This window comes from Oreochromis niloticus, linkage group LG23 (genome assembly GCF_001858045.2).
Source record: "Oreochromis niloticus isolate F11D_XX linkage group LG23, O_niloticus_UMD_NMBU, whole genome shotgun sequence".
Taxonomy (NCBI): domain Eukaryota; kingdom Metazoa; phylum Chordata; class Actinopteri; order Cichliformes; family Cichlidae; genus Oreochromis; species Oreochromis niloticus.
The window spans coordinates 5,282,493-5,350,414 of NC_031986.2; the positions used below are offsets into that span (position 1 = coordinate 5,282,493).

At 40.9% G+C, this 67,922-nt stretch overlaps 3 protein-coding genes and 1 long non-coding RNA gene across 6 annotated transcripts in view; 1 reads left to right on the forward strand and 3 right to left on the reverse strand.

Annotated features, from left to right (window-relative positions):
- Positions 1 to 355: 355 nt before the first annotated feature.
- abcb11b (ATP-binding cassette, sub-family B (MDR/TAP), member 11b) lies at positions 356 to 30,294 on the reverse strand. 3 transcript variants are annotated; one of them, XM_019352153.2, is made up of 29 exons: positions 30,155 to 30,294; positions 22,802 to 22,890; positions 22,649 to 22,667; positions 21,701 to 21,730; positions 21,569 to 21,620; positions 21,169 to 21,473; positions 20,943 to 21,030; positions 18,839 to 18,972; positions 18,598 to 18,769; positions 18,248 to 18,372; positions 17,985 to 18,159; positions 17,633 to 17,746; positions 17,432 to 17,542; positions 17,228 to 17,353; positions 16,579 to 16,782; positions 16,323 to 16,493; positions 15,921 to 16,122; positions 15,717 to 15,786; positions 15,194 to 15,296; positions 14,849 to 15,016; positions 13,556 to 13,660; positions 13,097 to 13,258; positions 12,341 to 12,544; positions 11,464 to 11,705; positions 10,730 to 10,886; positions 10,410 to 10,607; positions 5,014 to 5,220; positions 2,643 to 2,789; positions 356 to 2,178 (listed from the first exon to the last, which is right to left on the reverse strand). In XM_019352153.2, the coding sequence occupies exons 2-29, from the start codon at positions 22,878 to 22,880 to the stop codon at positions 1,978 to 1,980; spliced, it is 4,071 nt and encodes a 1,356-aa protein (XP_019207698.1). In that variant the 5' UTR covers positions 22,881 to 22,890; positions 30,155 to 30,294; the 3' UTR covers positions 356 to 1,977. The 3 variants fall into 3 exon arrangements, with proteins under 3 accessions (XP_019207698.1, XP_005449990.1, XP_013124426.1); XM_005449933.3 differs by lacking the exon at positions 30,155 to 30,294 and adding an exon at positions 22,977 to 23,134; XM_013268972.3 differs by lacking the exons at positions 17,633 to 17,746; positions 17,985 to 18,159; positions 18,248 to 18,372; ... (7 more) ...; positions 22,802 to 22,890; positions 30,155 to 30,294 and having other exon boundaries at positions 16,579 to 16,816.
- A 78-nt stretch (positions 30,295 to 30,372) lies between these two features.
- LOC109197070 (uncharacterized) lies at positions 30,373 to 32,936 on the reverse strand. The gene is made up of 3 exons (XR_002058368.2): positions 32,438 to 32,936; positions 32,218 to 32,319; positions 30,373 to 32,114 (listed from the first exon to the last, which is right to left on the reverse strand). It is a non-coding gene; the product is annotated as an uncharacterized LOC109197070 (long non-coding RNA).
- A 16,343-nt stretch (positions 32,937 to 49,279) lies between these two features.
- LOC100692598 (retinol dehydrogenase 7) lies at positions 49,280 to 63,796 on the forward strand. The gene is made up of 5 exons (XM_003440858.5): positions 49,280 to 49,437; positions 52,088 to 52,402; positions 62,923 to 63,181; positions 63,253 to 63,416; positions 63,499 to 63,796. Exons 2-5 carry the CDS (start codon positions 52,090 to 52,092, stop codon positions 63,720 to 63,722), a joined length of 960 nt encoding a protein of 319 aa, XP_003440906.1. The 5' UTR covers positions 49,280 to 49,437; positions 52,088 to 52,089; the 3' UTR covers positions 63,723 to 63,796.
- A 1,321-nt stretch (positions 63,797 to 65,117) lies between these two features.
- The window catches only part of LOC100693141 (ATP synthase subunit beta, mitochondrial), a 3,747-nt gene continuing 942 nt past the window's right edge, over positions 65,118 to 67,922 (reverse strand). The window contains exons 2-10 of the mRNA XM_003440860.5: positions 67,743 to 67,916; positions 67,475 to 67,649; positions 67,182 to 67,303; positions 66,918 to 67,102; positions 66,667 to 66,825; positions 66,359 to 66,481; positions 65,989 to 66,201; positions 65,703 to 65,904; positions 65,118 to 65,583 (exon numbers count right to left, since the gene is read on the reverse strand). Coding sequence (XP_003440908.1) covers positions 65,486 to 65,583; positions 65,703 to 65,904; positions 65,989 to 66,201; positions 66,359 to 66,481; positions 66,667 to 66,825; positions 66,918 to 67,102; positions 67,182 to 67,303; positions 67,475 to 67,649; positions 67,743 to 67,916 — 1,451 coding nt within the window. The 3' untranslated portion in view covers positions 65,118 to 65,485. The remainder of the gene's footprint in view (positions 65,584 to 65,702; positions 65,905 to 65,988; positions 66,202 to 66,358; positions 66,482 to 66,666; positions 66,826 to 66,917; positions 67,103 to 67,181; positions 67,304 to 67,474; positions 67,650 to 67,742; positions 67,917 to 67,922) is intronic.

The following is a 67,922-nucleotide window of genomic DNA, read 5'->3' on the forward strand; positions in this document are numbered from 1 at the left end:
TATGCATTCATGGTAAAAAGAAAACAGAGTGTCATGCTTATTTAACAAAAACTAAGTACACCCTTAATGCTTCACTAGGAATTAAGGGGGTAATTATTAATGTAATGCAATATTGAGTTTTTTAAAACATTACTGTTATTGTCAACATTGCCATTTTGCAACACTCTTAAACAGATTCATATTTGAGTAAAGGACCTGACTGAATAGAGCGTGTATTAAAGCAGACTTACTGGCAGAATTTGATCTAATTTTCATGATAGGTTACTGTCCCATAAAACTGATTTCATAACTGCATTATTAAATATTTCACAAATATAAAACCCGTTAATGTGTTGAAAACAATGTGTTATCAATCTATTAAAGAAACAACTTCATTGAGGAGCACTACAACTGGAAATAAAACTGCATCTTATAAAACAATTATATGGAAAACTAAATATGGATCTAAAGGCAACAGGTGATTAGCTTAACTTAGCATTGACAATTTTGGGTAAAACCCCCCAAAACAACAAGAAAATAAAAATTAAAATTAAAATTGTAAGCTTTACAGGTGCTGGCAGTCTAATTCATCTTTGGAAAGAGCTTCTCTGGTAACACTACATTGCCTATAAAAGTAAATCCTCTGCATTTTTTTTACTCAAGTACAAAAGTATTACTGGATTAATATACCAAAATACCATTTTTAATGGACCCATGGGTGATATAGCATATTTTTTAGTCGCATCGGTCCTCTTAATTGGTTTGGGGGAATTTAAAACAAATAATCTGATGTTGTCTTTTATTTGGAAATTTAATTTGCAAAATTACATGTCAGCAATAACTATATAATAACTATGGTGAAACTTGAACAAGTAAAAGAAAAAAATACAATTTCAAAATGATAACACAGAAGTAAACAAGTGTATGCTGTTATCAATGTCTTCAGTTGCTCACCATTACTGGTTGAATATAAAACCAATCTTACAAGTGCTTTTCCATTAAAACTGTATTGCAATGGTCAGTTGTGGACTTTTTTCAGTTTTTCTGATGTATAAAAAGAATATTTGCCTGCTAAGAGTGGAGGTGTAGGCAATGAGACAAAGCCAGTATCAACGAGATTAAAAAACAGACTAAATAAAAGAAAGACATTGATTGGCTAGCTTAAAATACCACCATACAAGATGTGTGAATCACATACAGTATTTGCCTCCTTACTGATTTCTTAGTTTTCTGCATATTTGTCACCTTTAAATGTTTCAGATCATTAAAGAAATTTTATAATTAGACAAAGAAAAATCAAGTAAATTGCAGTTTTTCAATGATGATTTAATTTAGGGGGTCAAAAGTTATCCAATCCTACCTGTGCCTGTGTGGAACTGCAATAACCGGCAATGTGTCTTTGGAGGCTTTACAAGCATGAACAGCCTTCTTTAAGGTTAAAGTCTATTCTATTTATCTATTTGAATGTATTTAATAGTATTTCAAACCTTGTAGCATGATGTGTTCATTTTTAAGATCTTTAGGCCAACTTGACTTTACCAGACATGTTCTTTTCAAGTCCTGTTGAATATCTTGTTTCAACACGTCTGGCCTGGGTGGGGTTAGTGATAATGAACTCAGCTGTACAAAAAAATGAGGTTAATCTCATTTAGGCCCAGTTGGGTTTGCATTGCCTTTTTTTTCTCTTAATAAATAAAATCATTTAAAAACTGAATTTTGTATTTACTCTGATTACACTGACTAGTCTGACCTTTGTCTAATAATAAAATTTGTTTAAATTGAAAAATTGAAAAAAAAAAAAACTGTGACAAATAAGAAATCCGGGCAAATACTTTTTTTACCTCTTAAAAGACTCCTTTCACAAAAATAAATACTGTAGAAGTAAACAGCTATGCCAACCACTTCTTAGGTCTTTTCTACATACTTTATTATTTAAAGTATGGCATCAAGTCCTCACTTCTCTTGAATTTACAGCAGTAACAATGTTTCCCTGAGCGGTTAGCTGATCGGTGCTCCTGTTGTAACCAGCTTGTAATAGGCGCCCTTCAGGGCCATGAGCTGGTCGTGTGTTCCTTTCTCGATCACAATGCCTCTGGACATGACGGCAATGATGTCAGAGTTCTGGATGGTAGAGAGGCGATGGGCAATGACGATGCAGGTCCGTCCCTGTCTGGCTTTGTCCAGGGCTTCTTGCACAGTCTGTCACAGGACACATGAATTAGCGCTCACAAAGACACACACACACATACATAGTCAGGAGCCATGATCAATTCTCTCACATAGCAGACACACAAGCCTCAGAATTATAGCAATTTCACAATCATGCGTTGATTACTATCATTAGAATGTTCCAGAGGATCAGTACACTGCAGAGGCCTCTGCTCCTCAGCGTGGTTCAGCTATTTGAGCTGGAAAAGCTACGGCACAGGCCAAACTGACTGTATTCATCTTAAAAAGGCTCTACTGGAGGGTTGGTATGAACTGTAAGCTGTTGGTGATAATAATAGAGATGATGAATGGTAATGATGTTAATGATAATAATAATTAAGTGCCTGCTCTCTTTGCTCTGTGTACCCGGAGAATATCAAGCAGCTGCACTACATTGTGATGTTGAGTTTGTGGACTCAGCAAATGGAAGCTGTTCAGAGTTCAGCGAAGCATACCTTCTCGCTCTCGGTGTCCAGGGCGGAGGTAGCCTCATCAAGGAGCAGGATCTTAGGGTCACGTATGATTGCCCTGGCAATGGCAATGCGCTGCTTCTGGCCACGAGATAACTGAGACCCCTGAGAGCCCACGTTGGTGTCGTATTTCTGAGGCATGGAGAGAGAACAAAATTTGCATTTATAGGCAATTTTTCAATACAACGCCTAAAATAAGTAGACACTGAAAACGACATAAAGAAATAATGAGAGTAAGCAGAAAAAATTTGTAGTTAGTGATGCTGTTTTTTTTTTATTCTCCAAACATAGCTCAGCTGTTATGTCATGTACACAACAGTTGATTGCAAACTTCCATCTTGCATAAAAATGATTTTTGTGCAATCGCAGAAAAAGCTATCTACTGCTGATAACACAATGTGAGCTCTTTCCAAGAGTTCTATTAGTGAAAGATCCCCGAACCCAGAGTGATGTTAAAGCTGAGTGTATGTGGAATTCAGCCAGGGAGCCACATTTTCCATTTCAACAACTAACAAAAACACTGATGAGCAGTCAGGCTTTTGTAGCATTGTAGCCACCATTTCTACCTGTGCCTGTTTCAATAGAATTGCTGTGGGAACAGCATTTTTCTGTCAGCTTTCCTGTCAGATTAAACACTAAAGGAGAAATCTCAAAAGTAAAGGACATTTGTATCACATTGGAACATCCCAGACTTGACTATTAACAGCTTCCTGTTAAATTGAAAGTGGAACATACAAAATCTTGAATAATCAGGCTCCATAGTACCTTATTATCCTAACAGAGCACTTACTTGTGGTTCCCATCATGCCTCTCTACTGTGGGACCAGCTCCCAGTCTGGATTTGGAAGACAGGCACTTCTTGTACTTGTAAGATTAGGCTACTGTAGTTTGGGCTGGATCAGGTAACTCTGAAGCATCCCTTAGTTATCGTGCAATGAGCTTAGGCTGCCGGGGGGCTTTCCTTATCTCTTTTCACTCTCTGTGTGTCTATACGCCACTTTATTATATTATTGGCAATTATTAAACTCTGACTCTCTTTTCTATAGTTTGCTTTTTGCCCTGTATCTCTGTGCTCTCTTCTCCTTAACATCAACCCCAAGCGGTTATGGTGGATGGCCACATCTCCCTGAACCTGGTTCTGCTGGAGGTTTTTCCCTCCACTGTTGCCAAGTGCTTGCTCACAGGGAGTCATCTGATTGTTGGGATTCTTTCTAATATTATTTACCTTGTAATATAAATGACACGACTATTGTTGTGTATTGGCACTATATAAATAAAGCTGAATTGAATTGTGATTTACATATTTGCTCAAGAAGTGAAAGATTGTTGGTTCAGTTCAAGCTGGAAGGGTGTCTGTTATAAACATCCAAAATCAAAGTTGATGTTATCAAATGTGTTGACTATCTGTAACAAGGGAGCAGCTGAATGTTGCTTTTTTAATACTAATTGTTTACCTTATTGTTGTCGGTAAATCCCACAAAATATCCAAAAGGTCCTTAATCGCTAGAAACGATTACGTTAGGTGGCTGTGTTAATAATGTCTGGGGTGTTTTTTCATGTTGCCTTATAATAAAACATCTCCCTCTGCTGGTACTGCAGCTTAATGCAGCTTACTGCAACTTTTGCATGCATGTCCATTTCACATGTCTGACGTATCTATTACTCGCTTTGCCTTGATACTGGGTTGGATTCTGAGCTCATGAGCAACTGTTTGTTTTCAGAGATAAGGTGCTCCACACAGGACAGCCACTACAAACATATGATTTATACCTGTCTCTGTTTGCCTTTCTATAAAAGTCAGCGATTAATGGTGAAGCTTCTTCGGCTAGTCTTTGAAGAATGGGGCATAAATGACACATTAATGGCTTACAGAAGAAATTATTGAACCTCAGCCTTATAATGTGAAAACTAATGGATTTTACAAGGAACTTTGACATCTAAAGATCTAAAGAGTAGGCAAAAGTTAGGGATGCACAATGGTAAAATTCAGGGCTGAGAAGGTATTTAAAACAATCATTTAGATAAGTAATAGCTGATGACTGACTGACCGTAATCAAACCCAAGCTGCCCAATGCTTATCACAAGTGAATGTCCATATTAATGTGGACTAATCACATTCCAACATGCCTAATCAACATGTTAGAACAAGTATTATAATGAAGAAGAAAGTAGGAGGACACTCCAACCTGTGCACTTGATCGTCACTCAGTGCATAGAGTCCTTTTTCCCTGTTGTTTCCCTTTCCGGATTGACTACATGTTGCCAGCCTGTTTACTGCTCAAACAGTAAACTTTATTTAATTTTGTCTCTTTTTGAATCCCAGCCACAAGCATCATACACAAACTATTTATCGTACCTCAGGGAGGGCCATAACAAAGTCATGAAGCTGGGCCTTCTTTGCGGCCGAGATGACCTCATTCATGCTGATTTCTCGCAAGTTGTCGCCATACTTAATGTTCTCTGCGATGCTGCAGTCAAACAGGATGGGCTCCTGGGACACGATGCCAATCTTGGAACGCAGGAAAGACACGTTGACGCGAGTGGTGTCATGGCCATCAATCAGCTGCAGGAAGTAATTGATTTTTCCATTAGTACAAAGCAATGTAATAATCAAAAGACTAGAAATACAATCCAGTTAATGAGCAGTGTTGGGCAAGTTACTTTGAAAAAGTAATTCAATTATAGTTACTAGTTACTTCTTCAAAAAAGTAACTGAGTTAGTAACTGAGTTACAATATTCTAAAAGTAATTAATTACTTGGAAAAGTAACTATTGCGTTACTTTAAAAAAAAAACAAAGAACGTTTAACCCCCTGGGGTCCAGGGTATAATTGGCCATTTTTTTACTACTCTTGATTTTCCCTCCACATTTTACCTTTAAAAACTATTCACTTTGCCTTGTTTGGTATCATTCTTTTTAGCACAACCTTGCGTGCCTGAATTTACAGTTATGTTCTCATTTTGTCATACTGTATAACCAGAATTGATCTAAAAATCAGACAAAAACCATAAAATCAGAGTAGAAAAAGTTATATTTTTACTGTAACAACCACAAACATCTTTAATGAATCATATTTCATAACTTTAAATGCAAATATTAATTGTCAATTTTAAAATCCTATGCACAAGTTTTGCAAACAACAAATTTATTTGCATCCATTTACCTTGATTTTTTAAATAACCATTTCAAACTATTTACAGAACAATCAGCTGTTCTTCAATAAGATGCCACACAAATTATTTGTGCCACTCCAAAAAAATGATTTCTGTCCACTATAAAGGAGAACATCACAGCCTGATACCTGCAGGTCTGACAGCAGCAGGTGTATCACTGCTGTTTCTACCTGGAGACAGCAGTCGCCTCATTGTTCTGACACACAACACAAAACTATCCACAACACTACACACTAACTACACAAGACAACACATTAACTACACACTCCAAACACGCTAAACGTCACAAATCTCACATCTCAAAACTCGCTCTCTTTTTCTGCTCTCTCTCTCGACGTCACTCCTAAAACTTCCCCTGTTTTGTTTAGTTTTTTTGCTCATAAGCAGAGAGTGCTTGCTAGCGCTAATGTGGCGAAACTATTGAGGAAAAAACGTCGCGTATATCTTGTTTATCACGACTCTGGTTTTACGTGGCCTATCGCCACAATTTAAAAACTGGTATATATCACCTTGTTGCTTTGTCTTTAAGTGGTCACGTGATTGACTTACCACGACTACTTTATTCTTCCTCAGTCAAACAGCAGCACTCGATTGTTTTGCCCCCTGAGCTCCAGGTGTTGTGCTAGACAGTGATCGTGATTAGCGTCCGCGGGAGCGCGCAGCTGCTTAAAGCTGTAGCGTCCAGATTACTTACAGCTACTTCCGTGCAGCTGATATAAGATGCGGTAAGCTGAACACAGCTTTAACCGTCTGTTTGTTGAAAAATAGTAACGGACCGCGTTTCCTTGTTAGTAACTGTAACGGCGTTGTAACGATAGGAATAGTAATTAGTTAGATTACTCGTTACTGAAAAAAGTAACGCCGTTAGTAACGCCGTTACTTGTAACGCCGTTATTCCCATCACTGTTAATGAGCCATCAGACTACTATCTGAACTGTAATTTCTCTCATAACTACGCAGAGGTGATCGTGTCCTTTTTAAATCTCAGACAGAGAATCAGGACTATGTGTTTCCAAACCACTTCCAGCTCAATTAGGGCCATTTGAATCCTGGCATGAATATCTTCCTGGCATAAAATCAAAACCATCATCCTGGGTAGAGTACTCCATTTTTTTTTAAATACAGCACAGAGTCAGCAAGAATGTCTGACTGAAAGATGAAGTGACATGAAATACTTCCACCACCGTGCTCACTGAATGTCCAGCAATTATTCTTTGACTGAGACAAATTAAGATAAGATAAAAATTTCCCACCTGTGGGACTAATAAAGGCCATCTTATCTTATCTTAAATTACAAGTTTCACTTTCATAGTGACATCAAAGTATAAATGAGCCTCATGAGAAAAAAAGATGAAAGCAGACTATATACACAGTGTGACTCATTCATTCCAAAATGAGATATCTGACATTTCCAAAAAGGTCAGCAACTGCTGTGACAGTATAATATTGGCAGTTTTAAGTCAGAACTCCCCATTTTGTGCAGAGTCAGATTTTTTTTAAGGCTACGGTACGTGTATAAAGCTGCACGCTTTTTATCTTGTATTGTCACTGACATTGTGAACATGTCTGCTACTATATCCAACACTGTGTCTAGTAAATTAACTCTCCCTTTGTGTGCATGGATAGTGTCTTCTATTAGATGCCCCCCTGCTGGACTGTTGTTAGCAACATTACTGAAAAAGTTGCAGACAGATTTGCACGAATGCTTTAGCAGAGGCTGGAGGTTGTTGCATCTTATTCTCCTGGGATGGTTGTGCATTGGCACGTTACTATTACCACGGGGACGTGTCAAAAGGTTTTTGATCAGAAATAAATACGGGATACTCTTGTTTGTCTAATTATTGGCCCTTTAGCTTAGGCCTGGACATAGAAAAGACAAAATCCATCCAGAAAACTACTTTGTAGTAGACAAATAAAACCAAACCAAATCAGGTTTTCTGCAGACATTTTCTCATGTTGCATCTTTTAATCTTGTTTTTTTTTTTTTTTTTTTTGCTTCCTCCTCTTGGGGCTGAATTCCAGTTCTGCTAAATTTCTGGATCTGGATCCAGAACCAGAAATGTTATAAAGATTCTTTACCAAGCTTGAATAGAGTGGAGAGGATTTTAAGTCTTGATGGAGCTGTGTCGTCTCAGACTGCTCTTGTTTCTTGATGGGATATGTGTATGTATAATAATACAATTACTTTACACTAAGCCTGTGAAGGTTCTCAGTCATCCAGGTCATTGTAGTCTAAGGAGCTTGGAAAGAAAAGCATCTGGACTTCTTTAAGTTTCCTTGAAGACGTTTCACCTCTCATCCGAGAAGCTTCTTCAGTTCTAAGAGCAACTGGTGGAGAGTCACAGATTTTAAGCCCTATGGGAGTGTCCCTCTGCCCAATCACATGAGCGAAGGTGTGAGAAGGGAAGTAGGTCACAATCAGCCAAGGTTTCCGGTGACCCTATTATGTGATTTACTGAGGTCAGATGGCCCAGGATGTGAGTGGCCGTTAAGGCGTCTGGGAAGGGATCTCAAAACTGAATTATAGATGTGTCTGTGAAGGTTCTCAGTCATCCAGGTCATCGTAGTCTAAGGAGCTTGGAAAGAAAAGCGTCTGGACTTCTTTGAGTTGCTTGAAGACGTTTCACTTCTCATCCGAGAAGCTTCTTCAGTTCTAAGGGTCAATTGGTGGGGAGTCCCAGATTTAAACCCAGTGGGAGTTTCCCCCCCAAAGAGGGACAAAGGACCCCCTGATGATCCTCTACCTAATCACATGAGCCAAGGTGTGAAACCGGGTGGGGGTCCTAATCAGCCAGGGTTTCGGGTGAGCTCATTGTCAAACCTGGCCCCACCCTATCATGTGATTTTCTGAGGTCAGATGGCCCAGGATGTGAGTGGGCGTTAAGGCGTCTGGGAAGGGATCTCAAAACTGGATTATAGATGGCAGACAATTGGTGTCGTAAACCACCACCTCTGTTCAAAGATGGTCGCTCACAGTGGACGTAAATGGCTTCTTTCACTCCTCTTTCAAACCATCTGTCCTCTCTGTCCAAAATGTGCCTCAGGTGTGTGTTCTTCTCTGAGTTGTGTAGATTCAGACTGAGGAGTGAGTGTTTTCGAAAGCAAGGTGTGAAATTTCCTGCGTTGTCTTTAGAGTGTTGGGCCCGCTGAGCCTTGTCCACAAACTTGTAAACCTCTTCTAAAATTGGAGAGGGTAGAAGGGTTTCCAGTTCCTGCAGCGTCTGGCTAATCTTGCTCTGGAGGGCATCTATAGTGAAATGGACCTGTCTTATCCTTTCACTTAGAAGCTGATTTTGTGCTCTCCGTAGAATCAAGTCCGCTCTGTATCCCCTCACAGTGGATCCAAGGCGCAGGCACTTAGGAACAACTCTGCTTTGTCTGCATCTCAGGTTGAAATGGAGATGGTTCCTATAATCTGCTAGTTTTCTTGATTCCCTTTCATACTCCCGCACCAGTTGAAGGGTGTTTTATAGATGGCAGACAGTTGGTGTCATAAGCCACCGCCTCTGTTCAAAGATGGTCGTTCACAGTGGACATAGATGTCTTCTTTCACTTCAACTTTACACTAAAGTAGGGTGGTTTTAAATAAATATGAATGGACCACAATTGGCAAAGTGGATCTGACAGTTAATTACTGACAAAAAAAGGAATGCATTTTAGAAAATGTAATTAATATTTTCCTTATTAATTATCTAGTATTTTACCCAACCACAAACCATCTGCTCTAATTCAAAAAATTATTCTTTATGGCCCATACCGCCCAATTTGCAGACCAACTGTGGTGCCAGCATTTAGAACTGTTGTCTTTGCATGCCCATGTCTTTCTGTGAAAATACTGAAAGACACTTAACACTTGAACATACAGTTCTTTTCAAATGATGAGCAGTACTTGTACGCATGGCAGACTGAATTTCAATTTCAATTAAATTCAATTGTTCCATTTTGTAAAGTGTTGGTTATTTTAATTAGATAAAGTTACACTTTAAAACTTAAGTACATGGTTTTATATAAAATTAAAATTTAAAAAGTAACTTGTAACAACATATATTTTTTTAAGTTAAAGCAGCATAGAGTGGACTAGTATCACTTTTTAAAGTTTTAAATTGCTACTCTACAATGAAACTACATATGGTAATAATTCATCAAAAAAAGAGTTGTGGTAAAATACAAAGCAAAACAACAAAAAGAAAAATGCTGCAAAAACACTGTAATACTGTAACCTTTACAACAGAAAGTCAAATGAAAATTCTATACTTTACTATATGGTTTTTATACTTTAGTAAATAATTTTCTGCATCCTTAAACAGACAGGGGCTAATTCAGTTCATGAAAGAGAAGCAGGTAAAGCAGACTTTTACTAAAGGTAGCTAGCTTAGCAGATAGCAGTCAAGCAGACTGGAGCAGCCAGGTATCAAACCACCATCCTTCCAATTAGTAAATGACCTACTCTACATCCTGAGCTACAGCCACCTCACTAATAAAATAAAAGCTCTAAGATACTATTGGTATCTCCATTTTTTACAATATGGGCCACTCATTTGGTTTACATATTAAGCCTGTTGCATTTTGTCTCTCTTACCACTTTGCCATGGTCGGGATCATAAAACCTCTCCAGCAGCTGTACACTAGTGCTCTTCCCACAGCCACTGCTGCCCACAAAGGCCAGTGTCTGACCAGGTTTCACTGAAACATTCAGCCCATTCAGGACCTGGATGTCTGGCCTGGAGGGGTAGGTGAACTTGCACTCAATGAACTCAATGTTCCCTTGGAAGTTATCCTGAAAACAAAGCAGAGTGAGGGTGAGAGAGGATAAAAACACATTAAAAAAAGACATTCACCCACATTTCTTACACCCTCAAAGTGCATGGTACTTCACACATAACTTACGCACGACCTTACCCATTTTTCTCCCTTGTCATTGTAGACACTGATCTGAGGCACGCGGTCTAGTAGCTGGAAAAAACGTGCTGCTGAGATCTTGGCTTTGGCATAGTCAGGTGTGTAAGAGGAGGCTCTGCCGAGGGCTGTGCCACTGGTGACAATAGCTGAAATTACCCTGTAAGAGATAGCAACAGCACAATAGACCCCAGCAACAATGAAAGCCCACTGTACTGCACCATGACAACGTGGAAATACAGCCTACACACATATGCACACGATACACATTGGTCAAGTGTGGTCAGAATTTTTCACTCATCATGGGCAGTAACATTATGGTAACTTTGGACTTAAATTACCCCTTTGAATGTTCTTCCTCCAAGATGCATCTTTCATGACTTTAACGAAACAATCTTTTTTGTTGTTTTTTTAACAACTCAATTGTTGTTCACAATTATATACAAGTTTGAAATTATACAGACAGGCTCAAATTTATACTTACACCCCCACTAATTGTAGGCTAAATGTGCCTTAGCAAGTTTCACTTTGACCATATGCTTTTGGGAGCCATCAACAAGTTTATGCACAATTTACAAGAAGAAAAATCTACAAAGTTGTCTCGAGTAGGTGTTTGGGGGACTTAAAAAAGATGTCCTTATTACAAAAATCTTTTAACCCTTTACTGAAGTTATCTTTTTAGGATGATGCAGACTCATATTAGACATATACATCATATACATTGACTTGACTCTCACCTGAACACCAAACTGAAATGGAGCCCTTCTTTTTGCACCAAATAACCTCCAAACCTGTAGGAGGCTGAATTTGTCAAGAAAATTATGCACTGGGAAAAACCATAGCAAGCTCCATATATATTCGCCTTCTTCAGGGCTGCTTGATACGGCGCGTCCAGCTGGGCCTCATACATCTCCACAAAGGTCTTCTCCTTCCCCAAGCCAGCGATGGTGCGAATGTTGTTCAGAGCTTCACCAGAAATCTGCGCATAAAGGACTAGAGTAAAGTCTAAAGCAAGCCTAGTTCTTATGTGCTTTAATATGCAAAGGAGAAAAGGATGGCGATAACGTAGCTGCTCTTTCTTATCTATGTCCTGTTTTTTGCAGCTATAGTTATCTAGTTTCCGCCCTTAGGTATCATTAAATTTACATCTAATCCATCCATCCATTCCATCCATCCACTTTACTTAAATGGGTTGGGCTTACTGCATTAGGATAATTCACATAGCATAAAGAAAGTTTGTAGTCCACTTTTTACTGTGAACTTTTCAGGCCACTGTATTGTCCTAAAATTTTATCAGTAGTTCCCTTTAGCATCATGACTGCATTTTGAGCATGGCTAGCCCCTACACCATTGGAGCCTGATAGTATTAACTGAATACTTCACTCCCCAAATTACAGGAACAAAAAAATTATTAAATTGAACCCTGGACCCTGATAAAAGTGCAGCTGCAGGTTTTTGAAGGGATGAAACCTGCAGCCTAAAACTGTAGTTAGGGACTGTAATGATGCATTTTACTTGTCATTCTATATCTGAATAATGCACTTGTACTATTTTCAGACTGGAGGATGATGTAAAATTATATGAAATGCAAGTAAAATAGGTATCATATCTGACCTGTCCAGCGGCTTCCATGGCCTCCTTGTCCTGTTTGGCGAAACCTGTGAGCATTGAAGCCTGGAAGCCACCTGACAGAGCAATGAATGGCAGGAAGCAAAGGATCAGCAGTGTGAGCTTCCAGCTGAAGTAGAAGGAAATGATAAGCGCAACGCCAATGTTTGCCAGAGAGTTGACGATCATGCCGATCTGTGAGCCCGTAGCCTTGGAGGAAGAGAGCAATGATGTCACTTGACTCAGACTTCTGGTGATTGTCCACATGGACTGAACAAAATTTTAATGCATCTAAGATTCTATGAAAACAAGCTATTACAAAATTCTTTTCAGTTGTTTATTCTCAAACTTGCTAGAATTAAGAAACGTGCAATTTAGGCTAAAACTGTGATTTAAAAAGAAAAGACATAAACTACATAAATGATAGAAATTACATTCTAAGCTGAATATGACTTTTTAGAATTTATTGAAAAGTGTAAAAAGAAACAGAAAGCTCAGCAGCTTAAGCAAGAGTTCCAATGATACCAATGATATCAAGGAATGGCTAGCTGATAGCCCAGGTTAGGCTAAACTAAAGCTAAAACTATAAATAATCTTATCAGAAACAATGTGTGACATCACAGCATATCCATCTTTTATACTGTCTTTGGTTTCGGCATCCAGGTAGCTGATTTAATCATAAGCATAACTTTATAGCCCAATATACATGAACATGTACTTTATTTGTTTATTTATGTTTTTTAAATTAAAGCTGTAACTCACTCCTTGCACTTGTGAGGCATCAGTGGCCAGACGTGTGGTCAGAGCTCCTGGACTGTTCCTGTGGTCATCAAACCATCCAACCTCTTGGCCCAGCATGGCTTGGAAGCCAAGCCGACGTAACCTGCGGGTCAGCAGTTCTCCAGACTTAGAGAAGGCGTAACCCTGGAGACACACGCACACCCAAAATATTAAATCTAAAAAACTTCCACAGTGATTTCATACTGAATGTGATCTACTGAATGAGTAACCTCAAAAAAAAGGTTTCCCACTCATAAATTGAGTATAAAGAACACGCCTTTGCTTTGCAGGATGTAAGGAAATGTTTTCCTTCAGCAGAAGGCATTTATTTACCAAAATAAACAGGTCTCTTATGACCTTCCTTCAACCTTGACCACCAGCAGGTGGTAAAGGCTGCAAAGAAGCACTAAAGAAATCAGTATTGCAAGCAAACTACTCTACCTGCAGCAACTGGGTGAAGAAAGAGACAATGCCAACCACAACAAAGAACAGGCAGATACTGTTGATCTCCTTCCTCTGAGCCACAGGATCTTGTATTGAGAAAGTCTAGAACACATATAGGCATTTAAAAAGTGCTTTCAAATAAATGAAGAATTTCATAGACTTATTCCATTTGATTTTATTTCAGCTCACAGTGTCACTGTACTTAAAAAAAAATCTGATGATGGTTTAACAGGACCTCAAGGGTGGGATAACATGAAACATTTACACTGGAAAATATTTAGTGGGTAATAAAATTCATTTTAATAAGTCAGCAAACTAATGGCAAACCAAACTGACAGGGCTAAAGTTTTTAGAGCTGTCATTTGATTAAACTCAGAGTCATAGAGTAAAGGGCTGTTTGAATATTGGGGTTTGAGTATTAGTAAGACTAGGAAAATGCTATATAAAAGCCATTCCATTATACTAGCCAGCTAACATATCATTTACACAGATAATGTATTGGTCACCAGAGTTACTCCATAACATGAACGGCGCATTGAAAAGTACAGCATACTTACGATGTAAGATGGGAAATCATTCTTTTTTACACCAAATTACCAGGAAATAATAAAATTATGCAAAAGTATTTAAAATTATCTGTGCAGTACTAAAAATATTTATGCACCACTTAAACTGACATACATTATAATCACCCCCCCACACACACACACACACACACACACACACACATTCTATTGTACCTAACGTTATTTGTATGTAAATAGAATTACACTGGGTTTTTTTTTAAATGCACTGAAGTTCAATTTAATTACAGTGTAATTATGCACTTAGTTGCAGGTCATTTTATTTGGTGCATGGGAGCATACATTGCTCTATATGTCTTTCAGCAATGGTGATGCCTTTCCAGTAGTACTAGTGCACCTCCAAACCATAAGAGATGAAGGACTCAGTTTGGCAATAATAGATTTAACTGAAATACATCTAACTGCTTGCTTGGTGATTGTGCAGACATTTTGCCACTGTTCCGTTCTTCCTGTGGAAAATGTCAGTGCTAGAAATTCACAATATTATTGAGTGAATTATATGAGGTTGACATAAATGCTTTCCTGACCTAAACTGTATACTGAACAATATGAAGGGAACACTGCATTTTCAGCTTCTGGTGCGACCATATGTTGACTGTTGCTTTTGCCCCTCGTTTGATTTGTACATCTGGTTTGGTCCAAAACTTAATGCCTACATTCTGCATATAGCAGCTTTCAGATTCAAAACATGACACTTGAACCTCACCGCCAGGATTTGACTGAACAGCAGAGAGTAGACGGGGTTGACCCCTCCATTTACTGCAGCCCCAATGGATCCAAAAAGCATATATGGCCACTCAGGTGCGTTGTACTTTAGGATCCTGGCGACTGGAGCAGGTTCCACAAGTTCATCGTCCTCTTCTAGGAATGCATTCTGAGCATAAACATATAAAGTTATATTACGCAGGAGCATTATAATAATATAAGGTTTAAGCATGGATTGAAAAAACTACTAATACAAACAAGTAGTTTTACACTCCACTGGTTTATAACTTTTGTTGGCTGTTTGTTGGCAAACTCTTCATACATATACACACCCACACATGCACACCTTGTAGTTATCTGGTTGGGATATAGAAATGTCTCCAGTTGGAACAGAGGCTTCTGGGATCAGGTTTGACAACTGGGACCTGGACCGCTGGCGGATGGAGGCTCTGCAAAGAATTAATTAGTTAATTACAGAAAAAAAAAGAGTAACGCACATTGTAGGTTACTCAATATTGTAGGTACTCGAGTTTGTCAGCGGTGCTGCTATTGTGGCACTCATTAATGGATGCTTGTATTGGGGTGACAGAGTACCTCTAGCCTCTTCTACTGTTGTACCTGTTGTATAGTGGCTGGATGATAGTGTCAGCTAAATGTTCCAAATGTCAGATTAAATGCAAAAGGGTAATTAAGCAAATTAAGGTGCCAGTTTATACACTGACAAAAGTCAATTTCAGCTACAAAATGACTACTATAATAATCCTATTTAGATGCACAGTCAGGCCCAAGAAAATGGATAAAAACTCAAGCAAGAAAATGAGCAAATGTGATGAAGAGAAGGAGTGATTGGGAATGAGTTTGTGTAATACCTCAAACTGTCACGGTAACTGCCTGCTCTAGATAGCTTTAGTCTCTCGGGCTCGTCTTCATGGTCGGCCACTAAGAAATAAGAAATCCAATAGAAGGAGATGGTCACATTCACTAGATTCTTGTAATTTCTACATGCATAAGTCTTTCAAAAAATTTAGATTGAAGCAGAGCGGATTTCGTCATTCCCAAAGGGCTGGACCTACTTTGCCGAGCCTTTTCATTCAGAGCTTTGTCTCCTTGGCTCTGCAGGGTGACAAGAGTGAAGTAGACACCCTTCCTCTCCAGAAGTTCATTGTGTTTTCCCCTCTCTACGGCCCGGCCATGCTCAAAGCCCACAATCACATCAGCATTCTTTATGGTGGAGAGACGATGAGCAATAGAGATAGTTGTGCGGCCCAGCCGTACCTGTGAGGAAATTCAAATTACTTAAATATTTACTTATATTTGAGCATTTGTTCTTTATTCCCAAAACAGAGGCTGAAAATTTTAGTTTTGTCAGTATTTGGCCCTTGTAGTGACGGTGGCAGCCATTTTTAAGAAGTCTTAAATATTTTCAACCTTTCAATATTAAATATCTAATTTAGTCATAGATGAGCCAGACATACTTTATCCAAAGCTTCTTGAACTACAGCTTCACTCTCGTTATCAAGAGCCGAGGTAGCCATGTCCAGCAGCAGGATACGAGGGTTCCTGACCAGCGCTCGAGCTATAGCAATCCTCTGTTTCTGCCCGCCGCTCATCTGGCCTCCACCCTCCCCGACCAAGGTGTCAAATTTCTATCAAGGAATGAAAAAAGTTGTCAGCCAGTGCTTAAACGTTGTGATCACCTATAAATCTTAAAAGCCTATTGCTCATCTGCACCTGTGGCAGGTCCATGATGAAGTTGTACGCGTTGGCCTCCTTTGCAGCAGTGATGATGTCCTTGTCAGAGACACCGGGGCGACCGTAGCGTATGTTTTCTGCAATGGTCGTGGCAAACAGCACAGGCTCCTGCTCCACTATGCCGATCAGAGAACGCAGCCACTGGATGTTCAGCCCTCTGATGTCATGACCATCCAGGGTCACCTGAGATGGAGGCCACAGAGAGCAGGTGCTTGTGCTAAAATTGATGGATGATGTTATTAAAGCACTTTGCTGCTATAATGCATTTCCTTGTTTCTTCCTTTCTTTGCAACAATCCTAGTTTCAAATCATAGGGTTGTTAGTCTTATGGATGCCCTTCATCGGGCAATAACAGGCTATTTTCTACTCAAGAAGCTTAAAGAAATAAGACAGTGTGGGGTGTATGGGCCTGTAATTCCAGTAAAAGTGAAAAATGAGGCTGTTAGGATCCATTTGCTGAATAATGAAACGGATTATCGTGTACTTCCATCAGCCTTAGGGGATGGTTATTTTAAAAATAGCTAGAATAAAGCTTCAAAGGATGGAGGTGTGTATCCAGGTAATCATCAGACTCTGATGAAAGAGTCTGATGAATGATGAGCGTGACCGATTGGAGCTTCAGACCTACCATCCCCTCTTTAGGGTCATAAAAACGCTGGATGAGTTGAATGGCGGTGCTCTTCCCAGCTCCGCTTGGCCCCACAAAGGCTGTGGTCTCCCCCGACTTCACTACAACATTGAGCTGGTCCAGGATCTGAGCAAAGACAGGACACAAGATCCTGAAACCAGAACCATCTCAACTATGCATATGTGTGTAGATGTCTGTAAGTACCTTTACTTCAGGTCTGGATGGGTAGTGGAAGGTGACATTGTGAAATTCAATGTCCCCTTTGACCCTGTCGAGCTTATATCCAGCTTCAGATAAGCAGTCAATCTCTGGCTCCTGGTATTATTTTAAAAGTTGCAATGTTAAAAAAAAGGTCAATGGTTTTCTGTGGAAATGCTTAAAAGATATCAAGTCAAGTCTTCTCACTCTGTCTATAGTCTCAAAGATTATAGTAGCAGCTCCACGACCTGACGCAAATGCCTCCAGACACGGAGAGGCTTGCCCCAAATTCATGGCTGCTATCAGAACCCCAAAGAACACCTGAAATAATATATAAAAGTCAGTATATTAGTACTCTTCAGTGTAACAAATCAGGATTTTATCAAGAGTGATGAAAGGTTATTTTAAAGTGCCACTTTGCTGTTTTATCTTGCACTAATAAACATGTGTAAAGCAAAATAAATAGGGTAGAAAAGTCAAAAGGTTAAAAATTTAGATGAGCAGGATTTACCAGTTATTATAGGCTGCAATTCATATTTTGGCATAGTATATGTGATACCTGCAGCAGTGTTCCTGGTGTGTATTCTTTAGTGTCCACAACCAGTGAGGAGCCATACCAGAAGGCCAGACCATAACAAAGGAAGATAACCAGCCACATAAAGCCAGTGAAGAAACCCATAATCAAACCCTTTCTGATGCCCCAGCGCTGAGCCGAGACCAGGTTCCTGTCGTACCTTTAGAAGAAAAGAAGAGTTCACTTGAGCTACCCTTAGAAGTACAAAGAAAATCGCAAACATGCTGTACTTTTCTTGTATACCTCACCTTTGCACTTCCTTTTTCTCTCCTCCAAAAGCAGCCACAGTTCTGATGGAGGACAGGACCTCGTCAGCTACAGACCCAGCTTTAGCATAGGCCTGCAGCTCCATCCCAGTTAGCTTAGCCACAAACTAGTTACAACAAAGTGATGCCAAGTTAATGGAGAGGAGAAGTGAAGCTGAAATGTAAAGTTAAATCAAGTCTTGACAAGTCAAGAGAGGTTTGTTCAACAAGACAAGAGAAATGAATTTGACAATTTACCCCCTGAGGTCAAAGTAATCAACCCCAACAAGAATAGTCAAAAAGTTGTTTAGTCATAAAATCAAGCTAAAATCTTAATATCAAACAAGTCTCACCAGAGCCATAAGACCCGCTCCGACACCAATCAGCGGACTTGCTGCGATGATGACAAGTGTTAACTTCCATCCTTTCACAAAGCCAACGCAAAAACCACACACAAAGGTGGTGAAACGCTGCACAAATATGGAAACTTGATCCGCAATGGCATCATTGATCTTGTTTATGTCACTAGAATAGAGATATAACAGTTGTAATATAGATAAACCATAGTCGTCCATATCATCACGTTCTACTCACTCTGACATGCGAGTGTTGAGCTCCCCGACGGAGGTGCAGTCGAACCAGCCGATCTCCATCCTCATCACTTTGCTGAAGTACAATTTCCTGATGAGCTGAATCTGCTTGGCAGCAGCAGTCACCCACAGGGAGATCTGTCAGTTGTTAAAGAGAGGTTATGTTCACTTTTGTTAATTAGCAAATATAAAAGCAAGCGGGGCAGCAGTGTGTCATCAGGACCTGCACTCTTCCTCCTGACCTCGTTTTTGATTTATAAAAAGACAAATTACACCTGTGAAACAGCTAAAGGGGCACTTAACACATGAAAGGGCACTCATCACTTAACAGGTAGGTTAACACTAAGCATTTGAAAAGATATGCACATTCCACATAGTCTTCTGATGCTCAGGAGGAGCATTGCTGAGAAAATAATCCAGATGGTTATTTTGCAATGTTGTGCAAAATTTCTTTTTATTTTCTACTGGCCAACGGAGTCATGTGATATTTCCTCAGCAGAAACCAAGTGCATATTTTGAATTTAAAAAGGACTGGAATATTTACATTTGCTCTCATTTGTTTGGTGTGTCAGAAGTGTTACCCTATCAGCAGTGACATTTATAAAAAAAAATAAAGTAAGGAAATAAAGCAGGCATTAGTAGAATTTTCAAGCCATCTTATTTCTTAATTGCTGGAGTAAAATCAAAGATGACCTGAAACCTTTTACTAGAAGAAGCTGCTCAAGGCCTGCACCAGACCTGTTTGAAATCCTTCACTTTTTATCCTGTGCAGCTTTTCAAAAGGTAGAATGAGGCTTTTAGTAAACTCTCATTTTCCCCGGGTTTATAGGTTTTATCATCACTTACAGCGATCTTCAGATTCAGGTTAGCCTGACCATTGTAAATAACCTAGAAACCATAGACTGTTGCTCAAATGTCAGTGCTATGTAGCCTCCCACTACAACTTCTCTGTAGGTCATGCCTAAAATTTTATTTAATTTCCTTCCAGGAATCCACCTTTCCCTAGTATTGTTCCAAATGTCCTTTTCGCAGTTAGGTTAGACATCCCTCCACTAACACCTCCACTTCTAAAACAGAAAATGCCACAGGTCCTGGTTGTTACTTGTGGTAAACTGATTGACATAAAATAGCAGTAATAGAATAGCCTTTTACTGTCATTGTACATGTACAACGAAAAAGCATAAGCATAAAGAAACAGCAGCACAGAGCAAGGAGAGATATTGGAAAGCGACGTTAATAGATTAGACCTAGGCTCATCAGATTTTCCTGATTGTGACTCTAGGGCAGGGGTGTCCAACTCCAGGCCTCAAGGGCCGGTGTCCTGCAGGTTTTAGATGTGTCCTTGATCCAACACAGCTGATTTAAATGGCTAAATGACCTCCTCAACATGTCTTGAAGTTCTTCAGAGGCCTGGTAATGAACTAATCATTTGATTCAAGTGTGGTGACCCAGGGTGAGATCTAAAACCTGCAGGCTCTTGAGGCCTGGATTTCCCCACCCCTGCTTTGTAAGATTGCATTGTTCGCTTTCAACTTGCATCTTCATTTCTTTGGGACCATTCTAAATGTGTCTTCTCTATTTCTTTTTATGGTGTTTCTTTAAGTATATTGTGGGTAGGTGTTGAAAAGACAGTACTGGGATCCAGCATAATCCAGATCACAATCTGTGTTGCAAATTACATCAATCATTACCTGTGTTGTGGTAAAAAATAAATAAATAAATAACTGGAAATTAAAAGAACAACTGAGCTGTTAGTTTTTCTGCTCAGCAATACAAATAACTCTTAAAAAAATATATTGTGTTTTACTGTTTTTTCTGGGTTTTGTAAAACAGTAACATACAGGGATCATAATTTAGCATTAAAAATATCATTTTGATTAAAAGGAAAATCGTGGGGGGGTTCAGGGCTGAGCAGGTCAAGGATGAGCTGATCTGAGTCAGAGTGCAGTTGATTTCTGTGCAGAGCAGCAGGGAAGTTTGGGTTGAACTAACTTCCATGTAGTCAAAGCATTAAAAACAGTATCATGTTGGCTGGGTGTTTTTTTTTTAATGAGTAAAGGATGACTTATAACACGAGTGTGTTTATATTAAAACATTCAGTGACTAACCTGAAGGTATCCTAGCAAGAACACAGCTGCTCCAATCCCAACGTAATAGAAGGCAAACATCATCATTTCATATTCAATGTCAAGAAGCCTGTAAGTTAGCACACATATTATTCAAAAGTCACACATGAGGACTACAAAACACATAGAGAATACAATGCAGAGGTCACAGCTTGAACTATATTTCATTTTGACAAATGAAATATTGTATTTCTCACAACCCACTTACCCACATGTTCTGTTCTCCAGTGGTACGAACATCTCGAGAGTTGAATTGAGAAGGCCGATGTCTGACTGGTTTACGGGCGCTGACAGGTTGTACGCTGCAGTGTAGTTCTTTTTCCACTGGATGGTGTTGTTCACGCACTCCTTGCGGTCATCACTGAGTTCTTGTAGCTCGATGTCGTACTCAATGAAGGTGTCAGTGAGCAGGCCGAACACCAGCAGCATGAGAGGCTGGGCTGAGCCATGCAGCAATGCGCACACGCAACCCACTACCATCATCTGTATGTCTTTGCACGTGGCAAAGCGGAACTGGGCAGGTGCATCAACACAAAGCACACACTAGATTAGGTGGATCCAAATCGATAAAGGAGGGCAAGTTGCAAACAGTGTTAAGGCATTTTTACCAGCTCAAAGAAGCCGACTCTAATGGCTGGTTGCTCTTCATTTTTCTGAGCTCTATTTAAAATAAAAGTCCAATGAGTTGATTATTTACTCAAATGTGACAAAGTATTCAGAGCCTGCTGTTTGCTACTTACTTTTCACCCTTCTTGGAATGTGTAATTGTTCTGTATGGAAAACAGGACAGTTAGTAACTAGACAAACAGATACTTGAGAAACACATTCATGCAGGGCTTATGACGAATTCATGAGTTTAATGTATTCATCAAGAAATGAACAAGTCATATCTTTATACTTAATGGGTCATCAATTGATGATTGCTTATCAACTGTCTCTATATTTAAGCTTAACATTTAAAGTAAATTTGAAATTAAATGATCTATTAAATATTCAGGAAGATCAAGACTTCATAAGAAGTGTCATTTAAAGAAAAATCAGATGATTAGATTATTATGTAAAACAGAGTACTTTTCTAACCCTTTAAGCTTGTATTAACAAGGTTGCGATATACCAAACTTTCAAGTGATTGAGTTGAATCTAAAGACAGTGATGTGTCGAGCAAAATGAACAGAAACTGTACTGATACAGTCGTTTTTAAAAGCATTAAATTATTGATCCAGAAAAAAAAAAATAATAAGACTGATAATCAATCCATCCATCCGCTTCCACTTATCCTTTCCAGGGTCGTGGGAGCCTATCCCAGCTGTCATAGGGCAAGAAGCGGGGTACACCCTGGACAGGTCGCCAGTCTGTCGCAGGGCCAACACACAGGGACAGACAACCATTTACGCTCACATTCACACCTAGTGACAATTTGGATTATCCAATTAACCTATCCCCTCAAACTGCATGTCTTTGGACGGTGGGAGGAAGCCGGAGTACCCGGAGGGAACCCACGCAAACTCCACACAGAAAGACCCCGGCCTGATGGTGGAATTGAACTCAGGACCTTCTTGCTGTGCGGCAACAGTGCTAACCACCGTGCCACCGTGCTGCCTAAGACTGATAATGATTAAGGTATTTTACTTAGAAAATTCAGATATTTAAAAATTTCTCATGATCAATAAATAAAACATGAAACTTACATATATGAGCCAGTTGGTTCTGTAAGACAACAGATACATTATTTATATCTGTCATTGAAACTAATTTTTATAAAATGAAGTTTGACATCATTTTCATTGTTGACTATAACTCAGTTTTCTTATAAGTTCACTACATTAAAAATTGCACATTACCTTCATCTGAAACCTCATAGCTGTGGTTTTCCTGTCCTAGATGTTTTATGCTTTGCAGTTTCACAGATCCTGTTGGCATGTTGAGTCATCTAGGAAAAGAAAAAGAAAACAAAATTGAAATCCCACTAGCACCAGAGTGCTTTTTTGTTTGTTTTTTGCACAGAGAAGATCTTACAAATCTGTTATCCTATTTATCCTTGATTGAGGTGTATCATAAATCCAAGTCAGATTAAACTGGCAGTCCAGTATCCTAACATGAAGCTGTTTAATCCCCGGTGGTTGTCACAGCGTGCCACTTGCGAAGAAGCTGAAATACTGAATACCTTGGCAGCTAATCGCGTGCTGTTATTGAACAGATTAGGCCTTTGTTGGAACAGGGGGTTGGATTGTTTTGTTAGAAGGTAAGTGACCTCTCGGTTTTTTGCTGCTGAAACGGCCAATGACCTTGCCAAAGCAAACCTTTAACTTGTAAAGGCCAACCACCGTTTATCCTAGTCTAATGTCAAGCTGAATGTTAGACTCCATAGCTTTTGAAACTGTGTAAAGCTGTAGTAGATTATGGTTCTATCTCCATAAACTATCATAATCCTCTACCAATTATAATCATACTGTAATAAGTAGAAGATTATGGTAGGCCAATTTTAGCATTTTAATAAATGCAATACATATAAATACATATTAATGTGAGCCCCCCCTAATTTCTTTACATGTTGCTTTCATTGTGAAATTATTATATTATCTTATGCCATGTTATACCCCTGATTAATGATTGTGAAATTATTATGTAGTTTTAGTTTGCTTTATTCTCCTGAAGAGGTGATAACTATTAGATTTATTAAACTGATTTGTATTAGATTAGACTGCTGGTTTATTGTGAATGAATGATATTGTTTTATGATGCATTATACTGCTGAGTTATAAGAAATACCGTTTTCAGAGAGTCATGGCCTTATTTGTCTGATTAGAAGAGAACAGAACATACCAGAGAGATTTTCTGCCCCATCTCATCAGGAGGAGATAAAACAAGGAGCCGAGGTCATAACTTAGGCGCCGTGTGAGAGAAAGAATGTGAATGGTTAGATTTTTACGACTAGGTGGGGGCCACTAGAGGCTATAAGAGGCTGAGTAACCCTCCACCAGTTTGAGACTTGCTGTGACCCTCTTCATGCATGTCTCCCCATCATGATGGCTTGTGCTCATAAGTGTTGAATTGTATGGAAATAAATGATTGTTGATTGAGCATTTATACACCGAGTATTGTCCTTCTTTCAGCCCAAAGATTAAAAGAATTGGGAGATTTTAACATCATAGAGCCAGAAAACACTAAAATGCTATGGGGCAGTTGTTGAATTTGAATATAAGAAACTTGTATATGTATATCCAACATGACTAATTTAAATTTCTCATCTAAACATAGTTTAGTCTTGCAATTTTCACATATTGTTTAAGGGCGTTCAGTCTCTTACAATGAATTATGCTCAAATCAAAGAAAGTGGTCCTGTTTTCTCTGGAAGTTATGCCCCTTGGAAAGGAGTTCTGCAGGAAAAAGTGCCTGCACTGTTGCTTTGAAAACTTTACTGCGGTCTTGAGTTCTAAACTTTGAAAAGCTAAAATACCAGTAAGAAAAAGTGTAAATCCTTTATATTTTGATAGGTAACATTTTGTTACACTTTTTGGGCTGGTTACAGAGCAACATGAAAGGAAAGTGTAGGCTCCAGTTAGCTAACGTTAACCGATATCAAATGATGATGTGATAATCAAACACAAGGTGAGTTAAGATTGTTTGAACATTTTTAAACTTAAATTAACAGGCCATTATAAACTTGCATCAGTATCTGCTGTAAGTGGTGTAAGTCTAAACAATTACATAGGATATAGGATTTCAAATTGAAAAATATCGAGTTTGTGACCTCAACCTCAAGGTCGGGGGTCAGAGGCCAATTTTTCTGGAAATCTTCTAAATGCAATCATTTGAGAAAGACGTCACCTAGGAACTGATGCTATAGCTGTGTCTACTAGAAGGCTGAGAGGTACCACTGGCCATCATCATTACTTTTATTCTTATTCTAAAAACTGTCTGTTAGTATTATTATCAGTGTGGCTGCTCTGTTGGAAGTGCATCAGCAGTTACATTACCAGCAAACTCCCTCACTATAAACATGCATGCTGACAGGATGACATAGTTTCTGCAGTCAGTAGCTATGGGAATGTACACAGACTGAAGATTCAGCGTAACAGTTATCCAAATGTTGTAGATCCTCTTTACAAGCCCTGAATATTAAATAACATTAGATTAAATTAAGAACTTGAGTTTCCAGCTAATCTAAGCTCGAATGCTACCTCTGTGTTCACTGTAGTAATGACCTGGCCATCCTTTTATTTTGTGGGACAGTAAACAGCATGCACAGTATTTAGAAAGGTACATACTTCTTGCTGTACATCTTCGACATTTTACACACAGTGCCAGTGGTCGACCAGTAATAACAAAAATGAGTTCATTATAATAATAATCGTGCTGGTGACAGCTTTTTTGTTTAGTAGCAGTTTGTTTGTTTAGTATGACTTGATATTTTGTATCTTTTCTAACGTTCCTAATACAAAGAACATTTAATTTTGTTGCTGTATAGATACCTGGTATTGATCCTGCCAAGCCATGTTTCTCCAGAGTGATCGCTGCTGTGATTTAGGTGCTGGACTGTTGTGATTTGTCAGATCGTTTAACTGGGTTAACTTACGTATTTCATTGCCTATTTCTAAAAAAATCAAAGATAGTTTTGAGGGAAATCTTAATTAGAAATAATATTACATGGTCCAATACAAAATTAACACTATGCATAGATGTGCATGTCTGTGGAGGTTTTTCTGCTAGGAGCTTTTAAAGACTCATGTGTAACACAGGTTCATGCCACAGCACTGAAACTGCCCTTATCAAAATTTTGAATGTTTTGAATGATTGGTCACTGCACGTATTAAACTAACTCCCCGCCCTACTGCCATTCCCTCACGTCTAAAATGTCCTGTCCCTACCTCACTTCCAAGGAAGCCTTTAAAACCTACTTCACCTGGGCCCAGGGTGTAGCTTATTCAGATCCCATGTTGATTAGTAACAGGAAAAGACGTAAGAAGGTACATAACACTTGCAACACTCTTAATTTAGTTGGCAGGTAAATCATTGTTAATTAATGATTTTATTATCATACATTAACTTGATTTTATGTTTTTAATGGAGACTTGGCTAGATAAAGACACAATTACAATCATTCTTATTGAATCAGTCACAGTTTTGTTCACGAGAGAGAGAGGGAAAGAAAGGAGGGCCCACTGACCAATCTAGTCAATAATTCCATCCAGTGTAAACATATGTACTACGGAGAATGTACTTCCTTTCAAAATGTTGCAATCAGCGTTACTATATTCTCTTTTTCTAAATTTTATAAGCCACCTAAATACAATGCAATATTCTTTGATGAATTTGCTGAATTATTGTCCATAATTTGCACCTAATCTGATTATCTGGTAATCACTGGTGATTATAACATCCATGTTGACATTTCCCTTGTGTAATATTCTGGTCAATTATGAGTTGATCCAACATGTTACAGTGCCAACACACAGGGGCGTACACTGGATGTAATGTTAAAACCAGGGGTTTTAATATTTCTAAGATCACAGTAAGTGTTGTGGCTCTCTCTGACCATGCCTATGTGTTTTTCCATGTAAATGCTCCAGTGCACAAAGACGCAAATATCGAGGTAATCAGTAAGTGATATATTAATGAAATGACAAGGGAATTATTCTCTCACACTATCTCCTCTTTGCCTCCACTTTGTTCTGGAACAGTTAACAAGCTTGTAGATGAGTTCAGTTTCAGAATTACAGATGTTTTGGAGTGCATTCATCAAGTAACAGTAAAGAAAGACTCAAGTGAGTTTCTCCATGGAGAAACAAATCTTGATATCCGCTATCAAATTTTGAAGAGAGGCTTTTTAACTTGGAATTTAAAAAATGCAAGACAGTGTTTTTTTCTCTAACATTATTACTAAACAGCAATAACGCATGTTTTATTTGCTACTGCTGATCGTCTGACAAACCCCCTTGTCACAGTTGCCCCTGAATTTGTTTTTCTGTTAAAGCCTGTAATGAATTTCCATTGTATTTTTTTTGTAAGTAAAAATTGATGGAATTTGAAAAGTGGTTAGCTTCCACACATTATGGCCAGGACCTGGATAGTGCTTGCTTCCCCCTAAAATCACTTCAGACAGCATGTCTAAACTGGATTTGAAACTGCCCTTATCAAAATTTTTAATGTTATAAATTTAAACACAGACTTTACTGTTTTAGTTCTGCTAGATCTCAGTTGACAAAAACATCCTATTAGACAGAGTGGATGTTTAGACAGACTGGAAAATTCTGGTCGTGGAACACTGAATCAGCTCTTTACCCTCTCGAGGATACTCAAGGGGCAATGGGAGTTTTCCCAACCAGTCTACATATGTTTTGTGGACTTGGAGAAGGCTTTCGACCTTGTCCTTCTGGATGTCCTGTGGGAGGTGCTTCAGGAGTATGTGGTGTCTGGCCTATTGCTACAGGCCATTCAATCTTTATAAAATCATTGCAAGAGCTTGGTCCGCATAGCTGGCAATAATTCTGACTTGTTTCCAGTGGGTGTTGGACACTGCCAGGGCTGCCCTTTGTCACCAATTCTGTTCATAATTTGTATGGACAGAATTTCTAGGCATAGCCAACCGGCTAAAGGCTTCCATTTGGGTGGTCTCAGAATCTCATCTCTGCTTTTTGCAGATGATGTGGTTCTGGATGGATGGATGGATGGATGGATGGATGGATAAAAACAGATGAGGGCCCAAAGTATAATGCCCACCTTCACTTGCTAGAAGGCTGAAATTAGCAGATCAAGCCTGAAATCTTGGTGTTATTTTGGAATCTAAGCTAAATTTTAAGCCATATCAAAGCAATAAACAAATCACCCTTTTATCACCTAAAGAATATATCTAGTATAAGGGGACCGATGGCTCAACATGATTTAGAGAATTTTGTTCATTGTAAATGGACTGATTCTTATACAGCGCTTTTCTACTCTCACAGAGTAGTCAAAGCGCTCTATACAACATGCCTCATTCACCCAATCACACCCACTTTATCTATACGTAGTGCTTTCTAACAACATTCATACTCCGATGGATGCATCAGAGAGCAAGTTCGGGTTAGTATCTTGCCCAAGGATACTTGACACGCAGACTGGAGGAGCCAGGGATCGAACCACCAACCTTCCGATCAGTAGGTGACCAGCTCTACCTGAGCTACAGCCACCCTTGCATGTTCATGCATTTGTTTTCAGTAGGCTTGACTACTGTAATGGAGATTTTGCAAGTCTCTCAAAACAATCATTAAGACAACTGCAACTAATTCAGAACACAGCTGCATGTGTCCTTACAAAGACCAATAAAAGGGAACACATTACTTCAGTTCACAGATCTCTACACTGATTTCCTGTGCCCCAAACATTTCATTTTAAAAGGTGGCTGCCAGTGTATTTGTCACACTGCTCCCAGGTGCTGAAAGGTTCTGGTCCAGAACTAAACTCTACTAATTTGGTCAACTAATATCAAACTACCAGAAAACCTAAAATCTGCTCAAAATCTGCTCAAAAGTCCTTTAAATTAGGTCTTGAAACCTTTTTATGTTATTACTTTTAAATAATATAGAGAGTTTTTTTTCCTCTTTTGAATATATTTTCATGCATATGTACACTGACAGTGGTGGCGATGATGATGATGGCAGTCCTGATGATGGTTGTGGTGGTGATTGTGGTGGCAATGATAATGGTTACGATGATGGTGTATTTGCCATTGACCTCTGTTTGTGTCGTATATAACTCACTGTGTGTTCTGTTGATGGTTTCTGTTTAATGTTCTTTGTTTTTAATGTAATGCCTTTTAATGTTTATGTAAAGCACCTTGAGTTGTCTTGTGCATGAAAATGGGCTATATAAATAAATCGGCCTTGCACCTCCCCCCTCATACTGGTCACCAGCTTTGTCACACACTGCTGTGGAATGGCATCCCATTCCTCAACCAGCATTTGTTACAAGTCTGCCAGTGTGATTGTGTTGGTCACTCTGGCACAAACAGCAACCCAAGGTGATCTCACAAGTGTTCATTGTGGTTAAGGACAGGACTGGAGGCAAGCCATTTTATCCTCTTCCTCCCAAATTCTGGAGGTAGTCTGATAAATCTCTCTGATAAACCCACTCTCCAGGGGCAAAAATTGTCATGTTAGAGGACAGAGTTTGGTCCCAGACTGTGGAGATTTGGCCACTGGTTGCAGCTTTGTTTTTCAATGAAGGGAGAAGTCACCCCAGACCATCACAGTGCTTCCACCAAATCCTGTTACCCTGTTGGAGTAATTATATGCTTTTTGATAAAGCATAGTTAAGGCTGAATCAGGTAGCCTTAAATAACTCCTTAGATACATTGCAATAGCTCTAATCTGCTGGGGCATTCCCATTATGCATTGTTTCTTTTTCAGTCACATTTTTCACTCACTATGTGTTTATACACCACACTGCATTTAATTTTTTGTTTCTATAAACACTCTTGCTTTTTTCCTTCCCACTGTTGCCAAAGTGCTTGCTCATACTGGGTCATATGATTCAAGCTGGTGTTTCACAAAACTAAGTTGAAGATTTATTTGGCATGAACCTTAGTACCATCTCCAAACTAAAAGCCAATATAAGTTCAGTATAATGGGGGATGCCAGAGACAGGCATTCCAAGTGTACCAATGTGCCCTAAGAAGACAACTTCACAAGAAGATTGTTTTCCTTATGCAGTCTTCTACAGATATGCATATGGACAAGGCTGTGGTGAACATATGCACACGGGTGGACTACATGTTATTGTAGAAGATGCAGCCCCAAAAAAGGAGTCTGAAAAGTGGTGTCAGGGGAAAATGTAGCTAGGAAGCATTGAGGTGGCAGAATTGAAGATGTTAAAATTTTCCCTGAGAATCACCTGAATGGACAAGAGTTCAAAACAAGTATACTACAAGTAGCTGAGGTTGAGTGGTTTTGAGACTAAGTTAAAGAGGCCAGGCTGAAATGGTTTTGACATGTATGGAAGACAAATATTGGATATACTGGACAACTGATGTTAAAGATGGAGTTGCTGGGCAGAAGGAAAAGAGGAAGACCACAGAGCAGATGAATGTAGTGAAGAAAGATATGCAGAAGATCTGTGAGACAGAGAAAGATGCTGGGGATAAGGAGAGCTAGAGGAAAACTGTTGGCGTTAGCAAGCCGTAAAGTGAGAAGGAAGAAGAAGAAGAAAATGAATACCTTTAAACTTAATGTGGCAGGGTGTGGTCTGCTGTTCAGCTGGAGAGGAGAGGTGCTGCAGTGGGTTTGGGGGCAGTGCCAGGGATGCTAGCAGGGCAGCTGGGCTCAATCACCCAATCATGCTTTCCCTGTTTTAGTAGCCAGCTGGGACCACAGAAGAGGAGAGACTTGTGCCAGAGTTGCAACGGCTGAAAAAGCTACATGTTTGTTCACTGAAAAGAAAAAGAAAATGTTCATTTGCCCTGCAACACTGACCGTGACAGAGTTCCAGACACGTGGTGTCACACTTATAAAAAAATGAAGTCATTCCAACTTTTATTTATATTTACTTATATTCTTATTTATGAGGACCTTACTATCAGTACTTTTCTCTGAGATTAAATTGAATACAGGGATAAACACAGGTTGCTGAGTCTGGTAGTTGCAAAAAGTCCAAATTCTAATCAAAAACTAATGAACAGTCAAGGCATTGCTGTGCAAGTGTAGATAGTAAATTTAAGACATATCTTTCTAGATGCTGTCGAAGTCCTCTAACTCATATTTTAACTATGTGAAACACACAAAATTCTTTTTCATGTATAAATTTCTCTCTTCAGTTATGGATGATGGATAACTTTAGTGATTTATATTATTTATATAATAATGACTGGCGATTGGATATGCATGGTTGTACATTTGAGGGTTTGATGGTTGTGAACTGTAGGTCATTCACCGCAACTTTCAAGTGCATTCAGGAAACCACAAACAACAAAATAATGTGCATGTGTGGGAGAAGCATTTCAGATTAAGAGGTCATGGCAACATAGCGATACTCATTTCAAACACAGGGTTTTAAAAACTCCACTGCAAGGCAATTACTTCATTCAGGCTGGCAATACCACAAAAAATGGCAAATGTACCAAGTGCAATACCACTAAATAAATAATTTAAAGAATGGGTACATTTAATAGCTCTTGTTAAATGTGTTTTTGACATGTGTCATGGAAAATGTATTATCTTCGTGCACATAAATGATGTGTAAAGTCAACCTAAATGGAACTGTGGTTCTTTCTGTAGGTTCAGAAATGCTGCAATGATTAACAAAATCCCCAGAAACTTTAAGTTGCTTGACTTGGTAAGATTTATTTAGAGCTGGGAAATCTGCATTAACAGCTTAGTGTACCTAGCAAGTAGTCCTGTTTTATTAAATTCTGTCGTATAGCATTTACATATCCATTGTTTAAAACTTTAAAAGTGGAAATCTTCTAGGAGTATCTGAAAGCAGCCTCTGCAGAACAGGAAATGAATCATTAAACAGCACTTCTGCCACCTTGTGGTAAAAATGTATGACCCTGATCCTTGTCAGGCGAATACAATGAGGCAAAAACATGGAGTTTTCACAAGAGATGCAGGAAAAATTAAACCAGTGCAGATCTGCATTTTTAGGGGTCAAAAAAGAAAAGTTGCATACAAGTCTTTAAGATCTACAACCCTATTTCCGAAGAAGTTTAGATGTTGTTTAAAATGGAAAAAAATTGCACAAAAAAAAAAAAACCATTAAATGTTGAAACAGACTACTTCATGAAAGGTAGCTTTCATAGCTTGTTTTGAATTTGGTGGCAGCAACACATCTCAAAAAACTTGGGACTAGGGGAACAAATGACAGGTAAAGTAAACCGTACTAAAAAGAAACAGCTGGAGGAACATTTAGCAAAGAATTAGATTTATTGGTAACATGCCAGTAACATGACTGGGCATTAAAAACAGCATCTCAGATATGAGGAGTTTCGCAAAAGTAAACATGTGCAGAGTTTCGTCTACAAAATTCTACAAATTTTGGAACAATTACAGATGTTCATCAATGTAACATTGCAAAGACTTTGAATAACATCATCATCAAAAGACACTGAGAATCTGTGTGTAAGAGAAGAGCGTGAAAAACAACATAGGATACTTGTGATCTTGGGGCCCTCGTGTGGCACTGCATAAAAACACAAGCATAATTCTGTCATGGAAATCTCTGTATGGGCACAGAAACACTCCCAGTGCAATGTGCCATCCACAAACACAGGTTAAAGCTCTACCATATAAAGAAGAAGAAGCCGTGTAGCACCCTCAAGGATTGACGTAGGCACGATGTAGAGTTATAAAACAAGGTTTACTCTGGTCTTGACAACCCGTGAGAACTGCTCATGGACGAAAACAACAAAAAAAGACATCACATCAAAATGCACTCTTGAAATTGGTGTCAATCAATCAAAAAGTCATTAATCACAGAAAATAAAACATTTAAAGCACACAAACCTCGTGAGCTGACATCCAGGAGGGGCTAAATAGTCCTTTATGGCCTTATTATCTTATTCTCCATCTTCTTTCTCACTTATTTCTTCTCTTCATTTAACTTTAAACATTACTTTCTCTATGTGTGGAGCTAACCGCGAGCTGTAGCACCCAGACACCATGTGCGCTAGCAAAAGAGTGGCTGGGTGGAGACCCAAACTGCAAACAACTGAACCCTCCATAGTTCACCACCAGATGGTGCAAAAGAGCAAAATCTGGACATACAGCTCAACAAAACATCAAATGCAAAAGACCGTTACAAGCCGTGTGTTAATACAATCCAGACTTACTGCGATCTTTGCTATTCTGTCGCTTGTCAAATTTAAATTCGTCTATCTACGACACTCTCTGGACTATAGAGGTTTGTTTCCAGGTTTCCAGTTTATTATGTGCTCAAATCAAAAGCCTGCATCTCTGATGTTATGGAAGTTGCATTGATGCCTATGGAATTGCCTTTTGGAAAGGCATCATCAATGCAGGTTTTAAAGCAACATAGTCTCTCATCTAGACAGATCTTTTTCAGGGAAGGCCTTTGGTATTTCAGCATGACAATGCTAAGCTAAATACTGCATTTATTACATCTACGAGTTCAGGTACTGAAACAGGTCTGCCTGTAGCCCAGACCTTTCACTGGTTGTATACATTGTGAAACAAAGAACATGACAAAAGGCCCAGGACTGCTCAGCAGGTAGAATCTTACAAAATTCCTCTCCCAAATGTCATGTTTTTTCCAATTTCTATTGGTGATCCCACGTTAATTGTAATGCCAGTTTCCTGTCCTTTTGTCCCATTTGTTTCAGTGTGCATTCAGAGATGCTCTTCTGCATATCTTGGTTGTAACAAGTGATTATGTCAGTTACGGGCCAGTCTTCTCTGACCTCTGGCAACGAGGCATTTTCTACAAGAGAACTGACTCTCACAGATCATTTTCCCTTTTATGTATCATTCTCTGTAAACTGTTGAGGAAAATCGGAGTACATCAGCAGTTTCTGGAATACTCAAACCAGTCAGTCTGGCACCAACAACCATGCTACGTTCAAAGTCACTTAAATTGCTGTTCTTCCCTGTTCTGGTACTCAGAACTTCAGCATGTCTACTTGCCGTGTGACTTGCTTTTGTATTAATTAATTACTTGTATTAGTGAGTAGTTCAATATATGTACCTAACAAAGTGGCTGTTGAGTGTTAACCTTTTATGATTTTTTCTCCCATTTTGTGTTTTGTATTCTTTTCCAGTATTCTCTTAAGAATTCCAGTTTTGCTAATAATATTCTGTGTTTTGCATTTACATTCTTTGATCACTATTACTCTGGGAACATCCCTCATGATCTAATGTTTTATTTAATATTTAGCCTGCTCATAAGTATTTTATTGGGTTTTGTATCCTGTTTTATTTTGGTTGTAACTGATATCAAGTATTTTCAACCCAGAGGTATTAAATGCATGAACTAATTTTTCAGCATTGCTCTGACAGATTTTAGAGAGATTGTGCAAATGCAGAAAAGCAGTCCTATACACTTGTTTAATACACACATTGAAGATGATCATAGCTGGACTGGCGGCCGATGGTGATTTTTCGTTTTTATGGGCCGATGGGGGGGTTTTTTTTTTCATTTTTTTCCGTAACGGTATAAACACTGAAAGGTGGTGGATTGGCCAGATGCTGGGAGATGTGTAAAAATATCTCAATTGTTTGGTGGTGGCTATGGCGGAGCTTCCACAGATTCAGTAACATTAGCAAATGGTGGAGGCCAGCAGATGCAACACGCTGGCAGGTGGATGACAGAAAGGCAGGAGGAGCAGAGACCCGGCGGTGAACTGAACTTCAGGTAAGAAGTTATGACCTGCAGTCTATCTGGGTCAGATATAAACCAAGTTTAGGTGGAGTTTATTTTCGTTATGCTGACTTTTTACAGTCAGTTACAATAACTCGTACTGCTTACTAGCTAGCATGACAGTTTATATGCTGCTGGGCGGGTGCTGTGATATTATTGATGTTGAACTTGTTTTATCTTATTTATAAGGTTAGTTATTAGAATCTCCAACCGTCCTGTAAAAAAATGGAATCATCTCGTATTCAGAGAAAATATTGCGCGTTTCGTATTGAGGTGAAAAGGAACAGTTTGTCCCGGACTTCAGCTACAATGAAAAAAACACAAAGCTCGAATTATTGTGTGTTTTTGCTGCACAGCTGCCTCTTCTTCTCCCATTCTCTCCCCCTCCCTCTCCTGTTTCTACTTCAATCATGAAACTGATCAATGATCAGCTGATCGGCTTTTCTCTCTTGTTTATTTATCGCCCACTTTGCGCCAGTAAGAGGAAACCAGCGGATGTCGCGCTAAACAACAGCAGCACGTTTAAGCTTGATCAGCTGTTGTTAAAATTTATTTAATATTAATTTCTAATATCAGCTGATGTTTGCTAGAGCCACAGCTGTAAAAGCTGCTGGTCATGATATCGGTTTGGATATCTGGTGAGAGGGAAACATGAAGATGAAACCAGGAGATGTCCTTACTGAATCATCAGAGCTGAACAGGTGATGGAGAAACAGGTTTACCTTTTAGGTGACATGAATGAGTTGAAGGGAAGTTATGAACTGTTTCTGAGAGACAAATAACACCAGGATCCTTTTCTAAGTAGCTGACAGCTGGTAACTGTGCAGGGGCGGGTCTAGCAAAGTTTTGCCAGGGGCCCAGGCAGGGCATTAACAGGGAGAGGGGGACACAAATAAAATACTTTTCTTTCTTATTCGCATTTAAAATGTCTCGCTTTTAACAAAAAATTATCTGAATCTTACAACAAACGTTTTCATCTGATGTAAAATGTATAGAAATCCATTATTGTACATAGTAATTTTTTTTAGGGTCCCATCATAATTTCTTCAGAAGTAGCTAAGTACTGTTTATGATGCCAGTATTTTCCCACATTTTCTAGATACTGTACCAGTACTGTGTGTAAAATGCCATCAAAAAGTCAATTAAGTTTTCTTTCTCATCTGTCTTTCTATCTCCTTTCACTTTTTAAAGGTTACCATGCTAGAAAAAATATTTTGCCCTGTCATGCTGTTTATTGATGTGGCAAATGAATGGTTTATGAAAATATATCTAAATCTGTCATCAGTAATCAGTAATGATCATGTCTCACCTCTAGCTTTCTCTGTCTTAATTTCAGGTTTTCACCATGTGTTGTAGATAGCTCAGGAGGTTAACTCAACCAAGCAGTCTACTTTCGGGTACTGTTTAGAATACCTGTAGGAAAGGCTGTCAGCTGTGTGGGGAAGCCCCCTTGTGGCAAGAGAGCACAGTTGCACTATTGAGCACATGTTCCAGTGATCAGAGTTGGAGCTAACACATAGCAAGAGCCACCTGGCAGACTGACTCAGCAGGGGATGTCTACACACGGTGTGAGTCATGTGCGTCGCTAAAGAACTGTGAGTAGACGTGGAACCCTGCCTGGAAAGGACAGTTTTAGTCTTTTATGCCAGTTAGATATTTAGTGGATGTAGAAGTGCAATGTGTTTTGACCTGTTCGCTATGTGGCTAGTTCATGCTATTAATGCTACTTGTTATGCTACATGCTTGCTAGCTGTGAGCTAAAGCCATTTGGTGTTTTGTGATATATTGTTGTTGGGTGTATTGGCAATCAATGTCATATACTGTAAGGGTTTGGGAGTACTGTATGAAACTTGTGCATGTAAATGTTCATATAGGAATTCCCATTTGTAGTGCTGGTTAAATTCGAAGAAAGCTAATGAATCATAATTCATGACTTAGATGTTTATTACATTCAGTATTCTGTATATGTTCTGTTCACAGACCACACCCACACCCCTCACCATTTTGTAAGCCTGCGGTTGCATTACTGTGTTGCTGTACTGTGCTGTTAAGCTAAGGAATCACAGTAAAGATGGTATAACCTTTAACTGTGCGTCCTGTGTGTTCTGACCGACACCCCAAGGTGAACACCACTGCTATTCAGCCAATGCCTATACAGTCCTGGGTTCAACCCAAATTAACATTGGTCCTTCGAGCCGGATGGTGCTTTCTTTGGATCCTAAGGATGCAGCCTAGTTTCTTCTCCAGTGAAGATGTCTCAGAATCAACTCGCCCAAGGCGCCAAGTACAACCTCCCCCCTACCTTGCAGACTATGAGGTGAGCTTGGTGGGCCACCAACGAGACATGACATCCTACCGTCACTCATACACAGCACAGTATGTACCCGAGCTAGAAGAGAGAAAGCAGTATGTGTCATCAGCAGTGTCTGTACAGACCTCCCGCTCATCTAGCCCGACCAGTCAGCCTGGATGGGAACACACCGTGGATGAATGGACCGCCTCTCCGAATGATCTGCAGGATATGCGGCAGCATGTTTCCAGTAGGGATGGCCTGAACCATCAGCCTCCTTCTCCTTTCCATCGACCATGGGAAATGTCTGCGGTTTCGGGTTCGCAGTATGGTATGAATGGCAGACCTCAGCCTTACCCCCAACCATGTGAACCAGGCAGAGGTGGTTACCTGTCACAGCAATGGGACCAAAGACCACCCCCAATACAGGTACCCCCTCTATCTTCCTCCCAACGTACGCAGCCCATCAGTGTTCCCACAGTTAGTTCCCATACACTTGAAATAGATGCACGAACGAGTCCATGGCCGCAGTATGACAATAGGCAGGACACCCATGCTCAACAAGAATACCAAAGGCCATACAGCTCAGAGTATTCCACCCAAGGATACTACAATGATTGATACATTGGATAGGATGATGGGTGAACTACAGCTGTTAAAAGAGCAGACACTGACAGCTAGTCGGCCAACCCCGCCATTTCCCAACAGTGCAACCTCCTTTCAGTTTGAAGAGCCACCTATCATGCAGCAACATTTGAAGCCTCCTTGGCAGGAGCAGTGTTCTGCTAGGGCTTATCCCAGTTTCCAAATTCAAGCCCCCACCAAGATCTGGAGCCAGCAGCCCATCGCCGAGGTACCAAGACCTATCACAACATCATTGCAATATAAACCTTATCCATCCCCAGCCTACCAGCCACCACAGGTAATGGCACAAGAGAGAACATACAGGGGTCCAACTCCAAGTATTCCTGATCTCATTAGAAGGGACCCAAGCGAGTTTGCCCGGTTAAAGATCGCACTTGATAATCTGCTGCCACCAGATGGGACAGAGCTTTTCAAGTTTCAGATACTGATGGATCATTTGAAACTAGATGAAGCCCGTCTCATACCTGATGCATATCTCAATTCTCCATCCCCCTATACTGACACTATGGCAGCCCTATCAGAGAAGTTTGGTCAGCCCCACCAGTTAGCCCTCAGGAAGATTGCCAGTGTTATGGATGCACCGGACATTCGTTGCGGGGATGTAGAGGCTTTTGAAAGATTCGCACTGCGGATTCGGGCTCTCATTGGTATGCTGAAGACCCTTGGTCCGGATGGCGAAGTGGAACTAAAATGTGGCTCTCACGTGGCACGGCTCCTCAGTAAGCTGCCAGCTGAAATGAGGTCTGAGTTTCGGAGGCACATGTGTCGCCATCCAGGGGTAGTATACAACCTAACAGACTTGTCGGATTGGTTGCAGCTGGAAACATGGTGCCAAGATAGCAGTACCCAGCTTGGGGCTATAGGGCAGAAGGAGAGGGCCACCCAGAGACCAGAGCGCCTGAGAGAGGCGAAGTCAGTAAGGCGCATGGCCACCATCCTGCATGGCTCAGAGAATCTGCCGACGAAGCAGCCTGTCGAGTCGGTGAGCAGCAAACCAGCTGCCTATAGCAAAAAGAAAGGCCCGCTGAAGGCTTACTGCCCCTACTGTGATACGGAGGACCATTATCTCAGTCAATGCCCCATATTCCAGTCTTTTGATAAGGCTCAAATCATAGACTGGATTAAGGCAAACCGGCGTTGTTGGAGATGCGGCAGATCACATCAAGCAGCACAGTGCAATCTGAAGAAAGCTTGCAGCCTATGTCAAGGCAAACACCTTCAGATCCTGCATGAGGTCAATGTCAAGAGTGTGAAGGAAGGTACTTGCCTGGTGAGCTCTGCAACCGAAATACTCCACCTAGATAAACCTTCAGATCCTACCCGTGTTCTGCTTAAAGTGATTAGAGTTCTCCTGAGAAATGGTGACAAAACTCTGGACACTTATGCCATCCTGGATGATGGCTCTGACCGCACCATGCTGCTCTCCTCTGCAGCGCAGCAACTGGGCCTAACAGGCACACCTGAAGACCTCGCCTTGAGAACTATCCGTCAGGATATCCAAACGTTGCATGGGGCCTGCATTTCATTCACACTGTCAGCCCCAGAAATCCTTCCACATACCTAATGCCTTCACTGCCCAGCGGCTTGGCTTAGCTGAGCATTCATATCCAGTTACCATGCTTAAGAGAAGGTACAGACATCTGAAGGACTTGCCCCTACAAACCTTCAGCAGAGTTTCGCCCCTGTTGCTAATTGGGGCTGATCACCCACATCTCATAAACCCTATAGAGCCGGTGCGCTTTGGATCACCAGGGGGCCGGCTGCAATCCGGACCCAACTGGGATGGACTCTGCAAGGGCCTGCAAAGTCGCTTGAGTCACAGTTAGAGTCTCAACAGTGTCTGTATACCTCCTGCAGCCCCCTATCTGTTGAACTCCAGAGGAATGTGGAGAAGCTATGGCAAGTGGATGTTCTACCCTATAAAAGTGAAAAGGAGGTGACAAGGTCGAGGGAGGATCATGAAGCCCTTCAGATACTGGAGGCCAGAACAAGGCGCGTGGATGTTAAGGGAGTGCTCCGGTATGCCACACCCTTATTGAGGAGGAAGGATGCGCCACTTTTTCAGGCCACCCAAGAAGCGACACTGCCCAGCCTGAGGAGTATGGAGAGACATCTGAGCAAAGACCCGGTTAGGGCCGCTGCATATATGGCCGAGATTGAAAGGTTAGTGACCTCTGGATTTGTAGCCAAACTGCAACCGGAGGTTGCCTCTCAGAGCCAAGAGAGTTGGTACATACCTCATCACATGGTCCAGCACAATGGCAAGAATAGAGTGGTCTTTAATTGCTCTTTTCGACACAAGGGACTTAACCTGAACGAGTCCCTATTGCCTGGCCCTGTCCTGAGCCCTTCTCTGGTTGGAGTGCTCCTGCGCTTCAGAGAACACAGCATAGCCATCAGTGGTGACATAAAAGGGATGTTTCACCAGGTGTGCCTACTCCCGGAAGACAAACCGCTCCTGAGGTTTCTTTGGCGCAATATGAACCGGGATGAGCCCCCTCACATCTATGAATGGCAAGTCCTTCCCTTTGGGACAACATGTAGTCCCTGCTGTGCCTCCTTTGCACTCCATCGGCATGTCCTCCTGCATAGTGAACCAGGAGAGGTTGTGAGGTTCTCCACTGAACGGTGCTTTTATGTGGACAACTGTCTGCAGAGCGTTTCATCGATTGAAGAAGCCCAGCAGTTGGTCAACAGACTACGGCAGCTTCTGGCATCCGGGGGCTTTGAAATTCGGCAGTGGGCTACTAATAGGCCCGAAGTGATTAGTCATCTGCCATCCGAGGCACGGTCAGACAAACTGGAACTCTGGCTGTCACAGGACCGACAAGAAGCGCATGAATCAACCCTGGGACTGAACTGGAACTGTGAGACAGACACCCTCAGCCTCAAGCACCAACCCATGGACTATGGAGAGCCCACTATGAGGAACATATATCGAACCCTGGCTAGTCAGTACGACCCACTTGGGTTCATCATACCCTTCACCACCAGGGCCAAGATTATTGTACAGCAACTCTGGGACAAGCATCGAGATTGGGATGACCCCCATTTACCTCATGATTTGCTGCACCAGTGGAAGACATGGAAGGGGGAGTTGGTGCATTTATCAGAGTTGACATTGCCACGATGTTACACACTGCCGCACAGGGATCAGTCTGACATTGCAAGAGAAGTAAATGTCTTCTGCGATGCCTCAGAGCGAGCCTATGGGTCTGTGGCGTACCTGAGATCAGAAGATCAAGACAGTAATGTGCAGCTGTCATTCCTCATGGCCAGATCACGGGTTGCTCCGAGGAAGCAGATATTTATTCCCAGACTTGAACTCTGCGTGGCACTCACTGGAGCCCAGCTTGCGAAGCTACTTCAGACAGAGCTGACTTTAAAGGTGACCACATGTACGCTGTGGTCTGATTCAACCACTGTCCTCAACTGGTTGCATTCCGCATCCTGCCATTTCAAGGTGTTTGTTGGCACCAGAATTACAGAAATTCAGGAGCTTACTAACCCCAAAGACTGGCGATATGTGGATTCTACGAGAAACCCAGCTGATGACATCACAAGGGGCAAAAGTCTCACTGAACTGGTCAGCCCAAATAGGTGGACCCAGGGCCCAGATTTTCTCCTCCTACCTCCAGACCAGTGGCCCTCCTGCCCATTGTTGAGTACATCAGACCCAGATGATGGCACTGAGCTAAAACGCTCTGCCATATGTCATATGGCTAACACGACCCCAGGCAATCAAACCCCAGAGGCCCAGCGGTTCAGCACATGGGCAGAATTAGTAGAAGCCACAGCAAAGGTGATTCAAAATGCGGCAATTCAGGGTGACCCAGCTGGGAGTAACTCACCTACTGTGGGGGCCTACATCGAGGCAGAGCAATGGGTCTTGAGACAGATTCAGATGGACTGTTTCCCAGAGGACTACCACCTACTACAGGCAGGCAAACCTATACCGGTTAACAGTCGGCTTCTATGCCTAGCACCGCAGTATGATGCCAATCTTAAACTGATCCGGGTTGGTGGCAGGCTGCGGCGAGCAGAGAACCTTGATCTGTCTGTGGTACACCCTGTGGTCCTGGATCCCACCCATGTGTATACCAAACTACTCATTCAAGATGTGGATGCACGTCTTGGTCATCCTGGCCCAGAGAGAGTATTCGCTGAGCTTCGGCGGACTGTATGGATCCTGCGAGGTAGAGAGGCCATTAAGCGGCACCAACATAGTTGCATGGATTGCCGTAGGTGGAGGGCAAACCCAGCTTCCCAGCAAATGGCTGACCTGCCGCCTGCCCGCCTCAGGCTGTTCAAACCTGCCTTCTATTCGGCTGGCATGGACTGCTTTGGTCCTTTCTGGATTAAAATAGGCAGACGCAGGGAGAAGCGATGGAGCATTTTGTTTAAGTGCCTCACTACTCGGGCCGTTCATATAGACCTCCTGACATCCATCGACACTGACTCTTTTTTGATGGCCTTCCGAAGGTTCATCGCGAGAAGAGGGAAACCGGCCGAAGTTTACTCGGATCAGGGGACAAACTTCAAAGGAGGGGAAAAGGAGCTCCAGCAGGCGTTCTCCAGCATGTGTCCAGACCTCCAGCAGGAACTGGCTAAGCAGCAGGTTCGTTTCCGCTTCAACCCACCTGCAGCACCCCACTTTGGAGGCACTTGGGAAAGAGAAATCCGCTCTATTAAAAACGCCTTATACACCTCTGTTGGCTCTCAAACAGTGAGTGAGGAAGTACTCAGGACCGTTCTTACAGAAATCGAGGGTATCCTGAATGCCAAACCCCTAGGTTATGTTTCTGCGGATGTGGCTGACATCGATCCAGTGACCCCTAACTACTTGCTCATGGGGCAGCCTGACAGCTCCCTACCTCAGGTAGTGTATCCCGAAGAAGAAGCACTAGGGAGGTGAAGATGGAGACATTCCCAAATCCTGGTGGACAGATTCTGGTCATCTTTCATCAGACACTATTTGCTTAATCTCCAAACTCGCATGAAGTGGCAGAGACCCATGGAGGACATAACAGAGGGAGCGGTTGTTCTGCTGGTGGATCCACAGCTACTCAGAGCATCATGGCAGATTGGGAGAGTGACGAAGATTCTTACTGGTTCTGATGGCCACACCCGAACAGCAGAGGTGAAGATATGCGACAAAACATACACCCGGCCTACAGTACGTCTGATTGTGCTTCCAGCGATCAAGAATGAGGATGACCAGGTGGGGGATCCTTCGTCTGTATAGACAGCCTTTCCATGGAGCCAATTTGCACTGCAAATTGGGGGGCGGCTATGTTGGAAAGGCTGTCAGCTGTGTGGGGAAGCCCCCTTGTGGCAAGAGAGCACAGTTGCACTATTGAGCACATGTTCCAGTGATCAGAGTTGGAGCTAACACATAGCAAGAGCCACCTGGCAGACTGACTCAGCAGGGGATGTCTACACACGGTGTGAGTCATGTGCATCGCTAAAGAACTGTGAGTAGATGTGGAGCCCTGCCTGGAAAGGACAGTTTTAGTCTTTTATGCCAGTTAGACATTTAGTGGATGTAGAAGTGCAATGTGTTTTGACCTGTTCGCTATGTGGCTAGTTCATGCTACTAATGCTACTTGTTATGCTACATGCTTGCTAGCTGTGAGCTAAAGCCATTTGGTGTTTTGTGATATATTGTTGTTGGGTGTATTGGCAATCAATGTCATGTACTGTAAGGGTTTGGGAGTAGTGTATGAAACTTGTGCATGTAAATGTTCATATAGGAATTCCCATTTGTAGCGCTGGTTAAATTCGAAGAAAGCTAATGAATCATAATTCATGACTTAGATGTTTATTACATTCAGTATTCTGTATATGTTCTGTTCACAGACCACACCCACACCCCTCACCATTTTGTAAGCCTGCGGTTGCATTACTGTGTTGCTGTACTGTGCTGTTAAGCTAAGGAATCACAGTAAAGACGGTATAACCTTTAACTGTGCGTCCTGTGTGTTCTGACCGACACCCCAAGGTGAACACCACTGCTATTCAGCCAACGCCTATACAGTCCTGGGTTCAACCCAAATTAACAATACCAGAATAGGGAGGATGGTGTAGGTTTAAGTTTATTAGATTGATACATATATACCAACAAGACAGCATACATCACTGTGACAACAGCGTTTGTTTTTATTCAAAGGCTTTATGGTTTTTCCTATAATACCTGGTGGGCCGGTCTCTAGTCAAAATGCCCAGGCCGATTTTTTGTCCCAGTCCAGCCCTGAAGATGATACTCTGGTCAAAAATGACTTCAGTATTCTTCACAATGTCAGTGTACTTTAATTTTTATTATATTATCATTATCACTTAGTTTTCGTAGTCTTCTTTTACATGGACAGTCTCGTTGCCTGGTATGTTTGGGGTTTAAATACCAAAATATGATATAATTTATTCATATGTGTCATGGAGAATTGAGTTAAAGGACTCAGGTGCGAGACTCCTTGCAGCGTGGCAGTGAATTTTATTCACAGTGAAAAATAAGGCAACAGTTCGAGTCTGTAATCCAAAAGAGCGGTGCAGTGATACGGTGACCTCTCCCCGTGGTGACAGTGCAGTGATAATCCAAAACAACTCCTTTTGTGCCCGCTCCTCCTCCGATCCCTGGATCCTGGAGGCAGAAGAGAAAAACACACACACGGTCACGAAAATGTTCTCACTCCTTCACAAACTAGGTATGCTAATCGCGACTACGCTACCCGGTTTAGCTCAACGTTCCAGCGTTGGTTGTGACCCGACCGCACCATTAAATAGGTTTGCTTCAGATTAGTAGCAGCCGGCGAAATGATAAAGCACAGGTGCGGTGATTCCAGCTCAGGATTCTCCCCCCGGGTCAGCTGCCGTTCCGTGCCACGGCTTCCGGAAGTCCGTGTTCCAGCATACAAACACACAGCACAGGATGGAGAGGAGAACACCACAAAGTACACACAAACACAACAAAAATTGGCAAGGCGACCGGTGAGGACCATCTAGCCGTGACAATATGAATTTATATGAATATTTTTTACAACTTATATTGCTTATGAAAATCACAAATCTGGAACAAAGATAATTAAGGAGATTTTTGGCTACTTGAAAAACACTTTTCACACACCAGTCCTCTCCGGCATCACCATCTTTACCCGGAGGTTTAGCTATTTATTAGCTTACCGATGAGTGGCGCCTGTTGGCCTTAGCAGAACTTCTAAAGCGGGAAGTACTTCTCTTACATACTTTCGACGCTGCACAGCTGCTCGAGCACATGTGTCGTGCCACGTTAGGTATCCCCGACAGAATGTGTTTCCCCAGCGTCGGGAGCGCGCACTGGGCAAGGAGCGCATATCCAGTTGAATCTGCCTAGATTCCAACCAACCATACGTGGAAGTGGTCATGCTTTAGTTTTGTGAAAATGTGAAAGATGAGTGTCGTTTCATTGCCGTTTGTGAGTTACAATAGAAAATAATACATTTATTGTATTGACAGGATTATTTCAACAAACCAAGGATACTTTGCCAAATAAGGGGATAATCACGTCTCTATAAACTCGATTCATAGAAACCTATGTCTAAATTTTGCCTGCTGGAAACAAAATACACCTTTCTGAGAACATCACTGAAAGCAATAGTTTTATTCTTGTAAAACAAAATCTCTGTAGCTCGATAGAAAACATGAGTGAATAATAATAAGCACATCCCAAGTGTAATAAAACAAACACTGAATAACATTAAGCTGAAACTGATTCATAACTCTGGCAGATCTAGATTTAAAGTGATTTTCATTCAAAGAAGAAGTAGATAGGAATTAAGGCAGGTATCTCTCAAAATATAATACAGCAATATAAAATTAATGAAAACAAATCTGTGTTATTTACACTGTATTAAAAATGGCATGCAGACAATTATTTATACTTTTCACAATAATCAATGGAAAAATTTTACTGGTGTTTAAGCGTTCAAACCTATTTTGAAACTGCTGACCAGTTTTTTTAATGTTCCTACTGGTATTTTGACATTTTTCTTTGGTGAAGAGCACTGAGTCATTCAGCCTCCTTGTCATCACCATGTCCAACTCCCTGCACAGATTCTCTATCAGATTCAAGATGGGACTCTGGCTCAGCCACTCCCAAATGTTAACGCTAACTCCAGTCAGAAGATTACTTTAAACCCAAATACTGCAGGGAGAGGAATCATTCGGGGCTTAACTCTGTTTTTATTGGATATTTACAGCTTTAAGCATCCACACTAGACACGCAACTTGTTTATGTTATATTATCTTCACTAAACACGGATCGTGGCTCAAGAGTTGGGAGTTCGCCTTGTAATCGGAAGGTTACTGGTTCAAGCCCCGGCTCGGACAGTCTCGGTCGTTGTGTCCTTGGGCAAGACACTTCACCTGTTGCCTACTGGTGGTGGTCAGAGGGCCCGGTGGCGCCAGTGTCCGGCAGCCTCGCCTCTGTCAGTGCGCCCCAGGGTGGCTGTGGCGACAACGTAGCTTGCCATCACCAGTGTGTGAATGTGTGTGAATGGGTGAATGACTGGATATGTAAAGCGCTTTGGGGTCCTTAGGGACTAGAAAAGCGCTATATAAATACAGGCCACTTACCATTTACCATTCTTATTTCATTCCACGCTGCCAGAACCTGTCCATCCACCTCATCTAGTATTTAATTTGCATATCTTTAAGATTATGATTAGTGACTTCTCTTGATCTTTGTCTTTTTAAGTCTTTCTGCCCCAGTCTTGCACAAGGTCCGCTCACAGCTTTCCCCCATTTGGGAGGAACAGATTATATCCGGTGCTAACCCTTCCTCAAATTGTTCCTCTGTCCAAATTATGGACAAACAGTGTCCCTTATTCTTGTCCTTCAGCTACAGAAATGTGTTTAACAATTGTAAAATAGACAATTGATTTGAGTGATGTACTCAGAAAGGTGCATATTTGTTTCCGACAGACATAACTTTTGGCGATGTGCAACAATCACAGCAAATAGTTGTTTTATAGGACATCTGGAAACGTACACAGTACCGTTTACTTGTTGACAACGTTGTATATTGAGCATTATAGAGTGTTATTATCCTCTTATTATGTGAAGCGTCATTGCTTTGTTGAAATAATCCCGTCCGATACCACGTGAGAACGGAAGAGACTAAACTAATAGACGGGGTCAACTGGGGCTGTGTCCCAATTCAGGGTCTGCACGCTTGAAGTACGCATTTTAAGTGCGATTACGTCACCGCCACGCGACGACGGCTGTCCCAATTCAAAGTGTACTTCAAATGCATACTCCAAATGCGCCGTCGATTTCCCCAAATATCAAGCGTGGTCCGGTGCACGCTTCGTGGTCCCATATATCCCACAATTCATAGCGCGGCGGTGGGTGTGGATAATTTTGCCGCAAAATAGGGCAGAAGGGAGCGGCCGAAGAGTGAACTGTCAAAAGTAAGTACTGAATATTATGTCACTTATTTATGTGCGAATGTTTAATAACGAAGAACATTAAAACATTACTGTTGGCCACATGTCGGCAAAGTTATGTGACATTAGTGATGTTTGTACTTTCAGCGTTAACTTGGTTTTAAAGCCTCTACTTTAAAATATATATATGTAGTTGACCTTAATCTTATAGAGAATGTGATGATTTTATGGATAATTAAAGTCAGTCATATATCCACAAACACAACAAGCTGAAAGTCAGTGATGCTGCTCGGTTTGCAGTCCTGAATATGACGGCACAAGCAGGATTCACTGCACTGTTAATGTTAGCTATGTTATATTGCTGCCTCTGTTCGGTGGTGTCGAGCCAAACGGACTTTAACGTGTGTTTGAACGAGCTGACGGTTCACTCGTTAAGCTGAAAGAAAGATGCTTTAATCACAGCTTTAATCTCTTGTGCTGTTTTGTAACAGTGTGTACACCTGAGACTGTCACCTGTCTGTCTGTCCTGCACTCTCTCTCTGTTTCTTTCTCTCTGATTGTGGAATAAAAGTATGAACATGTGTTTATAAGTTACACTGGTGTTTGAATCCTGCAGCTTATCACACATTTGATTTCCACGTGTGACGACTGCAAGTGTCCAGAGTGAGGACAGACTGAGGGACCCACTGCTGCACATCATCTGTGAGGCTTTGCACCCCTGATGATCCACCAGGACAAACTCAGCAGTGTGTGAGGAAGAGGAGGAGGAAGAGCCAGCAGCAGCTGACAGATGGAGAGAATAGACAGACTGTTCCCTGTTTGTGAAGGACTGCTAGGAAAGTTTAAAATAACTAACTGTCTGTCCTGAATCAGTCTCATTAGGTAATGTTCAAATAATTTGATCATTCCAGTGTTTTCAGTGTGGGAGAAAGTACTCAGGGCCTTCAAGGTAAACACTATGAAAGGCAGCAACAAGTTTAATATTCAGAAATCTAAAGTATGTATCAGCAGCAGAATAGACCTAAAAATAAATGTTTGTTTCAGTTCTATGAAGCTTTGAGTATTTTGGATTAGTAGTACTGCTGTGTTTATTGCATCATATTGCTGTAATTGTTTATATGCTTTATATATTCTGAGGTAAGTTGATCCATAGTGTTACATCATATTCTATAAGGATGTTATGTGTTTGTAGACTTTCTGCCCAGTTTGAGGCTTTGTTTAAGGCTCTGATATCTATTCTGTATGACTTAAAGCAGTTATGACATGGTCTGATTTTCTCACCCAATAAAAGAATATTTAATATATCAGTCTACTCTTCATTCTATCAGAAACTGTTTTCACAGCTCGTACATTTTCCTTTTTACATATATATGTAAGCATTGAGTCAAATGTAATAATGCCAACATATTAAACGAACAATATTTGTCTCTTATGCATAATACATCTATATATACACTGTTAAAGATACTTGTCTTTGAGTGAAGATTTAAGGTGATAGGAAATATAAATAACTACAACTTGAATCTTTGACCCAGAGTTCAAGCTCACTGCTGTAATATATATATACATCTCTATCTATCTATCTATCTATCTATCTATCTATCTATATGTATATATATATCATAATAATCTGACAATACTATAATATTAGTCATATTATATTTACATTACCACAGTGAGATAATTTTAGTCTCATGAACAACATTAGCTAATTGTTATTTACTAACTAATCTTAAAATGACTGTTCAGTACAGAAATGAAGCCCAACAATCATGTTTTACAGTCCCGTGGTCTCACCCTCAGATACTCAACTAATCAAAGTGATGTCATGACAAAAATGAATGATCAACAAAACATTCTTTCTCCTTCATTTCTGTCACACAAAGCTGTATGGTAACGTTTCTCGCGGTTAATATCATGGTTGCTAGGCAACCTGAGCAGTACGACGAAGGCTAGACCGTCCCATTTCACAAGCCTCTCACTTCCGCACTTCTCGTACTTATAGTACGCACCGTACGTAGTACGCGTAGTGCGCGTACTTCAAGCGTGCAGACCCTGAATTGGGACACAGCCTGGATCCGCTCTCCCTGTCGCCTGTGCAGTGTTGCCAACTTAGCGACTTTGTCGCTATATTTAGCGAGTTTTCAGACCCCCTAGCGACTTTTTTTCTTTCTTAAAAAACTTTTTTTCTTAAAAAAGTCGCTAAAAAAAGACGTGAAAGCGCGTATCGCTTTTACTCTCAACAAGCAGCGGGTGCTGTAACAGTCAGTTCTTCTTTTACTCTTTTACTCTTATGCTGTTTTGTAGATCACAAGGTTTAAAACTACTTATAAACACACACACACAAAGTAACTCCACCAGAGTGCCTATTTCGGATCACTTTTGCCAGTCCAAGCCCGGGTGAAGGAGCAGGGTTGGAATTGTGACATTAAAAAAAACAATAATTGCTAAAAGAAATTTAATTTGTAGTTCTAAATAAACTCTAAATGCATTTAGGACGTCTTTTACTCACTTTATGTCTCTTCCACGATGTTATTTCTCTCTCCAACAACATAGGTTACAATTATATTAGCATGACCGATTATGCAAATTAGGTGATGACGTCATTTAGCGACTTCTAGCGACTTTTAGGACAACCAATAGCGATTTTCCTTACTGAGGAGTTGGCAACACTGCGCCTGTGTCTCCCTGTGCGCGCTCCCGACGCAGGGGTAACAAACTCTGTTGGGGATACGGACCTTGGCACGAACAGTTGGTGAAACCTTCTACGGATCAGGTAAGAAATCCCGTGAACTGACAGCACATTGCTGGCATAAGTCAGTAGCTGAGTAGATGAATAGTGTTACATTTTCAGTACGTTTGGTGGACGCTTTTAGATTTGTTTTAAAAGGGTTAAGAAACTTCGGGTTAATGTACTTTGAACTCGCTTCCATATGACCCCATAGCTTTGTTCTGCTGTCACATTGAGCAAAGAAGCGTCTAAGTCCCATCTTCCAGGTTAGCTCGATTCCATGTCAACTACTTCAACCAGTCAAAAAACAAGCTCCAGAAGTTTGTAGTCGTAAATTGGTCACATCTGTGAACATTTTAGAGGCGGACTTTAAATGAAGTGCATTTAGCTGCAAGTTTCATTAACTTTAGACGACCGAACATCGTCACTGAGTTTGTTTGTTTTTTAAATTTAAAATTACAAATAATGAACACTGATTTGGCACTGAAGGCACTGATTTGGTTGGCTCCATAGTGCATTAAGTGGGGGAGGCTCCCTGGGAACTTTATATTGAGATATCCAATTCAATTCAGTTTTATTTATATAGCGCCAATTCACAACAGTTGCCTCTAGGCGCTTTATATTGTAAGATAAAGACACTACAATTATACGCTATACACCGTACAATTACGAGTTTAATTAATGAAATGCATTTATTTTTTAACCACGTAATGTTTTATAATGTATTGTCACAGACATGCACTTCTATAAACTGGTAACTGTGGCTGCAGATGGCCCGCCCCTCCCAGTGTTGGAGGTTTCTTCCTGTTAAAAGGGAGTTTTTTTCTTCCCACTGCCACCAAGTATTTGCCCTTACTGTACAATATAAAGCGCCTTGGGGCAGCTCTTGTTGGAGCTATACTAAAAAATTGAATTGAACTGAATTGAATAGTTGTATGCTGAAATAAACAGCATTTACTTACCACCCTGTTGGAAACAAAATATTAATAATTAAAATGATGAATCTGCCGATGCAACATGTGGAACAAGACAGTGAATTATGTAAACAAAACTTATCACTCAACATGAAAACCAGTTAGCCTGGAACACCGGGAATTCTTTAAATAAGTTTAGTTTAGCTTAATTTAATGAGGGGACACAGACCTCTAGCATAAACCATTTTGAATCCATGTCACCTACTTTGGCTCAACTCAAAGTAATAAGCTTTAATAAGTTTAATAGGTTTAATCATGATTATTAATTTCATGTTATTAAGTACAACCAAGCCTAACTTTACAGTAGTCTTTTTTTGCCCTCTGTTACTAGCAAAAGTTCATTTAGATGGCAGTTATAATTAGCACATTTAATTTAGCTGTTCTCCCATTTTGAACTGTATGAGGTGAAATGGGTTCATACTGGGTGTACACCTGCACAGGCCTTGTTTGCAATGACTGACCTGAAGAACACCAAACATACACAGGAAGAACACCAAAATTCAAACAAATGTTCTGGAAATGTGAAATTTTACACTATGATTAAAACACGTGATTAAGATATTTCACTTCAGTATGCATTTCTAAGTCAGTACAAACAAACCACTTAAAAGAGCTCAAATTAAACACTAACTTGAGTCTGCTAGAGGACGTCGGACCCTCAGGCCACCCTCATCAAGTCTGTTTCTGATTGTTTGCTCAGAGACAAAATGACCTCCAGCAGGCCACTGCTGGAGGTCATTTTGTAAGGATCTGGCAGTGCTCCTGCTCCTCCTTGCACAAAGGAGCAGATACCGGTCCTGCTAATGGGTTTAGAACTTTCTGCAACCTCATTCAGCTCACCTAAAATGACTGCCTTTGTCCTGGAATCTCCTCTGTGCTCTTGAGACTGTGTTAGAAGAAAGGAAGCCTTTCGGATCACCTGTGAAACCTCTGTAGGGTCCAGGTATTGCCTCATGTTACCAGTATTGACACTGACCCTAACCAAAATGCAAAACTAGTGAAAAAAAACATCAGAAAAGATGAGGAGGGAAAAAATGTCAGTGGCGTTCAGCTGTAAAACCATTCCTGTTTCGAGGGTTGTCTCATTGTGGCCCCTCTAGTGCACCTGTTGTTGTTATGGTGAAGACAACAGTAGCTGAAACTGTTTTACAACCCTCTCTGCTACTTAACTGACCACATCAACATCTCAGAGGTTTCACTGATGTGATGCTATACTCTGCCAAAAAAAGTGTTCCTTTAATCTTTTAAACAGCTTATACACATAAGCTGTTTCATCACATATTTTTTTTTGCAAAATCCAGGACCTTCTATCCTTTCACATTTCTCTCCTTAACACCAATATCAACACTCTTCCTGACATCCAACCTGTGGAGAATACGCACTGACAAGATTCAGCCTCATGTTGTTTTGTCTTTTCTTTTCACTTGTCTGCTGGTTTCTACTAGCATCCTGTTGCTCAGTACATGGATGCATTCACTGTTAACTCTGGCCATGACAGACTTGGGCTTGGGACTGTCATGAAGACAACACTGGCTTCTGTTATTAAGGAAAAAAAGCCAAAACAAACATGTAGAGGTGCCTAATGGGTAACCCTTTGTGAATAAGGGAGACGTTTAAAGTCCCAGGAAAAACAGAGAGTTCAGTTGGCCTTACGCAACAGTGTTGTCACGTGGCAGTAGCCAGCCAGTAACGAGTAAACATACGTTCCTTTGTCCTTCTAGTCATGTACCTGTACCTTCTGGGCCTGGTGGTTCTCTACTACCTGTACCGTTGGATCAGAGAGCTCCCCAGGGTCTCTGACAAAAACAGCAAGTATGTGTACATCACAGGCTGCGACAGCGGCTTTGGGAATCTTCTGGCCCGGCATCTCGACAAGCAGGGCTTTCGAGTGATTGCCTCGTGTTTCACTGAGAAAGGAGAAGAGGATCTGAAGAAGTCCTGCTCCAGCAACCTGATCACAACTCATCTGGATGTTAGTTCTCAGGAAAGCATTGACAAAGTTGCGGCGATGATCAAGGATACAGTTGGGGCACGTGGTAAGTTTTATTTGGTGGAAATATCTGCACTTCATTTAAATAGCTGTTACCCCAGAGTTTGAGTGCTGTTTATGTCTGTGACCTCTGACTTTCAATAGCACCATTAAGACCAAGTAAGTCTATAGGATGTTCTTTTTCTTTATGCCAACTGGCAAAAAATAAATAAATGGTTGAAAATTACAGAGGTCTCACTAGCTGTATATTTCCTGGTAGGACTGTGCCTTATCATGCCTTCTGCAATAATACCTGAATACATTTTTAAGTGATATAAAAATGTAATAGCTTGATATCACTCTAATAGCAATGCCACATGTCAACTTTCCTTAGTTTGTGCACCTGTGACGCAAGCCCAGGCATCTGTGTCAGCAACAATTTGAATACCTAAAAGAGAGCTGCTTCAACAACCTCCAATAAAGTACTTTGCAAAATATGCAAAAAAAACCTTTCTTGCTTGAAGGTGGAAGCAACAAATATGTTTCAGCACTTGAGGTGGAAACAAACTATACCAAGTACAACCAGGCTAGGAAGCAGGTATTTATGTGTGACTCAAATGTAAATAAAGGACTCCACTGAGCATCACTGAAACTCTGCTAGTTACACTCCATATGACAGGAAGCGCAAATGATGGATGATGTGGGTACATAGGACTAAACAACTAGTTAAAAAGCTTGTTCCAAGATCAAACATCCCAGTTAGAATTTTTTTAATTTAATTCCTAATTTTATTATGTGACAATATTGTGCAGACCTCTGAAGAGTTGCAAGGTTAGTTATTGTTAAAGATAAGCAGTTATTTTAGTCCTAAAATGTCAAGGGATAAAGTGTTAGCCATAAATCTGTTAATCTAGGCCTCATTTGAAGAATCTCAGTGAAGATTCAGAGATCATCACAGCACAGAAACATCTTTAGGGAGGGTTACAAACGATCTTCTCTTGGCCTCTGGCAGCAGATTCATCTCTGTGCTTGTCCCGTTAGACCTGTTAACCATAATATTTTATTACAGTGATTAAAACATGCTGTATGTATTAAAGGTATTGTGCTACAGTATCTATCATGAAGCAAGATAAGCACACCAATTAGTTAAACTGCAGGAATATCTTAAAGGCATAAAGACCTGGATGAGATCTAATTTTATGGCATTACCTTGACCTCCAGTAACACTGTGAGGAACCTTGGAGTCATTTTTGACCACGATATGTCCTTCAACGCACATATTAAACAAATATGTAAGACTGCTTTCTTCCATTTGTGCAACATCTCTAAAATTAGAAATATCCTGTCTCAGAGTGACACTGAAAAACTAGTTCATGCATTTATTACTTCCAGGCTGGACTACTGTAATTCAATATTATCAGGATGTACTAAAAACTCCCTGAAAAGCCTTCAGTTAATCCAAAATGCTGCAGCAAGAGTCCTGATGGGGACTAGAAAGAGAGAGCAGATTTCTCCTATATTGGCGTCTCTTCATTGGCTCCCTGTTAAATTCAGAACGATTTTAAAATCCTGCTGCTCAGATACAAGATCTCATTTCATGTTTTTTCTCCAGTTTCATGACTATTTACATTGTAGCTTCTCACTGAAGGCATCAAAACTCTGAATGAACACATATGGAATTATGTAGTAAAGACAAAAGTGTGAAATAACTCAAAACATGTTTTATATTTTAGATTCTTCAAAATAGCCACTCTTTGCTTTGATTACTCCTTTGCACACTCTTGGCATTCTCTCGATGAGCTTCATGAGGTCGTCACCTGAAATGGTTTTCCAGCATTCCTGAAGGAGTTCCTAGAGATGCTGAGCACTTATTGGCCCTTTTGTCTTCACTCTGCAGTCCATCTCATTCCACAGGATGCTGTGGTAGTCATGCTGATTCAATGTGCTTTCAATTTTGAATAAATCCCCAACGGTGTCACCAGTAAAGCACCCCCACACCATCACACCTCCTCCTCCGTGCTTCACAGTGAGAACTATGCATGTAGAGACCTTTTCTTTTCTTGCACGAAGACCAAAGGAACCAAAGATCTCAAATTTGGATTCACCAGACCAAAGCACAGATTTCCATGGGTCTAATGTCCACTCCTTGTGTTTCTTGGCCAAAACAAATCTCTTCTGCTTGTTGCTTTTTCTTAGTCGTGGTTTCTTAGCAGCTATTTGACCATAAAGGCCTGATTTGCACAGTCTCCTCTGAACAGTTGATGTAGAGATGTGTCTGCTACTGGAACTCTGTGTGGCATTTATTTGGGCTCTAATCTGAGGTGCTGTTAACTTGTGATTTCTGAGGCTGGTGACTTGGATGAATTTATCCTCAGCAGCAGAGGTGACTCTTGGTCTCCCTTTCCTTTCCTCATATAAGCCAGTTTCGCTGTAACCCTTGATGTTTTTTGCGACTGCATTTGGGGACACATTCAAAGTTTTTGCAATTTTCTGTACTGACTGACCTTCGGTCCTTAAAGTAATGATGCACTTTCATTTCTCGTTAATTAGCTGATTAGTTCTTGCCATAAAATGAATTTTAATGGTTGTCAAATAGGCCTGTCAGCAGTGTACCAACCTGACCAACACAACTGATGGTCCCAACCCCATTAAGAAAGCAAGAAATTCCACAAATGAACCCTGTGAAGTGAAAACCATTTCAGGTGACTACATCATGAAACTCACTGAGAAAAGGCCAACGGTTTACCGAAAGTAGCAAAGAGTGGCTACTTTCAGGGATCTGCAATATAAGACATATTTAGGCAAGGCAAGGCAAGTTTATTTACATAGCACAATTCAACAACAAGGTGATTCAAAGTGCTTTACAGAGACATTAAAAACAAAAACAAATAAAAAGCATGATTTAAATTTGATTAAAAAAAGCAAACAAACAAACAAACAAACAAAACAATATATAAAATCAAATATCAAAACAGTAGATAAAATCAGAACAGTAGATAAAATCAATAGTTAAAAAGTAGGTTTTGAAATTTAATTTAGAGTTATTTATCAATTTAGAGTTATTTATCAATTTTCTCTTTGCCACATTATTCCATATATCTTGCTTCATATATTTGATGTCCTCAATATGTATCTACAATGAGAAATGGGGAAGGGATGGTAACAGGGCGCTGTGGGAATGCTACTATGAACTCCAGAGGATGTGGAAGGTGAAGGTAACAACGGTCCCAGTGGTAATCGGAGCACTTGGTGCAGTGACTCCCAAGCTAGGTGAGTGGCTCCAGGAGGTCCCAGGAATAAAATCCGAGACCTCTGTCCAGAAGAGCACAGTCCTAAGATACTGCGCAGGACTCTCTGTGGTCCCTTTGGGGTTCAAATGTCCAAAGAAAAACATTTAAAGACCTCCAGAAAGCCTGCAGAACTATTGCTCAACTATTAAAAAGAATGTCTGGCTCCTTGGAAGCATAATATGGTCATCCCAGGCAGCCAGTCAGAAGAAAGCTAATGATAGGAGGGTCTTATAGGAGGAGGAGACCGAGTTTGCTTTTACAGACACACAGATAAGAACCATCATGAGATAAGCAGAGTTTATTGTGTAAATTCCGTGAGGCATTCACACTATAGTGATCCTGTTTCTCTTTAAACTTTATTGTGTGGATGCCCTCAAAGGCATCCACACTATTGAGTTCCTGTTTCTCTTTAAACTTTATTCTTCAAGTTGCTCCCCCGTTTTTCGGCACTTAACTACTTCTTCAGTTTTCAGCCGATTTTCTCCGTTCAAACTCTAAACTGTTCTGCTCTTTCTGCTAATTCCAGCTATGACTTTTGGTGTTTATTACTATTATACTTTTTAAAATATTACACTTTTTTCCTTTAATTTGTCCCATTGAAATGAATGGAAAACTTCCACAATTCTGCTAAAACTTGCTTGTTTTTGAAACGTAACTACTTCCTCATACTTTCACCCAGAAACTCCATTCAAACTTTAAAATGTTCTCAGATTATTGGGCTATTCCTGTGTGATTCAGCTTTTTCAGATCTTCTACCGTTTTAATTTTATACCTCTTTAAGTTTTCAGTTCCAAAATTGTGATTTTTCAGAAAATACATGCGTTGCTATGGTTGCTATGCAATTAACTCAGAGTGTGTGCTGGTCTGTTCTGAAGTTTCTCTTCATGTCCGAACAACTTCTTGCTACTCGCTCAATTTTCACTCAACCCCCACAAATTATACATCAAAACGTAGGTATTGTTGCTGGCTTTCAGACAATGTCACTAACTTTATTGTGAGATTTACCGTTTTTTCGCAATTTGCCTCGAAGTGACACAAGGTCTGTTAACTCCCCATTCAAAGTCTATGGGGAGGTTTTGAAATTCAGAGCTGAAATTCTGTAACGGGAGGCATTTTCAAATCGCCATATCTCCTTAATAAAGCAAAGTTAGGACATGAGGCTTGTGCCAATATATCTTCAGACACTGCTGACACTCACAGTGGAAGCAGTTTTTACAATTATCTTACCACTGAGCAATGAATTACGTTTGTTTGAGGGGTGGAAATCTGTCCTCTCAGTTTTCAAACTCCGAAAATGAAGCCGTTTCTTCTCTCGTCGTATACAAAGAGCAATGAAAGAGGTACAAAGAGCAATGAAAAATGAGCAATGAAAATAGCAGTCAAAGTACACCAAAGTCCGTTGATTCACCCAGTACAAGAATTATGCCGCTAGCCCTCCTAGTTTTTGAGTTACACGACGTTTTGTAACTCCAAAAAACGGCGTTTTTCGCCTCTCACCGCGATCTAATTCTGACTCCTCAATTCTCTGTGTTTTAGACGCCCGCCCCCTTTCCAGGTGGCGCAATCACTAATGACACGGCTCTGCAGCTCAAAGGTCATGGGTTCAATCCCACCTTGGTCCACATGTTTTTTTTCACTACAAATGAGTAGTGCAAAAACATACTGTCTGCAACATCACAGTATATCTGTTATGTTATAGTATTACTACTAAGTCACAGGGGAAGGGATAGCTCAGTAGGTAGAGTGGTGGCCCCATGATCGGAAGGTCGGGGGTTCGATTCCCCTGAACAGCTACCCTGAGGTACCCCTGAGCAAGGTACTGTCCCTACTGCTCCCCGGGCGCCCAAAGGCTGACCACTGCTTCACTGAGTGAATGGGTTAAATGCAGAGAGGAATTTCCCCACGGGGATCAATAAAGTACACTTTCTTTCTGCCAATTCGTAGTATTCGTACTAAATCATACCACTCGTGCCAAATCATAGTATTCAAATCAAAATATAGTATTTGTACGAAGTATAGTATTTCTGCCAAATCATAGAATTACTGCAATTTCATAGTAATTTTGAGGAATCCCTTTTGTTATAGTATTACTTCTAAGTCATAGTATTTCTGCTTTGTCATAGTATTTGTACTGAAACATAGTATTTCTGCCAAATCATAGTATTACTGCTATTTCATAGTATTTGAGTGAAATTACAGTGTTTCTGCAAAAACATTGGTTGGTATTGGTTTTTGTTACCTTTAGCGTATGTGCTAGTTAGCGATAGCTATGGCAGCCCAGTTATTTTATTGTTTTGGGCTTGTTCCTGCTTTGTTTGTTCCCCCTGCAAATTTATGTGAATTTGTACACTGTAATATCGCTGTATTACGTAATGGCTAAGTAGGAGGCTGACTGTTACTAAGTGCATCAGTGTACATAGGTCATCTCTTGTGTTGGAGTGCCCTCTTGTGGCGCCTTTTGGGTAGTGCCTTAGTAAACGTGAACACTGCAAAGAAGTGGTATCAGACTGGTTTGTAGTGGAGGAATTTGTTGCCAGTTTCTTTCATCTTTAATCCGTATTCATGTTGTAATGTAGTAACTTTTGTGGCACAAATACCACAATATGGCAGAAATACTATGTTTTGGCACAAATACTTTGATTTGGTATACTTTAGCTTCTTCACCCCTTTTCAGCAAAATTGTCATTTTTTTCACCCCATTTTAGCAGTTTTTCTAATATGGACCTCAGATTCTTCTTAACGCTTCATGGCAGAACTACAGACAAGTACACAGCCTGATGAAGCAGACAGAGGCAGTACCTCTGATTGGTGAATTTGAGCAGAACCAGGTTGTTCTGCCTCTTTTCAGCAGAAATTCTGCTCATTCACCTCTTTTCAGCGCAACGTTCTGCTTCTTTCCCTCTTTTCTGCAGAAATTCTGCTGATTTACTACTTTTCTGCAAAATTTTCAGCCTTTTCACCTCTTATCAGCACAATTCTCAGCAGCTTCTGCTGATTTCAGCAGAATTGTCAGTCTGTCCACCTCTTCTTTGTGAGAATAAGTTTGGGTTAGTGAGATGAATAGCTTCCTTGAGCCTGGCCAGGCCAGGTTCGAATCCAGCTCAGGGCGACTTTTTTTTTCACCACCATACAACTTTTTGCAACTTTTCATCTTTTTCAGCTTTTCAGCAGACAGCTTCAGCGTTAAGGCATCCACACAGCATTTTCGCAGGAAATGCAAATTTTTCTAGTTCTTTCTTATACTTTATTATTCTGGTTGCTTCCGTACGTTTTTTGGCGCTTAACTACTCCCTCAGTTTTTGTGCTATTTTCACCGTTCAAATCTTAAAAAATTCTGCTCTTTCTGCTCTTTCCTGCTATGACTTTTGGTGCTCATAACTTCTATACTTTTTGAGATATTGAAATTTTTTTGCAATATTTTTGCCCATTTCTGCCATATTATCAGTGGCGTCACTAGTTTTCCTTGCCGGTTTGAGCTGTGTTTTAGCTCAGTGAGATGAGCAGCCGTTCTCAGACTGCGAGGCCCGGGTTCAAATCCCGCTTATGGCAACATTTCTTCAGTTAACAGTTAAACTTTTTTTTAACTCTTTTCAACAGAAATTTCAGCTTTTTCACCCCTTTTCAGCAAAATTTTCAGTTTTTTTTTTTTATCACTTTTCAGCACAAATCCCAGCTTTTTCAGCTATTTTCAGCAACAATATATTTTCAGCAGAATTCTGAAGAGTTCTGCAGAACTCTTTTCAGCAGAAATTCTGCTGATTGAACTCTTTTCAGCAGAATTTTCAGAATTTTCACCTCTTTTCAGCCCAAATTCTGCTTATTCACCTCTTCTGCAAAATTTTCAGGCTTTTCACCTCTTATTAGCACAAATCTCAGCTGTTTTCAGAAAAAACTCTTTTGAGCAGAAATTCTGCTGATTCATCTCTTTTCAGCGCAACTTTCTGCTTCTTTACCTCTTTTCAGCAGAAATTCTGCTGATTCACCTGATTCACCTGATTCACCCGATCAGATTTGCACACTGTTAGACCTCTGCCTTACCACAACATACTTCAAATACAACGAAGGCTTCTACAGACAAAAACATGGCTGTGCCATGGGCTCCCCTGTGTCACCTATTGTAGCCAACCTTTACATGGAGGAAGTGGAAAGAAAGGCTCTTGGCTCTTTTAAAGGGAGAGTACCCAGCCACTGGTACAGATATGTAGACGACACCTGGGTCAAAATCAAGACACAAGAAGTGGAATCCTTCACTGCGCACATTAACGCCGTGGATAAAAACATCAAGTTCACCAGGGAAGACACTAAGGATAACTGTTTGCCTTTCCTGGACTGCGCTGTGCACATTGAAGAGAATGGCAACCTCAACATTGAAGTTTACCGGAAGCCCACACACACGGACCAGTACCTCCTCTTTGACTCCCATCACCCTCTGGAACACAAACTTGGAGTAATTAGGACCCTACACCACCGGGCAGAACTTGTTCCCTCTAAGCCTGAAGGGAAAAAGAAGGAACACACACATGTAAAGGAAGCACTGAAAACGTGTGGTTATCCTAACTGGGCGTTCATAAAGTCAGCAAAGAGGCACAGGAAAGACGATCAGACACCAGCGAGGGAGGATAAGAAAGACAGACGCAACAACATTGTCATCCCCTATGTAGCCGGTGTATCAGAGAAACTCAGGAGAGTTTTCTCCAAACACGACATCCCAGTGTACTTCAGACCCAGCAACACACTCAGACACAAACTGGTTCACCCGAAAGACAAAACTCCAAAACACAGACTTAACAACGTGGTGTATGCTGTACAGTGCAGTGAGGAATGCCCAGACCTCTACATCGGAGAGACCAAACAGCCACTTCACAAGCGCATGGCACAACATAGAAGAGCCACCTCCACAGGACAAGACTCAGCAGTCCACCTGCATCTTGAGGATAAAGGTCACTCTTTCGAGGATGCCAATGTTCACATATTGGACAGAGAGGACAGATGGTTTGAAAGAGGAGTGAAAGAGGCCATCTATGTCCACTGTGAGCGACCATCTTTGAACAGAGGCGGTGGTTTACGACACCAACTGTCTGCCATCTATAATCCAGTTTTGAGTTCCCTCCCCAGACGCCTTAACGCCCACTCACATCCTGGGCCATCTGACCTCAGGAAATCACATGACAGGGTGGGGCCAGGTTTCACAATGAGCTCACCCGAAACCCTGGCTGATTAGGTCCCACACCCGCTTTCACACCTTGGCGCATGTGATTAGAGGATCACCAGGGGGTCCTTTGTCCCTCCTTGGGGGGATACTCCCACTGGGTTTAAATCTGGGACTCTCGGCCATTTGACCTTAGAACTGAAGAAGCTTCTCGGATGAGAGGTGAAACGTCTTCAAGCAACTCAAAGAAGTCCAGACGCTTTTCTTTGCAAACTCCTTTGACCTCTTTTCTGCAAAATTTTCAGCCTTTTCTCCTCTTATCAGCACAATTCTCAGCAGCTTCTGCTGATTTCAGCAGAATTGTCCGTCTCTCCACCTCTTCTTTGTGAGAATGAGTTTGACCCATTAAGAGTGACTTTGGCTCAGTGAGATGAGTAGCCACCTTGAGACTAGGAGGGCCAGGTTTGAATCCTGCTCAGGGCAGCATTTTTTTTTCCACCACTTTTCAGCAAAAATTTCTCTGTCTTTACCCCTTTCAGTAGAATTTTTGGCTTTTCACCACTTTTCAGCAAAAAACTTCTGCTTCTTCACCTGTTTTCAGCAGAATTTTCAGTTTCTTCACCGCCATATAACTTTTTGCAAGTTTTCAACTTTTTCAGCTTTTTCAGCAGGCAACTTCAGCGTTAAGGCATCCACACAGCATTTTCGCAGGAAATGCAGATTTTTCTAGTTATTATTCTAGTTGCCAATTTCTTTGCCGCTTAACTACTCCCTCAGTTTTCATCCAATTTTCACCATTCAAACTTTAAACTGTTCTGCTCTTTCTGCTAATCCCTGCTATGTATTTTGGTGCTCATAACTCTTATACTTTTTGAGATATTCAGCTTTTTTGAGGGTGATCGTGGCTCAAGACTTGGGTGTTCATCCTGTAATCAGAAGGTTGCCGGTTCGAGCCCTGGCTCGGACAGTCTCGGTCGTTGTGTCCTTGGGCAAGACACTTCACCTACCGCCTACTGGTGTTGGCCAGAGGGGCCGATGGCGCAATATGGCAGCCTCGCCTCTGTCAATCTGCCCCGGGGCAGCTGTGGCTACAACTGTAGCTTGCCTTCACTGGTGTGTGAATGAATAGTTGTATTGTAAAGCGCTTTGAGGGGTCCCGAAAAGCGCTATATAAATGCAATCCATTATTATTATTTTTTTTGCAATTTTTTTGGCCCATTGAAATCAATGGACCACATTACAAGTGTGATCACTGATTTTGCCCGCCGGAGTGAGCTGTGTTTTAGCTCAGTGAGAGGAGCAGCTGTCCTCAGAGCAGGAGGGCCGGGTTCACATCCCGCTTATGGCAACAGTTAACAGTTCAACTGTTTTAACTCTTTTCAGCACAATTTTCAGCCTCGTCTGCTCTTTTCAGCACAATGTTCAGCTTTTTCACCTCTTTTTACCACAAATTTCAGCCTCTTCTGCTCTTTTCAGCACAATTATCAGACTTTTCACCTCTTTTCAGCACAATTTTCAGGTTCTTAATCTCTTTTTTGCTGAACATTTAGCTTCTTCACCTCTTTTCAGCACAATTTAGCTTCTTCTACACAGTGCCCATTTTTTCTCTCATCATATCCTTGTTTGAGACCAGAACTGCTTTGGTGCAGTGGGATGAACAGCCGCCGTGAGATCCGGTGGCAAAGGTTTGAATCCTACATGTGACATTTGCTGTACATCTTCCCTCCTTGCACTCTCCCTGCTTTCTTCACACTCTTCAGTGTAGTCTTTCAAATAAAGCAGTTTTCAGCAAACAGTTCAGTTTCTACACAGTGTTTTCAGCAGATAGTTCTCCTTCTTCTGCTGTTTTCAGATTCCACTACACGGCATTCACACTGCATTTTCGCAGGAAATGCAATTTTTTCTAGTTCTAAACTGTGTCATGCAACCCGACTCTAGTAGAGTTTAGGAATAAAAATATGGACCTGGACTTGAGCAGAATTTGTCCCTTGGGGAAAAATAAAGTCTCTCTGATTCTGAATAATTTCGCTTTGAGTTTAAATTAAATTTAAATATTGATCAACTACTGTTGCTAGTGCACATAAAACATTACTGGTCAAGAACAGATGAATTTCAGTAGACTGGATGTGCTCTTTTTCATTATTTTAGGTCTGTGGGCTGTAGTGAACAATGCCGGCGTCTCCACTCCCAGTGCCCCATGTGACTGGCTGACCCTCAATGACTACAAACCCATGCTGGATGTGAACCTGAATGGGGTGATTGGTGTGACCCTAAGTGTCCTACCGCTCATAAAAAAGGCAAGGGGAAGGGTGGTGAACGTCGCCAGTGTGTTTGGAAGGATCAGTCCTGTTGGGGGCCCATATACTGTCTCAAAGTATGGTGTTGAAGCATTCAATGACAGCCTCAGGTAAGGAGAACTCATAAAATACTGGTATGATAATACAAAGATTTCCTGGGTTGATGAAGTGTCCTTCTTAGGTTAAATATGGCACCTTTTGGTGTGAAAGTCCTCTGCATTGAGCCAGGCTTCTTCAAGACAAATGTGACCAACAGTGCTATCCTGAGCAAAAACATTAAAATGATCTGGGACAAACTTCCACAGGAGATCCGAGATGATTATGGAACAGCATTCCTACAGAAGGGTATGTGTGGATCACTACTTCTTCCACTATTTTTGTCCTCAACTGATTATTTGTTCTTGTTTCATTTATTTGCCCCTTTTAGCGTTAACAACCTTAACTGACAAAGTTGCCAAGATGAGTGATGCAGACTTGATGAAGGTGGTCAGCTGCATGGAACATGCTGTGGCTGCTGTTCGGCCTCGCACTCGCTACTCCCCGGGCTGGGACGCCAAGTTCTTCTGGCTCCCACTATCCTACATGCCAACCTGCGTCAGTGATTACATCCTGAAGCTGGAAGCCATTCCCATCGCCAAGCAGATAGAATAACTTTGTATGTAATAAAGGCATTCTCTCTGTATGTACATCTCATGCATCAGTAAATTAAACTGATTTCAGAAGGGCTTTGTCTTTCAATGTTCTCATTACTTGTCATATTACTTTCTCAAAAAGGAACCTTTGTACCTTTTTCACAAAGGCATTTTCAAGGCCATCTTATCTACAGATAGATAGGGCTTTTCATCTGTTCAGACTAGTGTCCATGACATTAATGATAGGCATGTGGGAAAGGTTAAGAAAGACCAATAAAAAAACCGAGTCCAGTTCACACTTGGTTTCAAAGTACACGGCGAGCAGGAGCGTGTTGTTGCTACACTTCAAATAGTAGAAATTCCCCTTTAAATGGATCCCTTCTTTTGCAGTACCAAAACAAGACTGCAATGTCAACTGCAGGGTTTTAACTTCTTAAGTTAAAAAGCAAAATGTTTATAGTTATTGGTAGAGTTAGCTGCACAGACAAAAAAAAAAAAAAAAAAAAAATAGAACTGTATGTCCAAAAGACATGGAAAAGGTCAAATCTTGTTTTTTAGGATGCAGTGCTAATCTTACCTTGGAGGGAGTCACTGACCCGGTGGACACGAGGTTGCAAGGTTCATTCCGTTTCATGACTCCTATCTAGACGAGGAGTCAAACTGTTTAAATTCATAGTATTTTTGTCACCAGTGGCACTAACATTCTTTCCTATATGAAACCTTAAGACAATAAGCGTTTATATTCTGTCATTGCTCCTGTAGGCAGTAATGCCATTAGTGTTTTCTAATAAAACCAGATTTATTAGAGCCAAAACTCTGTATTTAGGCAGTACTTTCACACTTTGTTTATTCCTATAGTCCCTGCTATCTTTCAGAGATTTTATATACACACACACACACACACACACACACACACCTCTCTCTCTATATATATATACACATCTATATATTTAAAAAAAAAAAAAAGAAAACAAGTTGTCATTAACATCTTCTGGCTTCTGACAGCAGTTTGAGATCTAGAGTGGTTATTTGTATAACGCTTCTGTGAAAAGCTTGAAACACTGAATTAAACTACGTTAAAATGAAATTATTTCTGGAACATCAGGTTTCAATATTTAGTTTTAGTCTTTGTCAAACTGGCTGCATCTGTCAACGCTGGTATGTCTGCATGACAGTCAACTGTCTTTAGAAGAGATTTGATTTCATACCATTTTTTAACTTTTTTTTAAATCCCCAATTCAAGCGTTAAATAGATTTTAGCCACAATAACCTAATTTATTTTTGAGGATCAGTAAAACTGTGCTGTACATTTTTGAAAAGCATGTAAATTGGTGCATGTTGATTTATTTTGTACATATAAACGTACAATTTCAGAAGTCTTGACTACTTTGACCAAGTAAACAACTGCAGAATGTCAGAATTGTTCAACTGTTTTATTTCAGCATGTGACAAGCTGCAGCACAGTTAATAGCTTAACATAGCAGCTCCAGAACTCCATCTTGTGGTCAAAGTAGAGAAGGACAGCAATTTCTGTAACTCCTTTACCAGGAACAAGATTTTCCACTACATGTATTACCATTGAGAAAATATGCAGTTAACAATGAGTTTTATGTAAAGACTGTTTTATTCCATCTTTCACTGGAAACATTAAATAGAACTTTTTCAGGATGACAAGACAGGTACATTTGCATTTTGACATGTTTTACAAACCAAGTGCTCCTAACCACAGGGCCTCTCTGCTTCTACTTTTCTCTCTTCCCTTCAGTTAGGTTGTCTGGATGTTTATGAGTGCTCCTCAGCCAGTTTCTCAGCTTTCTGAACCACCTCCTCAATTGGACCGACCATGTAGAAGGCTTGCTCGGGCAGAGCATCATACTCACCTGAAAGGAAATGACAACAAAAAAGACAATTTAATTATAAACAGAGCTGAGGAAGTTGAGGATCACAAGCCATAACAAAAAAAAAAAAAAAAAAAAAAAAAATGGACAATCAAACTTACCACCAAGGATGCTCTTGAAGCCCTTGATGGTTTCCTTGAGGGGCACCAGCTTGCCCAAGTGGCCAGTGAAGACCTCGGCCACTTGGAAGGGCTGAGACAGGAAACGCTGGATCTTACGGGCACGAGCCACAGTCAGCTTATCCTCCTCAGACAACTCATCCATACCCAGGATGGCAATAATATCCTGTAGTGATTTGTAGTCCTACAGAAGAAGAAAGTAGCCTAGTTTGTTTGAAGCACTGACTGTTGTCATGTTAATTCTGATGGTACCAATAAAGCTGCAAACCTGAAGGATTTTCTGCACACCACGAGCAACATCATAGTGCTCGGCTCCAACAATGTTGGGGTCCATGATACGGGAAGTTGAGTCCAGGGGGTCAACAGCAGGGTAGATGCCCAGCTCAGCGATGGCACGGGACAACACAGTGGTGGCATCCAAGTGAGCAAAGGTGGTGGCAGGGGCAGGGTCAGTCAAATCATCAGCAGGCACATAAATGGCCTGGAAACACAGGACTTGTTAACATTTTTGGAAGTCCTAGGTTACCCTTTAAAACCAGGATTTATTCCTTACTGTCAGTAAGATAGTTTCCAGCTTATGGCAAAGTAAATACATTTTTGATTTATAAAATGCAGACTCAGCACTCCTCAAACCTCACCTGCACAGATGTGATTGAACCCTTCTTGGTGGTGGTGATTCTCTCCTGCATGGTACCCATGTCAGTGGCCAGAGTGGGCTGGTAACCCACAGCAGAGGGAATACGACCCAGCAGAGCAGACACCTGAGAGAGAAGGTGAAGTTATCAAGAGTGCAGTTTGACACAATCAGTGTATGTGAAGGAGGAAGAGGGGAAAAACAAAATAACTTTTGAAATGAGAATCTTTACATTGGATGTGTGGTGTAGCTAGAGGAGTTGTAAATCTTAATTTTTAAGGAAATCTTTTGTTTAAATCAAATTGCACAGACCTCAGAGCCAGCCTGTGTGAAGCGGAAGATGTTGTCAATGAAGAGCAGCACATCCTGACCCTCCTGGTCACGGAAATATTCAGCCACAGTCAATCCAGTCAGAGCAACTCTGGCACGGGCACCGGGGGGCTCGTTCATCTGTCCGTACACCAGTGCCACCTAGCATGGACAAGAGTTTGGTTAAATCAGACATTTTGGAATGTGCTGTAATAAAAATGCATCTTTATGAAGTTGCTTTCCACACTCCTCACCTTGGAGGTGGTATCCTTCAGGTTGATCACACCAGACTCAATCATTTCATGGTACAAGTCATTTCCCTCACGGGTACGCTCTCCCACACCAGCAAACACAGAGTAACCACCATGGGCCTTGGCCACATTGTTGATCAGCTCCATGATCAACACAGTCTTGCCTACACCGGCACCACCAAACAGACCTGTCAAGATGAGAAAACCAAGTTAGTTTACCACACAACAAAGTCAAGGCTGAGAAAACGTGCATGTTCTGGCTCATACCGATCTTTCCTCCCTTGGCATAGGGAGCCAGCAGGTCCACGACCTTAATGCCAGTAACCAGAATCTCCTGTTCCACACTCATGTCAGTGAATTCAGGAGCCTCTGCATGGATAGGTGCAGTCCTGGGAAGAAGGGAAAAAAGTAGAGTAATTTAATCACTGAACACACACCAGTTAACATTTAAAGCACAGCATCTATATGTCCTATTATAACAGGTTTTATTATTGCTTCAGACTGTGCATGTTTAAACCTCATACAAAAAGAACTGCAGGATATTTTCAAAGTGTACTTACTGTTTGGTGGAGATGGGACCCCTCTCATCAATAGGCTCCCCAATGACATTCATAATCCTGCCCAGGGTCTCGGGACCCACTGGAATTCTGATGGGGGCACCGGTGTCCAGAACCTTCTGTCCACGGACCAGCCCCTCGGTACCATCCATAGCAATGGTACGCACTGTGTTCTCCCCTAACAACAGAATGTGATTTTAATGTGTCTGTTTCACCTAAGAAACATTTGCTAGTGGTATTGGAGGTGAAGAGTATAATCCAGCTGGCTCACCGAGATGCTGTGCCACCTCCAGGACTAGCCTGGATTCACGGCCTGCCACCTCCAGGGCGTTGAGAATGGGAGGGAGACCCTCATCGAACTGGACATCGACAACGGCACCAATGACAGCCACAATGCGTCCGTTGGCGGTGCTGGCAGCGGCGGCAGGTGCGACATAGTCTCTACCTGGAA

What these genes read in the sequence shown, in the direction of transcription:
- LOC100692598 (XM_003440858.5), top strand. Translation starts at nt 52,090, where the DNA reads ATGTACCTGTACCTTCTGGGCCTGGTGGTTCTCTACTACCTGTACCGT. An exon ending in GCATTCAATGACAGCCTCAG is followed by an intron (nt 63,182 to 63,252) that starts GTAAGGAGAACT and finishes TGTCCTTCTTAG; the next exon opens with GTTAAATATGGCACCTTTTG. An exon ending in AACAGCATTCCTACAGAAGG is followed by an intron (nt 63,417 to 63,498) that starts GTATGTGTGGAT and finishes TGCCCCTTTTAG; the next exon opens with CGTTAACAACCTTAACTGAC.
- abcb11b (XM_019352153.2), bottom strand. Translation starts at nt 22,880, where the DNA reads ATGCCAACAGGATCTGTGAAACTGCAAAGCATAAAACATCTAGGACAG. An exon ending in TCTTTGAGACTATAGACAGA is followed by an intron (nt 17,543 to 17,632) that starts GTGAGAAGACTT and finishes AAATAATACCAG; the next exon opens with GAGCCAGAGATTGACTGCTT. An exon ending in TCTTCACCCAGTTGCTGCAG is followed by an intron (nt 13,259 to 13,555) that starts GTAGAGTAGTTT and finishes GTGTGTCTCCAG; the next exon opens with GGTTACGCCTTCTCTAAGTC.